The 72,089-nt window shown below is 41.4% G+C and overlaps 2 protein-coding genes across 2 annotated transcripts in view; both read left to right on the top strand.

Annotated features, from left to right (window-relative positions):
- The window catches only part of LOC106556225 (vitamin D3 hydroxylase-associated protein), an 18,849-nt gene extending 12,072 nt beyond the window's left edge, over positions 1-6,777 (top strand). Inside the window, exons 9-15 of the mRNA XM_087719719.1 lie at positions 1-21; positions 1,506-1,605; positions 1,823-1,866; positions 3,538-3,577; positions 5,000-5,108; positions 6,310-6,455; positions 6,547-6,777. The exon at positions 1-21 is cut by the window's left edge and continues 77 nt beyond it. Of these exons, the coding sequence (XP_087575845.1) occupies positions 1-21; positions 1,506-1,605; positions 1,823-1,866; positions 3,538-3,577; positions 5,000-5,108; positions 6,310-6,455; positions 6,547-6,675 (589 nt within the window). The 3' untranslated portion in view covers positions 6,676-6,777. The remainder of the gene's footprint in view (positions 22-1,505; positions 1,606-1,822; positions 1,867-3,537; positions 3,578-4,999; positions 5,109-6,309; positions 6,456-6,546) is intronic.
- A 6,776-nt stretch (positions 6,778-13,553) lies between these two features.
- On the top strand, positions 13,554-61,304 carry LOC106552057 (vitamin D3 hydroxylase-associated protein). Its single transcript, XM_014070247.2, has 16 exons — positions 13,554-13,731; positions 14,151-14,414; positions 20,592-20,705; positions 24,331-24,471; positions 37,297-37,430; positions 38,561-38,767; positions 41,225-41,265; positions 41,969-42,093; positions 43,876-44,001; positions 44,593-44,690; positions 45,565-45,664; positions 49,670-49,713; positions 51,736-51,775; positions 55,969-56,077; positions 58,469-58,614; positions 60,547-61,304. The coding sequence occupies exons 2-16, from the start codon at positions 14,205-14,207 to the stop codon at positions 60,679-60,681; spliced, it is 1,770 nt and encodes a 589-aa protein (XP_013925722.1). The 5' UTR covers positions 13,554-13,731; positions 14,151-14,204; the 3' UTR covers positions 60,682-61,304.
- Positions 61,305-72,089: the final 10,785 nt, after the last annotated feature.

Genomic DNA, 72,089 nt, shown 5'->3' with positions numbered 1-72,089 from the left:
TGCAAATTTACTGGCTAAATTGTAAGTAGATATCTTGGAATATAAGCATGCCTTGAACTCTGGCTAGTCTGGGCACCGCTAAGCTAAAACAATGTAAAATTAAATGTAATAAGAAATTCTAGGTTTCTTTGAGAACCCTTAGTCTGAATGTGAAAAAAAATATGCATGTAAAGTAATAGTTTAATAAAATGTCATGTTTTTAGGATCAAAAATTATTCTGAAATGAACATATTTAACCGAAAATTTATTTACTATATTTTTAATCTGCCACAACCTTGCAAAAAGTTCCAATGTTGTAATAAGATAATAGAATTACAAAAATTGTGCTCAAAAGATATAACAAACCCATGTTTTCCCCCAAATAAGAGGACCTTATTTTCTTTTGACCCCCCCGAAATAAGCGCTTGGCCATATTTTCAGGGAGGTCTTGTTATTTTTGAGGTGCAGGAGGCGGCATGGTCACCTCATGGCTGTTGCGGTGTTGCAATATTTTCAGGGAGGGCTTATTTTCAGGGGAGGACTTATTTTTTGTTCATGTGCTCAAAATCCCGATTGGGTTTATTATCCAGGGAAGTCTTATTTTCAGGGGAACAGGGTATGAAATTTAAGCTTTTAAGATTTTATAGTTTCCTAATCATACATTAGATCAGTGTTTCCCAACCTTATCAACTTTAAGATTGGTGGACTTCAAATCCTAGAATTTCCCAGGCAACATGCTGGCCCAGGAATTCTAGGAGCTGAAGTCCACAAATCTTAAAGTTGCTAAGGTTGGGAAACACTGAAGTAGAGTATCTCTCATTCAGCATTGACTTATGTATGCCTTTTAAGGTGCCTGTACAGATCTTTCCACAATCTTGCTATTACTGTATATCTTGGCACTTTGTCGATAAAATGTGTGCTTTACCACCAAGCTTATTTTACCTATTTTAACATCCAAACTAAGAAATTAGAACCCTATGTATTTTTACTATGTACTCTAAAGCTTTATTGTAGAGACCTACCACATGATAAAAAGATATAAAACAACATAAAAAGATGTTTCACATTGTTCTAAAATCCTAAATTTAAGACAAACTTTCCCATAATAAACGCCAGCAGCTGCAAGAGATTTTATGACATTCTGGGTGATGTTAAGATTCCAGTGTGATAACATAAAGCAAACAAAATCATCCTCAAAACAGATCAACTTCTGTCAGTAAGTGGAGATATGCAGGTAGGGTACATCTAAGGAACAAATAGTCTAAACTTTTATTATATTTTTCATTTGGATGCATGTAATTGAAGAATATAATTCTTGGGAACCTAAATTCATAGACTGAATAATGTAAAATCAGAGAAAATGACTGATTTTGTATACTAGTTGTGAGTTACTGGCTCACAATTACTATATCTTTATTTCTATGAATTTAGTCAAAAGAACTACCATTTAAGTAATATTGGTTATTAGAGAGCACTGCTGTTTACTATGAAAAAGGACTTGGTTTCCTTTTCTTTTCATCTCCCAGCAAAGGGGACATTGTTGATCCAGGTTTGAAATCCCAGATTAACTGCTACAGTATTCCCACCATACTGAAAAGGATTTTGGCACTCATTTTAAAACCAGTGGTGAGTATTTGGCTTATGTCTTACCCTGTAATGACAAAAAGGTGAAACATGCTTAGCTTAACTTGTTACGTTAGAGATTTCCTGATATGGAAGTGTATCCAAATGTGTTAATCCAAGTCAGAGTGTCTTTGTGCCCTAGCTAATTTCATTCATCCTTAAGAAATAACGTACATGATTACATACAATAAAAATAAATAAACTTGTGTTTCTCCCTTAGTATCCCCGGATTGCCAGAGATCTCAATGCATTATGTGGAGTTGGGTAAGGAATAAGAGCTTAAAATTATTTTCAGCATCTAGTGCAGACAGTACCATTCTCCACCCTGGTGTCTTCTAGATCTGTTGGGCCACAAATGGTAGCATTCCAAATAAAAATAAGAGTTGTATGAAGTAAGCAAGATGACTTTGACAGAGCTATGCAGGCTCCATTGCCAGGATAAAGTATTTTTAAAGCCCATAATGTCCAGATAAAGTTTTGAAGTAACTCAAATAGATTTCTCTCTAATTCACTGAACTTTAAGAAAGAGGAAGAAATTTAGCAAAGTCAGGCAGGTGTCTATGTGAGGCTCTTCTGAACCTTATCTGAATGTTCGGGCCTTAAAATGCTTCATCCATATTGCTTTGGTATGCATATCTCCAATAAGATCATGTTCCTTACTCTCTGTAGAATGACCCTTTGTTTTTATCCTGCTGGCTGCATTTCTACACATTGTGGTCCAACACATAAGGCGGCATCAGGTTGAGCAAAGAGAATCTGGAATATACATCCTCCCCATCTTGAAGCAGAAATGCAGAAGATGTAATTCCATGATCCCAAGTGTTCTGCCAGTCACAGTTTAATATGATGTTTTTAAATAAAAAGAATCAATAACCACAGTTTGACTTCAAGGCAGCAATATCAAGCACCATGAATTAGGCATATTTATGCTTGAAAATAAGAGGCTTTTCAGAATGCATAGGAGCATGTCTCAGGCTCACAGGGAAACCTGAAAAATGATATTGGTGCTTTAAAGAGGTAAAGCACTTATTTTCCCATACATTCTGAAACACCTCTTCTGAATTACTGTGGAAGCACTCATAGCCTTGACTTCTGATACTTTCCCTTCTGGTAACATTCTCAAACAGTATCAATCATTTAAAACCAGGTCAAATTTCAATATGACAAGTTTACCAGTTGAGTGCATTTACATTACATAAGGTTATTATACTTTAAAATAAACCTCCTTCCTATATTATGAGAAAAGAATCTCTTAGGGAAGTTAAACAAAATATATCAAGAAGGAATGGTACCTTTAATTTCAATAATTCAAACAAACTTTCGCAAAGTAGTTGACAGTGGTGAAACCATGTATTATAACCAGAAAGGACAGCATAAAATCTGGATAATTATTAACTATCTGTTAATTTACAGTGCAAACAATAAGCCTGGTTATACTTTTAGATTTTGCAATACTGTTTAACAGGAGTGGCATACACTTACCTTCCCTACCTGTTTGCAAATGTGAGTGCAGGGGCCGCCTGAGCACATGCGCACAGCCTTCCGTGCATGCGCTTTTGGCAAAAAAAGGGCTAGATGTGATGCCACAGAGCTGGGCATGGGTAGGTGGGGCCACTAGCGATTTCCGCTGCTGGTTTGGGCGAACCGGGGCGAACCGGTAAAATACCACCTCTGCTGTGTAAACTTCATACAAATTGGCCAAACTACAAAAGTAAGCACAGGGATCGTGGCATTAGTAGTGTCAGTGATTTAGATTATCCAAGGACTGTCTCAATTCACCAAAATGTCCCTAAATACATAGCTAGGTTGCAGTTGGATACAGAATCACCATTTCACTAGCCAATAAATTTCCTCTCATGCAGATATATTTTAATCATCATTTTAACTGGGACTCTTCATGGAGCAGTTGTTAATTAATTATCTCAATGTTTGTAGGTCAGCCAAACACCTTTGGAAGCAACATGCAGCAGTGGCAGTAAGTCTGAAATCTTGGTATCATGCTCATGAGCCATAATACTTCGTTTACATAATGATTAAGCTGTCATCTAAAGTTCTAGTTAGTGATCACTAGTAATGTTTGATGCTAGAAGTATTTTCTCATCACCAAAATGTATTTTAACATAGGCCGAGCAGATCTAAACGTCTCTCAGTATAGTAGCTTTTGTAAACAGAAACTGAAATGCATTGCCTAAATAAGTAACTCCAATATTTATTTATTTATCAATTTTATAAGGCCACCCATCTATCCAATAAAACTGGGTGATGAAACATACAATATGAAACATTAGCAATAAAGCAACAACAAAACACAGGTTAAGTCCCCCCCCCCTCATTAAAACTACAAAACATTTGTGAGATACATACATCCCAAGCTTCTCAAACAAAAAGCCTGGCCCCACTGCCTGGGGAAATTAATATACTTGGGGGCAAGTATTATTATTTTCAGAATAAAGATTCTAGCAAGTTGGCTGTGTCTAAAGAAAGCTTGCAGAATCCAGTCTGGGTTGGTTACAGGGACCAGAGCAGAGGTGGGTTTCTACAGGTTCGAAGTGGTTCGGCTGAATAGGTAGTAACTCGGCCAGACACATGACTGTACCGGTTCTATCCTGGGTGCTGCCATCTTTACTTTCTGTTCTGCACATGTGCAGAACAATCTTCATTGAAAAAATGTAATCCCCCCACTTTTTAACAGTGTGCTTATGCCAGTCCCAGAGAGGTCCCAGGGATGGGCCATTTTTTTGCAAAAATGGAGGCCTTTTTGCCTTCCTCCAGTGCTGCTGAAGCCTGCAGAGTGTTTCTGGGAGCTGGGGAGGACAATAACTTTTTTTTCTTACTGGGTAGTTTGCAGGCACTCCCTTAGCACCGGTGAGGCTGGAGCTCCCCCCCATCAAAACTTTTTGCCACCATTTCAGTGGGCATGACTTGGTGAGGGGGCCATGTGACTAAGTGTGCATGAGTGACATCAAGTTGGTCACGCCCACTCAGTCACATGCCCCCCCATCTAGCCATGCCCACCGAACCAGTAGTAAAAAATTTTGAAACCCACCCCTGGACCAGAGGTTTAGTCTCCTGAGCGTTTGGACTCATGCTGGAGCCCATCCTCTGGGAACTTCTCTATAACAGCTTTGGGCTATTGTGCTTTGGCTATTGTGCTAGAGAGAAGTTCCCTGAGGATGGCCTCCAGCACGAGTCCAAAAGCTCAGAAAACTAAACCTCTGGACCTGGTAATCGATCCAGATTACATCCCACAGCATTATCCTATGACATTTCTATTTACTTTCGTTCATGAAAGAAAGCTTGCTTCAAAATTGTCCACTACATGGGCAATTAAGGGGAGTTTGGGGGAGATTGAAGGAAATGTTTTGCTTAGTCCATTTTGCCAAAATGTTCTCTACAGGCTTACCGTGAAGAATTCATTGCTGAATGGAGGAAGCTGAAATTGGATGTCATCCTCTGTCCAGTCCTAGGACCAGCTTTCAATGAAGGCTATCCTGGAAAACTGTTTGGTATAATATCCATTTATTTTTGTTGACTTTTATTTATGGTTTCAGAAAACAACACTGAAAAGCTTGCCTCTTACATATTAAAAAAGCTATTTGCCCAAGTGTGTGCAAAGGTCCAGAAAAATATTTAGTCATTAGTTTTGAACAAATTAATCTTTAGAAATATTTCAGGTTGCTAATTACTATGTCATTGTTTTTATTGCACTTTATGCTTTGCATTGCTTTCTAAGTTACACTTACATATTTAAACGTTAAAATTTAAATATCAAAACTGAAAAATTTCTCCCAGAATCACCAGACAATTAAAAAAATTACTTTGATTTAAATTTTCTTCTCAGCATTGGGAACCATATAACAAGTCTTGTTTTAAACTTCTCCCAAAGCACCGCTGACCTAAAATGTAGTTATGCTTCACTGTGGACTAGTCTGGCTAGAGGGAAAAAGATCTAGTTTTCAAATGGAAAATACAAATCCACATTAAAGCCTAGCAATATCTGGTTCAGTTTCAATGACTGGAGAATAGGAATGTTAATGGGTGTTGTGGCCTGTCAGCAGCCAACAGAGCTGGCAGCAGATTCGGACACTGAGGAGGTTGGGGAGGAACATGGGCCATTCCTGGAGTCTGGGCAAGGCTGTGATGAGGGCTCTGTGTCAGGCAGAGAGGGGTCCAGAGCCATATGCCAGCTATCAGCTGCTTTCAGAGTCAGGCATCAGTGAAGCAGATGAACAGTTGGAGCCTATTCCCAGTGTGCGCATGTGTAGAGCTGCCAGATGAAGGGAACAACTAAAGAACAGGGGTCGACTTGGGAGTAAGGCCAGACTCTGGCCCCTCCCAGAGGAAATAAAAGAGTAGCAAAAGTGGAGTGGAGGGGAGTTTGCAGGAGACAATTAATTCACTAATTGGTTCGGGACTCTCCGAGACTCCTTGCCAAGTTCTGCAGTTGTTGGGCTGTCAGCTCTCCAAACCAGATAAGGTCTGTGGCTGTAAATCCTCCTTTGAAAGACTTTGCCGGCTGTGAATGAGCAGAATTCACTGTAAAATAATAAAAGAGGATTTTTCCAGGACAAGGAGTTTGTTTCATGCTCTTAGGAAGCCTCGGTTAGAACAAAGGGGACCACACTAGATCTTGTCCATGGTCACAATAACCTTTCCTGGATGATCTGTAGAACTTTGATTGATTAACTTTTGTTCTGTTCTTTATAGCTGCTACTTCATATACTAATTTATACAATGTCCTGAACTTCCCTGCTGGGGTTGTGCCAGTCACTAATGTCACCCAGGCTGATGAAGAGGAGCTGAAACAATATGAAGGTCATTATGCTGACCCCTGGGATAAACGGCTGAAAGAGGTCTGTATGGTAGCGGAAAGAAACAAGCTGTCTTTCTGAAAATTCATCATGTAGTTGCCTCTTCCTGTTCTGACTGTCCCTCTATCTTCAGGCTGTCACGGATGCTGTTGGTCTCCCTGTAGCTGTCCAGTGTGTAGCTTTGTCTTGGGAGGAGGAGCTGTGCCTTCGGTTCATGAAGCAAGTGGAGACCCTCACCTGCAAAAACAGACTGAAAGCATAATCTGTTGCTCATGGTTCCTCTTTGTTTTGGATAGCCTAATGCAGAAAAATGGAAAATAATAAACAATTCAACATGGCACAATCAGAACTGGAACATGTTATAAATTCTTTGTAAAGTATGGTAAAGTATACTTTACTTTAGCACATGGCAGAAAATGGTTGACCTTATTTAGACTTTGAAGCTAAGTGGAGCAAAGCCTGGTTAATATTTGGATGAGACATTATAAGTGAGTTATTTTCTGGCAGAGGGCAATGACAAACCATCTCCATAATATTGTAAGAAAATTACACATATGCATTCACAAAGTCATCAGGAATTGAGCTTGACTTTATTATTATTTTTAAATATAACTCATCTGAAGAATTCAAAAGGAGGATATATCAAAGGAAGCCTATTTATCAGTAGGGCTTAGTTCTTCCAAGCAGTAAGTTAGATGACAAGTCTGAATCCAAATGATACTATTTTAATAATTGTTTGGGTGCCCATTTGTTTGGCTTTTGAAATCACCAGGGGGAAAAACTATCATGTTTGAGAAAAGGCTAGACTAGAATGTTACTATCTTCGACCAAGTTTCTATGCACAGAGATTTGTTTTGATTGTGGTAGGAACAGTTATTGGTACACAAGCACCCTCATCTTTTGTTTGAAATTGTGGATCCAAATGCAAAAGTTCTCTATATTGTGTGTTCTTATATTGTTTTCACATTGTATGTGAAAACTGAGGCAAAAAAATGCCACAGATAACATTGGCTGACTTTGAAAAGACATTGGCAGTTTAAAATTGGAGAAAGGACTAGTCTTGTTTAAGCAAATGTAGACAATTCATAGACTGTGTCAAGGTTCCGAGCAATGAACCCTAGCAAATCAAAACTCTGAGGCTTGGCTCTTTCTCAAAGATCTTCTTTAATGAGTACATCATATGTACTCATTGCTTCAATGGAAAACCATTGAAGCAATGGAAAACCAAATCTAAATCTTTCCCCCGGGTTCAGTATAATTAAAATAGGAAATAACCCGACCTTCAAGTGTCACCGGTCATGTTGGCCATTTGGGTTAATTGGCAGGCTCTTCATTTTCATTTCATTTCATTTTCCCTTTATTTGTATGCCGCCCTTTTCCCTGGGGGGACTCAGGGCGGCTCACAGTTCAAAAAAAGGGGGGGCACTTCTTTTCCAACCTTATCTGTTGCTGGTAAAGACGACCTTGGTTCTCACAAGAAAGCTCTTTGTTGTATCTAGTAATGCATTCCAACCTCCTTCACTCTCTGTGTGGCAACTGAGGAACAGAAAGATGGCTGCGGTCAGATTCAGTTCAAAGTTGATTTGCAGCCCTCACATCCTATGATTGCCTAGCTGAAGTTCTCCAGCAAAAGGGACAGATGTCAGTGAAGTGATTTGAGCCTCTTTTTCACCATGGTGGTTGTTTTAAGAGAGAAATGGTAATAATTTTCTTAAGAGACCTCATTCTCCTATTCCTACCTTCCCCCCAAAAGGAAAAAAGGGGGGAGCACCACTCTTTCTCTGGTAATTGCTGTGAATATTTCTCCAGAAGGTTGATAAGTTGAAGCTGAGTTAAGAATCCCTACCTCCTACCTCCAAATAATTTAACAACCGGTTCTCTGCCGTAATGATTTCTTCCAACAACCAGTTCACCATACCTCTCAGAAGGTTAGCAACCGATTCTCCTGAAGTGGTGCGAACTGGCTGAATCCCACCACTGCCTACCTTGCAAATGATGCCAGCCCTGGTTTTAGTTGCTCCCTCAGGGCTCTCTAGCAGTAACAATGGTCTGGCTGGATTTACCCTTTTCTCCATTATGTTTAATAGCAAGCATTTAGATTTATACACTTTACAGCACTCTTTGGGTGGTTTACAATGTCAGCATTATTTGCATATTGCTGCCAACAATCTGGATCCTCATTTTACCAACTTCAGAAGGATGAAAGGCAACCTTGAGCCCCCTCAGGATCAAACTCTAAGCTGCACTTAATCATTGCTCCACTAGGGATACTGATTGGGAGAGAAGGCACTTAAAACTGAATAGAGTGTCTGATGGATACTTTCCAGCCTTGTTAAAAAAAATCAGTGGGTTGTTTGCAGATGATTTCTCCACCACTTCTTGAAATATGGATAGTCCTATCCTAGCAATGTGTTCACAGGTAGAACTGAATATATGAGAAGCTGTTCCCTTCAAGTCATGCTGTTGAGGTCCCAGGAGAGGCACACTGCACAAATAGTGTAAAAAGACTACAGCTGTGGAGTCCTTCCACATAAGTAAATGCTTTTATGTGAGGTATCTCACATGATGCAGGGTAGAAATCTCCAGTTGATAGGTTCCAGCTTATGTGAGACATGAATTTGAAACCTTCCCACTAAATACAATTATGTTGTATGGGAGGAGAACTGACTGTTCACTGTAATTATCTGAATTTCTCAGGGGACAGACTGCTCACCTTTATGTCAAATTTTTATATACCTGATAAAGTATATCAACTGAATGAGGCTGATATGATCATGTAAAGTTTTATAGTTATGTGGTCCTTCCAGAAAGTTCTGAAGAAGACAAATGTCTCTCTGGCTCTGTAGAAAAACCAATACTGCTGTAAGCGCAGAAGGCTTTTAAAAGATTAACCAAGGTTGGAATGGTCCATCAGTCACTTTGTAGATTTTTCAAAAATAAATGTACTTCTGAACTATCCTTACTTCTAAGGAGTGTTTTAAATAGCTGGATCACAATGTAGTGTATTGAAGAGAAGATCTAGGGATGACATGATAGCAATATTTCAATATTTAAGGGGCTGTTACAGAGAAGAGAGGAACAACCTATTCCCCAAAGCACCTGAGGGCAGGACAAGAAGTTACAGATGAAAATTTATCAAGGACAGATCCAACCTAGAACTATGGAGAAATTTCCTGGCAGTGAGACCAAGTAATCAGTGGAATGGCTTGCCTCCAGAAGTTGTGGATGTTCCAGCATTGGAGGTTTTTAAGAAGAGACTGGACAGCCAGTTGCCTGGAAAGGTATAGGGTCTACTGCTTGAGCAGGAGGTTGAACTAGAAGACCTCCAAGATTTCTTCCAACTCTGTTATACATCCATATACATATATGGAATGAAAAAATGAAAATAAACAAAATTGGCATTGGTGGTTGGTGTGTTGGGCTTCCTATAGATAGTTTTAGAGAAATGAGGCAGGGGTCATCTTTACAGTATCTGATCATGTCACCCCCTTGTCTTTTTAGTATTTGGATCCTCGCTTTGCACTCAGTTAGTAAATCTGAGACATAATTGTAATAAACTAGAATGTATAGCCTTTGTCTATGACAACCGCCACAGCCAACTTCTCGTGACCAATTCACCATGGCCCACTCACCACAGGAGAAGAGTTACACTAATATTAGAGAAAGTGGAATAGTCATTAAAGAAAGGATGCCAAAGAAGGGATGAAATGAAATGTGAATGGCAAAAATTAAAACAATGCTTTTATTCTTTTAAATAATTAAAATTGCAGAGGTGGCATCTATAGAAGGACTGTATCAAGTGCTAATAACAGTGATTAAATTTAGGATTAAAAAAACCCACCAACAGAGAGCCCCACCTCCCCCAGTCATGTCACTTTTTCACAGCATTTTGAAAGAATGTTTTGTATGGAACATGAAGTCAAGTACAAAGTCACATATGTATATGTTCATATTTTTTTAATATCAAGTATTCTTACTGCTACAAAAGATTAGCCTATGATGAAAAATGACCAAAATCGGCAGGTATAATAATAACTCCACAGAGGGGGAAGGCATTTTCCAGCCACAGGACATGTCAATCTTTAAATAGCATTTTATGCAGAATAAACAAAAATCGCAGGTTGCAAGAAGCATCCTTAACTCTTCAAGATATTTGGAGGATTTTACTTGACATTCTGAAAATTCTGCTTTTCATATTATTTTTATAGGGGTTTTTGGGTGAGGGGTTCTATACATATGCTCCCTTAGTTGCTAGTCACAGTACATTTTCAAAGTTCCCAAGACATTGGTGGTCAAGGAACTCTCTAACGTGGAAAGAGTTTTATCTAGGTTGCATCTGTATCCCTCAAACTTGCAGATATGGAAATGAATTACATTTCACTTGAGGTCTGAGAATAAGTGATATGGAATTTAATTAATGGAGAGAGAAGAATTTAGGAGTGGGAGACTGAAATCAACAAGAGTAGGAAGATGGAAAATAGCTTATGAAATGTAACCTCAGTTCTAGGGTGGAGAAAGGAATGTAGGCAACTGGTATTCTTCCTCACTGGAAGATTAATGAATCCACAACACAAAATATGTTTGCCAAGGGAGACGGCAGCAATTTCAACCTTTATTTGTGCTCTACATGGGGCTGCCCTTGAAGTGCATCTGGCGGCTACAGTTAGTTCAGAATGCGGCCGCGCGAGTGATAGTGGACGCACCGCGGTTCGCCCACATAACACCCATCCTCCGCGAGCTGCACTGGCTACCTGTTGATCTCCGGGTGCGCTTCAGGGTCCTGTTGACCATCTTTAAAGCCCTTCATGGTAGTGGATCTGAGTACTTGAGAGACCGCCTTCTGCCGATTACCTCCCTCCGACCGATAAGATCACACAGACTGGGCCTCCTCCGAATCCCATCCGCCAGTCAATGTCGACTGGCGACTACACGGAGGAGAGCCTTTTCTGTTGCAGCTCCGACCCTGTGGAACGATCTCCCCGTCGAGATACGCACCCTCACCACCATCCAGGCCTTCCGCGCAGCCCTTAAGACCTGGCTATCCCAACAGGCCTGGGGATAAGTCTCTAATTTGCCCCACCCGAGTGTTGAATGTTGAATGCAAGTTGTGTTTTTATTACTTTATTTATTCTGTTCACATATTGTTTGTTTTGAATTGCACCCCCTCCCTAATGATTGTAAGCCGCCCTGAGTCCCCTCAGGGAAAAGGGCGGCCTATAAATCCAAATAAACTAAACTAAACTAAACTAAACTAAACTATTTATCCATGTCAAATTTCATAAATAGATCCTTTTGTTTATTTCTGGTATCAAAGATACTGAATATTCCCCCAGCCTTCCTCTTCTGTTGTGAAAAAAAACCCATAAAATTGAAATTTTCAAAAGTGAGATTAGAAGAAAAAAAATCCTGCATGAGGCAGGCTTTGAATACTGAAAAGTTTTGTGGCATTTTTGCCAATATTTTTTCTTGCTAGCATTTATAGGAGGAACAAATGTAGGAATATTCATTAGTCAGTAAAAATGTAGCCTGTTAAACTGGTTTGACTTGAGGAAAGCTGGCTCTGTAGACAAGAATTTTGTTCTGGTTTACTTAACAGGTTTATAATCCAGAAAATGAGTTAAGGTAGTTTTAATGCAAATAACCTATCTACTTAAAAAATGTGCAGCCTTTCACAGCTTCAGAAAAAAAAAATCCAATTAAAAAAATCCACATCCAGTAAACGGAACTGTTCCCAGTATGACAGATCTATGTCCAAAAGGAAATCTAAACTATGGATCTCTTGTGAAAAAAAATATGCATATTCAGAAAGATTAACATTTGATGAATTACTGTTGACATTTCATGAGACTGCACATTTGCTGTTATGTGGGGCATGCAGGACAGATCAATAGCAATAGCAATAGCAATAGCAGTAGACTTATATACCGCTTCATAGGCCTTTCAGGCCTCTCTAAGCGGTTTACAGAGAGTCAGCATATTGCTCCCAACAATCTGGGTCCTCATTTTACCCACCTCGGAAGGATGGAAGGCTGAGTCAACCCTGAGCCGGTGAGATTTGAACCGCTGACCTGCTGATCTAGCAGTAGCCTGCAGTGCTGCATTTAACCACTGCGCCACCTTGGCTCTATCACATCTCGCCACATCAAAAAAGTCATGTGTCCCCTCAGAATGTGCTATGCATGACACACACAAAAGAAGTGGGGCTTTAATGACATGGATGTGACTACCATATTGAAGGTTTTTTTTAATACTCTCCCTTGTGCACACTTTTGCCATAATGGCCTCAAAGTAGAGGCAGTGTGCAACGAACAGAAAGATAGAACTATCTTTCTTCATATCCAGTTATTTCTCCTTAAAAAGAAATAAATTTGGATCTTAATTTTAGCATTCTCAGCCATATTACTTTTCTCCTTCATTTGCCTTCCTTTAAAAAAAGAAAAGAAGGATAAAAAGCTAAGCTAGTATGAAACTGGTGGTACAATCCTTCATATGCATATTAGGATGTCCCATTAACTTTAATTGGAATTGTTTCTAGCAAGTAGCAATGATTTTCTTCTCTTTTTAAAGAACGGCATTGTAACCTGATACATGGAGAAGGTCTAAGAAAACTAAGAAGGTCTAAGATTTAAAAGAAACAAACATTTCCTTTTTTGAGTGATAGAACAAGTAGTGGGTGGAATCATCAAACAAAGCTGGAAACATGACAATTGGTGATTGGAATGAGGGGTGGCAAAAATAAAATATAAAGTGGATTTGGATGAAGTAGATTGAGATTAACAGCCACAGGTACCCTGGCTGTTTCCAAGTTCTTCCAGAGGCAAGTTAAATGTCCAGAAAGGCAAACTGAAGAAAGAACATAAGCATTTGCAACAAACAAGGACTAAAAAAAAATCTAGTTGCCCGATCATCCTGAGGACTGCATATCTGTTTACATTTTGTGTGTGTGTGTGTGTGTGTGTGTGTGTGTGTGTGTGTGTGTCCCTCAAATAGCCAACATGACCTTGGTTTTTTTTAGATTCTGTTTATACATTCAGATTTGAAATATTGGTATGCCATCCCTTAGATCAGTGGTTCCCAAACTTGGCAACTTTAAGACTTGTGGACTTCAACTCCCAGAATTCCTGGCTGGAAAATTCTGGGAGTTGAAGTCCACAAGTCTTAAAGTTGCCAAGTTTGGGAACCACTGCCTTAGATGATAATAGTGGGTATGCAGTGGAATAGTTAGTATAGATTTCAGCACAGAGAAGCAAATCTGTTAAACAGAAATAACATCACAGTTACAGTATATTTTAGAAATGAAAGAGGCCTAAAGTTCATGGTAAGAGTTTTTTTATTGTTGAGTCTGCTGCATAGTCTATCCTTTGTCATCAGCAATATCTAGTCTTTGAAAACATACCTAGACTAGATAACAAAAGAAAACCAAATTTCATAGCATCTGGGTGGAATTTTTTCTTTCTATCCATTCTGGATGGATGGATGCAGTAACATTTGGTGGAATATAGAATGGAACAGGTGGATCATCTTATATTGCTAAAGTGACATGTTGTATAGTATATTGGAATGTTGTGATGGCTAAGTCAACAATTGTCACTTGAAAGGTTCTTTTACAGGGATACTTTTCTGGAAGTTCCTCATTCCTTATTAGACAGGGATCTATCTGTCAGTTTCTTGGATTTGACAGCGTCTGGGTGGGCTTAAGAATCACCACCCACTTCCTTCTTCTGTCTTTTCCATTAGCTCCACAGTCTTAGCAGCTTTTCGGATTCTGAAGGGTGAGAAAAATCTCACACTATGGCTTTGGACAAGGTTAAGGAGCTCTTTCCAGAGGCTGAGGTTGACAGGCGCCTTGTCTCAGGCTTGCTTTGTGGCTCAGCTGCTGCCATTCTGATGTTCAAATGGATGAACCAGATACGGGTCCAGAAGAAACTTGATGAATTCAAGACCAAGCGAGAACATGGGTTTCAGCGAATGGAGAAAGCAGCAAAGCAGTTTAAACAGCAGGTATTATGGCATTTGATTTTTTTTATAAAAAAAAAATCAGATGTCCTTTTTCCTAATTTTAGAAAACGACTGAGACAGATTTATATGCAAAAATATTTCACTGGCCCACAATCTTTGATTATGGTTTCTCTCTTGCTTGAGCAAATACGAACATGCATTTTATACTATATAATGGTGATAATGGTGCCTTGCTTGCCAATATCTATTTCATATTTAAGGTAGTTATTTTCATCTTTGAAAGTAATGGTTTGTATTTTATATAGTGCTATAGTTAATTTCTTTTCCATATCTTTTGGCTAAGGTTCCTATTGCTCTGTGTTTCCTATTTAACATTAGAAGCCTCTTAATGTTCACACATACTTTGTGTCATGAGGGAGGCAGGAGAAGGCATAAGATTTCTTTTGCCTTCTCTTCTGGCATTTAAGCTGCCTTCTTAATGCAGCTGTCTCTACTCACTTTTTAGCAGGGTGGTAATAAATCATCCACAATAAAACCAGTGGATATTTGAGCTTAACATTTGACTAGTGACTGTTAACACATGCCAGGATTATTATTAGGTACAAAGAGCAAACCTCTTGTCTTTCTTCTTGCACAAAATTGTGTGTGTGTGTGTGTGTGTGTGTGTGTGTGAGAGAGAGAGAGAGAGACAGAGACAGAGACAGAGACAGAGACAGAGAGAGAGAGAGAGAGAGAGAGAAAGAGAGAGACAGAAAGAGAATAGCATGCTAAGTTAGGACTTTCAATGCTCTTTGTGCATCCTTCATTCTGCAATACAATATAGACTCTGTTAATCTGTTAATAGAATTATCCCTAGTTTGGAAAGAACTCTTGCTCCCTTCATTGTGTTTCAGTAGAAACAAGAATTTTGCTATATTAAGAAATTTATATGGTTACAGAAAAGAAGGTTTGGTACATCATTGTGCCTGGATTCCAATGCTATGCATTACCAGTAAATCCCATTTGGTATAATGGCATGTGGAAATAGCCTTGGGAGATGGAAGGAAGAGTCACAAACTAGACAATATCTTTTTGAATTGTAAAGGAGAAGGAGTGTGCTTTTATACTTGCAAGTATGCTTGCAAGATTATGTTAATATAACTTTATAATAGATTTGGAGCTGGTACTTCTAGATGTGCTTCATGCTTGGACTACCTCATAAGGCTGACAAAAATCTTGCAAGTTGGAAAATAATAGAATAGCAGAGACCTTAGAGGTCTTATAGTCCAACCCTCTGCTCAAGCTCTATACCATTTCAGACAAATGGTTGTGCAATCTCTTCTTTAAAATCTCCATTGTTGGAGCACATTGTCCTTGCACAGCACATTGCACATTGGAGCAATTTGCCATTAAAATTCAAGAAACTTGGACAAGTCCTTTCTTCTATCTCCTGAGGTCATTCCAACATACCATTACTGTTGGGGAACTATTGAGTATAACAAGTTGAAAGCACACTTTCTTGTGAATAGACTGTTTGCTTACTTGCCATCTTTAGCTGGGAGAACAATAACTTTCAACTTAGATTTGTGAGGTCATCTCTTACCTTGGCTCCTTCCCAGGGACCTGTTCCAAGCTCCTAGCATCCTTCCCCTCTGTCTATACTCACCCTGGATTCAGCCCAAAGCCTCAAGTATCAACCCCGATAACAATAGTGGAACAAAAGTACTATCAATGTTGTATGTGTTATCTAGTGGTGGGATTCAAATTTTTTTTTACTACCGGTTCTGTGGGCATGGCTTGGTGGGCATTGTGTGGCTTGATGGACATGGCAGGGGAAGGATATTGTAAAATATCCATTCCCTCTCCACTCCAGAAGCACATTGCAAAATTCCCCTTTCCTCTCAATCAGCTGGGAGGCAAAGAATAGATGGGGGAATAGCAAAGAATAGATGGGGGGCAGGGCCAGTCAGAGGTGGTATTTACAAGTTATACTCAAAATTTCCGCTACTGGTTCTCCAGAACTGGTCAGAACCTGCTGAATACCACCTCTGATATTATCATAAAGTTAAATAAATGGTTGAGTAATGGTTGAGCCATATACTGCACAAGAAATGGGGAAAAAACCCCTGACTGGGTCTGTTTTTTAAAAAGACTGGGCGCAGCAATTGCATGACATGTAGAAATACATTTTCCAACCTACCTTCCCTTGACCTCATTTTTTGGCAGGAGAGCTGAAGCACTGAAATCAGAGATCTAATGGAGGCAAAACTGGATCTTTGCCTTGCTGTGTCAAGATGAATAATTAGTTATGAAACAAAGCTGTTTAAAAACTCCTCTTTATGACAGTGTATGTACATAATTCATTAATGTATTGAAATACGATCTTAACCGAGGATAGCTAGATTGGAGTATTAAGGAGTGGTTAAGGCATCAGGCTAGAAACCAGGAGTTCTACTCCCACCTTAGGCACAGAGCCAGCTGGGTGACCTTGGCCAGTTCCTTTCTCTCAGTCTGAAAAGCAGGCACTGGCAAAACACTTCTGAAAAACCTTTCCAATAAAACTGCAGGAACGTGTCCAGGTAGTCTCTGAAAATTGAACATAATTGAATGAAAGTTGGGAAAACAGTTAATTGAAGTTTTGCAAAAAAAATAAAAAAGTAATAAATTGGAATATCAAAATGAAGATTTTAATCGTCCCCTGTCATCTTACTCACCATTAAGGATCTACTATCTTTCGAAAAAGGTTAACTGTACTAGACATTTATTTCTGTATCAACAACATCATTTATATAGAAGTTGAACAATAAGGAGCAAGAATATAGCTCTGTTTGACTCCTTTGAAGATAAGGAGGACAGTGGTTAAATCACCATTACAACAGCCTCTATGTGCATTGTAGTATTTTGATGTAATACGGTTATGAACCAAAGAAGATGAGAATCAATAGCTAATTGATGGCTAATTTCCTCTATAGTCTCTCATGAAGAATGGAAACAGAACGTATTCCTTTGGTAGGGCTAGAGGAGTTTTCAACTAAATGTAGAGGAGTTTTCAACATGCAGATGGGCTCCGGACCAGGGGAGCCTCTTCCTTCTTTTTAACCAGGTGATCTTCTAAGACTAAGACATAACAAAGAAACTTAATTACAGGCTGAACAAAGGAGCCCATCCGGGAAGACTAGTAACATGAGGGCGATCCCTCATGTTACTCAGACCAGCTGAGCTCCCTGGATGTCACAGCAGCAGCAGCCCCAATGCGAAAAACGCCGAGATCGGCGTTTTTCACATCGGGGCATGCTGCAAGAAGAGTGAGTGAGTGAAGACCTTTCTAGCCGGCGGAAATGAGGTGGGCTGCAAGAGGGAGTGAGTGAGTCTGGATTGGCACTGAGCAGGGAGCAGATGCCCTGAAAAGGCATTTAGAGGCGGGAGAGGGAGGGGTTAGGTTAAAGAAGGGAAATGGGAAGGAAACCAAGGCTTTACCCCCAAGTCAGCGGCTGGTCAATCCACGAGGGTACATTCCTGGTGGAGGGAGCTTTGAATTAAGTTCGCTGAGGATGGTGGGCTACTTCCGATGTTTAAAACGCCCAGCCTCAAACTTGACCAGGCAACCACAACCCCCACCCCACCCCCCCTCTCTCTCTCGTTCAAGAGTTCTCACCTGCGCCCTCTGATCTGGCAACCTATCTTCCCTACCTGGTGAACAGGACGACACCGTGCTCCAGGGGGCTGTTGCTCACTTTCTGTCAGCTCTCCCGGATCAGCTTCTGATCTGCACTGGAAAGTCTGTCGCGCTGCATTTTTCTCCCAGAGTGAAGTGCCAAAGGGGAGCAGCAGCGCCGTTTTGGGAGAAAGCTCCGCTCGCCGCTCAAAGGCTCGGGCTGCCCCCAGAGGAACAGGTGGCCTGGATCCGGATCCCCGAGCAAATAATAAACAAATCCACATGCAGGGCTCGATGGAGCTTTGAAAGCCGCTTTCTCGCCCGGAGCTTCCCTTCACATCTCCTTGGCTCCTTTTTTTTTGTTTTAGGGCACCCCTCCGTTGAGAGGAGGAGGAGAGGCTCCAACTCTGCCCAGAGAAGGAGCCCGAGCGCTCTGGGGAAACGCCATGTTGCTTGAGGCCACGGGAGCCAGTAGGAAGGCAGCGGAGGGGTGGGAGCAGGAAAAAAGGCCCGATGGCTCCTCAAAAGCATGGCGGAGGAGGAGGGGGCAGGGCAGGGGTAACACGGTGCCCAGCTCAGGTCTCCGAGCAGAGGGGGAGCCACCCCCTCTGCCGGTGCTGGGCAGCAAATGGGGCGGGCTGCAAGAGGGAGGGAGGGAGTCTGGATTGCTGCAAAGCAAGTCTTGGGAAGTCCTTTGCGCCAGCTAGAAAAGGTCTTCACTCACTCCCTCTTCTTGCAGCACGCCCTGATGCGAAAAACGCTGAGATCGGCGCACTTGGGGCTGCTGCTGCTGCGACGTGCAGGGAGGCTCAGCTGGTCTGAGTAGGCAGGGTGGGGGTAACGCAGTGCCCAGCTCAGGTGCTCCAAGCAGAAGGGGAGCCACCCCCTCTGCCAGCGCTGGGCAGCAAAGCTTAACATCTCAGCGCTGAGATGTTAAGCTTTGCTGCCCAGCGCTGGCAGAGGGGGCGGCTCCCCCTCTGCTCGGAGCACCTGAGATGGGCACCGCGTTACCCCTGCCCTGCCCCCTCCTCTGCTGCCATGCTTTTGAGGAGCCATCGGGCCTTTTTTCCTGCTCCCGCCCCTCCGCCGCCTTCCTACTGGCTCCCATGGCCTCAAGGCTCCTCAAAAGCACGGCGGGAGCTTTGCCGGCTTCACCTCAGCCGCAGCGCTGGGCAGCAAATCCGGCGGTGCTGTTAGAGGAGGAGGAGGCAGCAGCAGTTAGTCCGGTGGTGGCGGGGGCTTACCGTCAGTCCGGTCGCCCCGTGCTCATCAAAACAAATCACTGCGGCTGCGCAGGAGTTGAAAAGTGCTGCTCGGTGTTTTCTTGCCTTAGAGGAAACAGTGGTCCCGCGGGGGAGTCTCCGGCTGCTGTGCTCGCCTTGCCCGCCGGCCCCCGAAGTGCGCAAGGGATGCTTTGGGGAAAGGCTCTGCTTCCAGACCCCGCCGAGGGCCACACACACAGGTGGCTCTTTTCGGAGAGGCGGAGGCTTTCCCATGGCTTGTCCGGGTGGAAGTGGGGCTGGAAAGGCAAGCCGCTCCCCCACCCATCCGCCCGCTCACTCGCTACACTACCCCACCCATGCGAGCGGCAGCGGATGGGCGGGGGAATGAATGAGCAGCTCACTCGCTCCCCGCCCATCCGCTCGCTCACTCTCTACACTACCCCACCCATGCGAGCGGCAGCGGATGGGCGGGGGAGCGAGCGATCAAAGAAGGCGCCAAAATTAAAGCGGGATCTTTTGACAATGGCCCGGAACGTGGGAAAAATTATGAAGAAATGTGTCTGTCCCGCCAAATGCGGGATGTCTGGTCACCTTAACTAAATGGTGCAAAATTGCACATTAATCCAGGGTGGAATATCCTGATCTAAAATCTATTTGTTTAAAGTTAACTTTTTAAATTTTAACTTGCCCAATGTTGCTGTAGCTAGCCTCAAAATAGGTAGATTGAAAAACAAAAACAAATGATTGAACAAAATGTTTTTTCAACTCTCTGCTATTGGGGACCACACAATAAACATTTAGGAAATATGTGAACCATCCAATTAAACATTCTCCTCCTACATTTTATTTTTAAGAGGGTGAGAGTTCACATTTTTCAGCAGATAAGATAATCACTATTGTTGCAATTTTATGTGCCTTCCCATTTCCTCCGTTTTAAAAGATTTTTAAAATACATTTTGTAGGGGGAGAAATCAAAATTAACTATTCATTGACTGCTTCCATTTTAATATAATCTATGTCCTAATAACAACTGCTGACTCTTGTACATTTTTAAAATTTTAGCATTTACTAGGCTACTTTTATGCTTCAACAAACCAGTTTTCAACCACTGAACAATTTTTGCAGGCCAGTTAACTTGCAGTGCATCCAGAAGATTGAACAGCTCTGGCCAGTTGATTGGCAGTGATTGTGTGGTTTATGGGTAGGGAATGTGGAGATTATGGTTGGGGAATGTGGGTGACCGGCCAGATGGTGCACCTCCATGCATCATCAATAATCCCAGAATGTAATTTAAGAATCACTCATCTAACAGATATCCATTTTGCAATAATATGTCAACAGTATGTTTGTTCCTTGTGGCAGAACCCAGGAATAAAGGCTGCTCCAATCCTGTCTCTTTCTCTTGTGGAACTAACTGCAAAGTTAAAAGATGGCTCCCTGTCTCCAGAAAGTGTTCTATACATCTATATGGAAAAGGTAAGGTTGACTTTAAATGTTAAAATTCCAATATGGATGTGCATTCTTTATGCAAAACCTGCTTTCCTATTTTGCAAACGTCAATATAAACCATTGACATTTCACACCATAAATATGGTTACTGATTTGGGCAAAAGTTAAAAAACTAAAATCCTTTCTAACTCTGTGCCTTTCCCTGTTTCTATAATCTGAAGTAGAGGGTGATAGCTAGAAGCAATCAGTTTAAAGATCTGACATAGGACAGCTGATTGCTGTGATGATGCTTTAATGGATTCAGAAGGCATAAATGGTGGACAGAAGATTATATCTTCTTTTGTCCCGCTAGGAGAAAATGAGGAGTTCAACCAAGCCAAGTCTTTAAGTCAATCTATACTGGGAGTTAATCTGCAAAGGAAACAGAGGAGTTCAGTTCCTCAAGAGAACTGTTGAGAAACAGGAAACCTGGTGCTCTTGACTTTTGTAAACCCACACCTGACCCTCAACCTTTGTGCGTATTTTGTAAGACCTTCTATCATAAAAAGAGCATCAATCTCCAGAGATGACTTTCCATGGAAACAGAATCAATCCCCTCTGCACTGGTGGCAAAGAGCTGGAGGGCCTCATTCCAGTGGGACTGTATTATTGCCTGGAACTGGCTGACCATCTCAGCCCACTGAGCCTCCAGGCGCCAGTACCTGGCCTTGCACTCCAACAGGTCTTCCCTCTGCTTGAAAAGCCTATGCTTGTAGTCCTCAGTGAGGTGCTTCTGCTGAGCCTCCTTCTCGGTCAGATCCATTTGAACTGAGCCAGCTATTTTGCCAACTCTTTCTCATGGTGGCTGCTTAGCTCCAGCAACTGCTTTCTGTTGGGGCCCTAAGGAGCCTGGGTGGGTGAGGAGTGGCTGGGAGGGAAGGGGCGAGTAGAGGCCAGAGAGGTGCTGCTTGATGTGAGCGACATCAAATTGGTCACACCCACCTAGGCACACACACACACCCAGTCATTAGGCATGAATTTAGTGGTCCAAAAGGTTGGGGACTCCTGATGTAAAAGCCAGTTTATTTGATTTACAAGTACTGAGGGAAAGCTGGCTAAGCTAATAGCTTACAATATTACATTCATTTCCGCAACATTTTGCATATGCATTTGTTTGTCCACACTCATACCCAGACATTATAAATGAAGCTCAGCCCAATTCAGCTTCAAATCCCTCTCCAGTTGTGCAGCCAGTACCCAATTAAGCAAATTTCATCCAGCAATTCAAGAGTTAAGAGGAACTTTCATCCTTTTCCTAGCCCCTTGAATCTAGGGCCTTGGGCCTTTGATTTATGTGATCCATGGAGTTATTTTCAGCTGTGGAAGATTTATTACAACTCCCACCAGCTAAGTTACAAGGGAATTCCATTTTTGAAACAGTGTGACTTTGAGACTTCTAGAAAGATGATCAAGGACTGAATGAATGCAATTGCCTGCTTGGCAGTTGGACAGTATGGATATAAGTGCACCAAAAAGATACTTGAATGTATTGGATGCCGGGAATTTATTTATTATATTTATATTACCTAGCGTATTGATTATTCTGGACAGTGCACAAAGACATTGAGGACATTAGGATATAAAATTATACATCTGTTATAAAAATTGTATATAAAAAGTTGAGATAAAACATAAGGAAAAAATTAAAAATGTGCAGCATCCAAAACTAAACTTTGCAGGACTAAAATCCACATGTGGTTGGAGAAAATAACACACAAACAAATAGACTTTAAACCAGAGGTCTTTTTATTGGGGATCATACCAGAAATTTATAACAAAGACTTAAAATATCTGATTGTAAATGTGTTAACAGCAGCCAGAATCGTATTTGCAAAAAACTGGAAAAATGAAACAATACCAAAACAGGAAGAACTTATTCGAAAAATAATGGACTGTGCTGAAATGAGTAAATTGACACTTGAAATTAGAGACTAAGAGGACAAACAATTTTATAAGATATGGGACTTGTTTTATCAGTGGCTGGGGGGGAAAAACTTGGAAATGAAAAATGTTTTACTCATGCTTTAATTGAAGGAGTTAAATGATAACACAATCATGCTGTGAAATAAATTGACAACGGTACAATGAAAAACTGATATATTTATGCATTGAATACTTTAGAATTTTTTGCTTTAAAAAGGATAAGGATAATAATGATTTTATGTATACTTGATAGAGGATTGGTGATACAATGTATAACGTTAAGAACATATTACAATGATATCTTATTGTTGATAAATAATTTTAATAAGGGAATAATTGAAAATTGGTATATATATGTAGCAACTATTTAGAATATTTTGTTGAAAAATGAAGGAATAAGATTTCTGTTTGAATATATGATGTACAAGGATAATAATGAACATAAGCATACCTGATAGTTGATTGGTGGAATTATGCATAATTGAAAATAGTGATATACAAATATAAATGGTTGGTAAAAAAATTTTTTTCTATCACATGGGGATTATATAAAGGTATACTGTTATCAAATAGATAATCAAGAATGTAAGGGAATTATGATTTATTGGGAAAAATACTAATTGTAATTGAACATATACTGTACAATGAAAGTGAGGTATTTAGTTATACTAGATGAAAAATCTGAGATGGTAAATGTTATTCGAGAATAGGGATGTTAAAACACCTGTAACCAAACGACATGCTGTATGTGATGATGTTTTTTTTTGTTTTTTGTTTTTTTATTGCTGTGTGTATGTGTTGTTTATGTAATAAAAATAAAAAATTATAATAAAAAAAACAAAACTAAACTTTGCAGGAGAGTCAGGTTAGACTATGTTAGACAAAAATGGCTCTCTGGGGAATTCTGGGAGTTGAGGTCCACATATCTTCCAAGCTGCTGAAATTGAAAAACACTACTTTAGCTGTTGTTATATTCTGGTTGATGTATCTTTTCTTTCTTTCAGCAGTGTTGGATTTTTTCCCCCTCTGCCTTATTTTTTTTTCTCCTTTGTCTAAGCCTCTACTTGCCTTCCCAAAACAAACTAAATGATGGATATTGCATCCTTTTCTTGGCTTGCTTTAAAGGGGCAAGTTGTTTGGGGAGGCCCTTGACTCAGTTTTGATTGAGAACAAGGATAAACGGAAGGTGATGCCTTTGGTTTCCAGGAAACTGGATCACAGGTTGTCCTCCTTCTCCCGTAGGCAGACTTCCTGCCCAGCTGACCCCCCAGGAAGGAAAACACCAGCAAAAAGCTGGTTGGAGCAAAGTCATAGTGTGGAAAGCTCCAAAACATATATTAAGGCAGGACTTCTGAGGAACCTTTTTAGCAGGGGCTGTTTCATTAAACCTAAAATAAAATATATACTGCTGTTTTCATGCCACCGTTTTCTACAGTTTACAGCCCAGATCACATAGCTGAGTTTTTGATGTCTGTCAAAAAAAGACAGGATTATGAAGGTGAGTTATTTGTATTGTGTAGCTTGCCAACTGTATGTTGTCCATTCCTTCTTTAATTTGCGTGCCTTGTACCAAAGTACAGCCAGGGCGGGGAGGTATATTTCTCACAGAATTCCTTTTCTGAACAACTAAAAAATTCAGAATGATTCTTGGATCACCTCCTTCTTCTGCTTTTCTTCTTTTTTCACCCAGGCTTTAGCAGTAACCCGGGAGATCAACTGTGTGACAGACTTCCTCCCAGAGTGTGAAGAACAGCTCCAAGAAATTAAAAAGAGAGAGAAAGGGTTACTCTATGGGGTCCCTGTCAGCATCAAGGAAAATGTTGCTTGCAAGGTACTTTTAGAAATTATTCATCAACAATTGGGTAGGGGAGGGCAATGCTTCAGGAGGTTAAGTTCTAGGCCTTCAAATGAGATTGGCAAAGTTGGGCTGGAAAATATTAGTGAATTAAGTCCACCCCTCAACATCTCAGCATACCTCACTACATTCTCCATCTTGATGCATTCAGTACAAAAAGTGGCAGAGGTTCTGTAAGCATCTTAGGCTACATGTACTTGTAGAAGGCCTATGAGCAGGAAATATTGTGTTTCTCAGCTTTGGCAACTTGGAGATGTGTGGACTTCAACTCCCAGGATACCCCAGTCAGCACGACTGACTGTGAAACTCTGGGAGTTGAAGTCCACATAGCTTCAAGTTGTCAAGATTGAGAAACATTGGCTTGGTCAGTATTCCTGATCCAGGAGCCTTGTAAAACATATGTTTGGACCAATACATGTAAAAATCTCTTGTAGATCTTCATGCTGAAAAACAGAATATTTAGTGGACTGCCAGAGATTTAACAGGGCCAGCCTAATATAGTTCTGCTCATGTCAAGTTAAATACTTGAATACAGCTCTGCTTGTAATGGTTCTTGGATAATACCATGGTGAACTTGTCACTTTCATTTGCAGTCCATCCATCAGGTTTTGATTTCCATCTCTCAGATTTCAGATCTTTTTCAGAGTAACTTCCTTTGTTACAATAATATGTCAAGGCTCTTCGCCACTTCTGGTATTGTCTTTTAATGGGGAGACTTCACTATTGAGGGAGCATCTCCTTGGTGGATTCTTCTCCTTTGTTTCCCTTCTCACCAAGTATCACCTTCTAGTAGGACAATAACACACAATTGGCAGAACCCGCTATCCTTCCTAGTTAAATTGATCTTCTGTGTAGCACAGGATTAACACTTTTTAAAAAGGGCACTAAATCCATGTCTAAAATATGGTCTTTACATTTAAATGAAAAGCCTCACGGGAGCGCCATACTCCTGACCAGGTTATCTTCTTAATGGTCAATGAAGAATGTCAGATAATAACCATAGCAAGAAATTATGTTGGAAGGAGGCAGAAAAAACTGAAATGTCTTTAATCTGCTTTGGATCTGAACAGAAGACAGTACAGGTAGTCTTCAACCTACAACAGTTCATTTAATGACCATTTGAAGTTATAATGGCACTGAAAAAAGTGACTTATTATGGTTTTTCATACTTACAACTGTTGCAGCATCCCCATGGTCACATGATCAGATCCTTGGCAACTGACTCATATTTATTGACATCTGCAGTGTCCCTGGTCATGAGCTCATCTTTTATGAACTTCTGAGCAAAGTTAATGGGGAAGCCAGATTCACTCAACAACCATATTGCTAATTTAACATCTGCAGTGATTCACTTAACAACTGTGTCAAGAAACATTGTAAAATCAGGCACAACTCACTTAAAAATGTTTCACTTAGCAACATAAATTTTGGGCTCCATTGTGGTTGTAAGCTGAACACTACCTGTATCAAGACAATATGTCAGGGGAACAAAATCAGTTATTAGGGCATGTTAATGCTATGCTTAGAGGAAAGGAAGAATCCTAGAGCTACCCTATCTGGGCTCCAAATATCCAGAAAATAGCTAGATCACATCAATGAGAAACATAAAACTCTATTGTTTTCATCTAGAGGACATCCAGCCCAGATATCATAGACTTTTATCAAACTGACATTTGATAGCATTTCCTATTGATTTGTTGTATTCTGCCGGTGGCCTGCAGAATTGGCTGTAGAGTAGGATACTGAGGAGATTGGGGATGAACATGGCCTATTCTGGAGTCTGGGGAATGCTAAGTCCTCGGACTTACGAATGACAGCTCGGCAACAGCCAGGCACGCTAGAACCAATCAGGCGCGACCTGCTGTGCGCGGGCTGTCAAACACGCGGCTATTGGTCTCCCTGCTTGACAGCTCCATATAAATAGCTGTCAAGCAGGGAGGGGGTGCCGGTCTACTTATATATAGCTTGTGAATGCCTGTTAATAAAGCAGTTGTGTTTAACTTACCACAGACGCCTCCTGCCTCGTCTTTCTAGGGGATTTAACACTGGCAACGAGCTGCTGGGATCTTGGCTCTGAGTCACAACCTACAGAGGCAAGCAAGCTTAGTCTGTTAGGCGCTCCGCACTGCCAGACAATTCTCGCCGCATCTCGCTATCGTTTAAACGGCATCTAGCTATGGCCACAATGCCTCCGTTCGCTCCGTTCGGGACTGCCGGCGAACCATGGGCCGCCTTCCTGGAGCGTTTTGAATGTTTCCTTATCGCTAATAACCGGCAGGGGTATTCACAGGCTCAGAAGTGCAGCTTCATCCTTAGTGCCTGCGGCCCCGAGATGTTCGGGAAGGCCCGCTCCTTTGCGGCCCTGCAACCCATTTACGAACTTAGCTGGAACGAGCTCATGGAGGGGCTAAAGAATCACTACGCCCCAACTCCCTCTAAGATCACACGCCTTCTGCCGGTGTGTTCAAAAAGAATCTGAATCTATCAGCCAGTTCCTCCAGTCGCTACGGGTTGCCGCCATGCAATGCGAATTCCCCGATCTGGAGGACAACTTGATAGACAATTTGTCTGCGGGGTGAAGGACATCCGCCTCAAGCGGCGCCTCCTCTCCAGGGCAGACATCACCTTGCCACAGGGAGTCGACGAGGCTAGGGCTGCGGAACTCTCGGAGCAGTCAACGATAGAGATGGCCAGCTACCTGCCTCCTTTGCCTGCATCACCTTCCCTGCCTCCTCTGCCTTCTCCGCAATCGACCTGCCTGATAGATGAGCTGGCCCCTTGCCAGATATGATCTACGAGGACCAGGTCGACTGCCTCCGAGCCATTTCCCGGTGGCAACAGCCTCCACAAGCCCGAGCTGCTGCAGCGGCTGCTGCCTGCCTCAGCTGCGGTGGCAATCATGCCCGGGCATCTTGCCCCTTCAAGGCTTCGATGTGCCGCCATTGCGGCAAGAAAGAGCACCTGGCCCAAGTCTGCTGGGCCACCCTGCCACCTCCAACTCAGTCCGACCCATCTCTACCGGCCTACGGTCCGCCTGCACCACCCAGGAACCAGCTGCCCAGTCACCAGCAGACCCGCTGAGCCGACTGCTACGCCTTGGGAGAAGACCTTCCTGCCACCCCTGCAGTGTCAGTCAGCCAAGCCATGGCTGGTACGAAGAAAATCACTGTCACGGTCTCCATTGAGGGGTCCCCCTGCCTCATGGAGGAGGACTCGGGGTCCTCCCGATCTCTCCTATCATGGGCCACTTTCACCTGCCTGTGCCCGGGAGTCCCCAAAATGCAGCTGTCTCCCCCGGATACCGTGCTCAGAGACTATCAGGGGACTCATATTCCTACCCTGGGCTGCTATGGGGGGCGGGTGCAGTACGGGGGGAAATGCTGTTTCCTACAGGTTTTGGTGGTGCAGAAGCGGTTTTGGGCTTATCGAAGTACTTCGGAAGGTCCTCGACCGTTTCAGGGGTGCGGGTCTTAAATTAAAGCTCAGCAAGTGTTCTTTTGCTGTGCCTAGGGTGGAATTCCTGGGCTTCATGATTGACACCCAGGGAATCCACCCACCCCCTCTAAAGTTGCGGCCATCAAGAATGCCCCTGCACCCACCTCCAAGGCGGAGCTGCAAGCGTTCCTTGGCCTTTTAAATTTTTACGTGCCGTTTCTCCCTCACAAGGCGTCACTAGCCGAGCCGCTGCATCGGTTGCTCGACCGATCCGCGGCCTGGCAATGGGGCAGCCGCAAAGTGCATGCGTTCGCGGCTGTCAAGGCCATGCTGACATCAGAGGCAGTCTTAGTGCAGTATAGAGACAAGATGCCCCTGACATTAGCCTGTGACGCCTCTCCTGTGGGTTTGGGGGCGGTCCTGAGCCATGTTCTGCCCAATGGCTCGGAGGCCCCCATTGCTTTTTACTCCCGGACACTTTCCTCGGCCGAGAGGAACTACAGCCAGATCGACAAGGAGGCTCTGGCTGCGGTGTCCGGGGTTAAAAAGTTCCACAATTACTAGTATGGTCGGCACTTTAACCTCTACACTGACCATAAGCCACTCCTTGGGTTTTTGGCCGGTGATAGGCTGACCCCCCCATCCTGTCTCCCAGGATGACCCGTTGCATGGAGTTTCTCGCAGCGTATTCCTACGCGCTGAGATACCATCCAGACAAGCAGCTAGGGCATGCTGATGCCCTCAGCTGCTGCCCCCTTCCCTGCTCTGACCCCCAGCCGGTCCCATGTCTGTTGGTCCTCTCCATCGCCAAGTTGGACCTTCCTCTCACTGCCACTGATGTGGCCACCTACTCACAAGCTGACTCTGTCCTCTCCCAGGTCATGGCATGGGTCCTGAGGGGCTGGCCTACAGGGGGCATCTCTTCGGAGTGCCGCCCCTTTAAAACTCATCAGCTGGAGCTATCACTCCACTGTGGTTGCCTTCTATGGGGTGACCGGGTGGTCATCCCTTCCGCCCTCCGCTAACAGGTCCTCCAGCATCTCCATGCAGACCACCTCGGAGTGGCGCGCATGAAAGTGCTGGCCCAGAGTTATGCCTGGTAGGCCTGCCTGGACGACGACATCGAGGCCTGGGTAGGGAGGTGCGAGCCCTGCCAGGTGTCCCACCCCACTCCCCCCTCTGCCTCCTCTCGGGAGTGGGAGGTGCCGCGTGGGCCCTGGTCCCACCTTCACCTTGATTTTGCGGGTCCCTTCCACGGCCAGGTATTCCTGGTCGCTGTTGATGCCTACTCTTGCTGGGTGGAGTTGGTGCTTATGCGCTCCACCACCGCGGAGAGTACAGTGCGGGCCTTGCGGCGCTTGTTCTCCACCCACGGGTTGACATCGTAGTGTCCGACAACAGCCCGCAATTCTCTTCCGCAGTCTTCCAGGCTTTCCTGGCTGCCCAAGGGATCCGCCACGTGCCGGTCGCCCCTTACCATCTGGCCAGCAATGGCCAGGCAGAAAGGGTGGTCCGCTCGGCCAAGGAGGCTTTGGGCTGTTTGGACCGTGGCGACTAGCAGGCAAGAGTGGATGCTTACCTACTGGCTCAGCACTCCACTCCTTGCCCCCTCACGCGGCAAAGCCCCGTGGAGCTGTTGATGGGTCGGCACCTGCGGACCACCCTGGATAGACTACACCCCCTCTATTCAGGACTTCAGCCTGGCAACCTGGGGCACCCCTCCCGTTCTTTTGCTGTGGGGGATCTGGTATGGGCCCGGAACTAATCAGGGGACCCCTGGTGGGTGCCTGCCACCATCACCGATGTAACCGGCTCCATTTCCTACAGGGTCTGCCTACCCGATGGCTGCGAATAGCGGCGCCACCTGGATCAACTGAGGTGCCCCCACCCTCCAGAGACCTCCAGTCAAACTGACATGCAGAGGCCAGCCACCGACGTCTTGCAGCCTGCCCCGGATCTGCCGCTGTTTCCGCAAGATGCACCATCAATGGCCTTCCCCAAGTCAGGCCATCCCTGCCTGGGCGCCGGGACTCAGCACCCCTTTGCCACAGCTCAATCCGCCCTCGCTCTCCCTCGTTCTGCCCAGTTAGGCCTTCCGTTGTCAGGCCTCCCCAACCCCCTGGCCGCCTACTGGACTGTTCAAACTAACCCGCCAGCCCAAGCCGCGCCCCCTCCACCCGGCCTACCTTTTCCAAGGATTCCGCCTCCTGGGCTAGGCTGCAGTGACGTCACCCAGAGCTCCACTCCCTCCAGGGAGCAGCTACTACGGGGACGTCTTACCCCTCCAGCGCCGCCTCTTCAACTGAGGTGTTCTGGGCATGTCTGCCGTCCGCCCGCCTACCTGCAAGAGTACGCATGTGCCACTTTTTATCAGAACTTTTTTATTTTATTTTTTTCTTTAAAAAAAACACAAATATGTCATCATTTGTCAATCATTAAAACATTGAAGTACAATTTTTTTGTGTGTGTGTGTACCCCTCCCTCCCTCCACCCCCCCACCCCCCCTCCTCCTTCCTCCCCCCCCGACTTCCCAGAACCCGTACACGGTATAGAATTTTAACTAACACAGTCTAAAATCTATTGAGAAAAAAGAAATAAAGAAATTAATGACATTCTAGATTGACCTTAGCTTCTTCTTACTGAACTAACTTTAAACAATTTAAATCATTCCTGATCTTAAGCATAGGCTAACTGGAATTTCTTAGTCCCGTATTTATTTTGTATATAGTCAATCCATTTTTTCCAGTCTCGTTTATATCTCTCATTTGAATGATCTTTGAGATATGCCGATATTTTAGCCATTTCAGCTAAGTTTGTTACTTTCAATGTCCATTCTTGAATTGTAGGCAAGTCTTCCTTCTTCCAATATTGCGCCACCAACAGTCTTGCTGCAGTTATCAGGTGAAGAGTCAAGTTGGTCTCTACCACTGTAAAGTCAGTACATATACCTAGTAAAAATAGCTGAGGACTAAACTTTATCCTTCTTTTAAAAACATTTTGCATGACCCACCATATTTTTATCCAAAATGCTTTAACCTTTTGGCAGGTCCACCATATATGATAATATGTAGCATCGAGAGAACCACATCTCCAACATTTAGGCTGTACATTCGGATACATAGAAGCCAACTTTTTAGGATCTAAATGCCATCTATAGAACATCTTGTAAAAATTTTCTCTCAGATTTTGAGCTTGTGTAAATTTCACATTTCTTACCCAGATTCTTTCCCATGTATCCAACATTATTGGTTCCTCAATATTTTGAGCCCATTTTATCATACAATCTTTAACTAATTCTGTTTCCGAATCCATCTGTATTAATACATTATATATCCTCTTTATATGCATTAAGCTTTGATCTCTTATTTGTTTAAACAAGTTATCCTCAACTTGAATAAAACCAATTTTTTGATCTATTTTCCACCTAGCCTGTAATTGCCCATACTGGAACCATGTTTGAACTACCTTCTCCTCTTTTAATACCTCTAAAGATTTTAATTGTAATACCCCCCTTTCCGAGGTAAGAAGCTGTCTGTAGGTAATTCTGTCCTGTTTTTGTGCTGTATTCATATTTTCAATTGCGTGTCTAGGAATTGCCCACATGGGTATCTTGTCATTTAATTTATATTGATATTTCTTCCAGACCCGCAATAAAGCATTTCTTAAAATATGACTTTTAAAGTTCTTATCCAATTTTTTGTTGAATAACAGGTAAGCATGCCAACCAAATACCAGATCGTGTCCCTCAATGTTCAATATTCTATCATTGGTTAAGTGAATCCAGTCACTAATTACAGATAATACCACTGCATCATAATATATTTTTAAATTAGGTAGTTTCAATCCTCCTCTCTCACGTACATCTTGCATTATTTTCATCTTTACCCTCGGCTTCTTTCCTGCCCACACAAATTTGTTGATACCCTTCTGCCATTCTAAAAGGTTCGCATCTTTTTTAAGTATAGGTAACATTTGGAAGAGAAATAAAAATTTTGGTAAAATGTTCATTTTCACTGCCGCTATCCTACCCAGCAAAGATAAGTGCAGTTTCTCCCATTTTTTCATCTCTGTCTGTATGCTATGCCAAAGTGGTTCATAATTATGCTTATATAATTTCCCATTTGAAGTTAAAATGTTAACTCCAAGATATTTAACTTTTTTAACTACCTCACATCCTAGCATCACTCCTAATTCTTCCTTTTGTTTAATATTCATATTTATAGCTAATATTTTGGTTTTTCCTAAGTTTATTTTAAAGCCCGACACTTGACCATATTGATTAATCATATTCATTAAAACCATACTAGATTCCTGCGGTTGTTCCAATATTATGACCAAATCATCCGCAAAAGCGCGGAGTCTATATTCTTGCTGCCTAATCTTGATCCCTTTTAAACCATCCAAGCCCCGTATTTTATTCAACAATACTTCCAAAGTTATAATAAACAATAATGGGGACAAAGGACAGCCCTGTCTTGTACCTTTTCCAATTTGAAAAGAGTCTGTTAGACTTCCATTGACTATAATTTGTGCTGTTTGCTGTTGGTATATTGCTTTAATTGACTGTAGAAAATTATCTCCTATCTGCATTTTTTGCAGTATCTTCAACAGAAATTGCCAGTTAACTCGATCAAAGGCCTTCTCAGCATCCAAAAATATAAACGCAGCAGGGATCTGGTTGTTCTTTCCCAAATATTCTAATGCATTAATAATTAATCTAACATTACTTTTCATCTGTCTCCCTTGTATAAAACCTGTTTGGTCCGTATGTATCAATTGTTGAGTGACCAACATTAACCTATTTGCTAATATTTTAGTAAAAATTTTATAATCTACATTCAGTAATGAAATAGGTCTATAATTTTTGGGTTGAGTAGTATCTTGTTCTTCTTTGGGTATCAAAGATATAAACGCTGTCTTCCAAGATGGAGGGACTTTACCTTCCGTTTGAATCATATTAAATAATTCTCTAAGAGGTTCTACCATTTCTAACTGTAAGTTTTTATAGTAAACCGCTGTCAAGCCATCTGTACCTGGTGCTTTCCCTAACTTTAATTGCTTAATTACCTGCAGGATTTCCCCCGAGGTTATTGGTTGATTCAATTTTTGCCTGTGTTCTTCTCTAACTGAAGGTATTTTCTCTTTGTCTAAATATTTGTCTATGTCTAAACCATTAATTTTATCCCCTTTATACAGTTCTGTAAAAAATTCCCAGAAAGCCTTTTGAATCTCTTCCTGTTGAAACACCTCCTTCCCTCTGTAAAACAGTTTAGATATATTTCGAGTTTTCCTTTTTTTCCTAATCTGATAAGCTAACCATCTGCCAGGTTTGTTTGCATTACAAAAAGTATTGTGTTTTGCATATAATAGATTAGTAGCCACCTGGTCAGAGATCAACATGTCAAATTGAGATTTTAATATGTTAATAGCTTCCTTAACCTTTGTATCGTCTGGGTTCCTTGTTAACTCCAGCTCTTTTCTCTTAATTTCCTCTTCCAGTTCTGTTCGTTTTAACCCTTGCTTATTTCTATGTGTTTTATTTATATTCATCAAAACTCCTCTCATATACGCTTTGCTTGCGTCCCATACAAATTCCATAGATGTACCCTTATTCATATTCAAAACAAAATATTCAGATAGTAATTTTTTACAATCATTAATATACTTTTCATATCTAAATAAGTTTTCATTCAATCTCCAAGACCTTCTTGCCTGCACTACCCTTCCCAACTCCATCCAAACTGGATTATGGTCAGAAAGGACCCTAACTGCAATCTTTGTTTTCTTGACCCTAGAAAGCAAATCGTTAGTGGTTAGGATAAAATCAATCCTTGAAAGGGATTGATGCCTGTCCGAGAAGAAAGTGAAGTCATATTCCTCTGCATTTCTTTCTCGCCAAATATCTCTCAATTCAAAATCATCCATAATGTCAAAGAAAGATTTAGGTAACTTTGCTCGCATCTTGGTATTTAGGCGGGAAATCTTCTTATCTCTCTTAGTGTCTATCACTCCATTCCAGTCACCCAATAGTATACAGGAACTATAGTCCCACTGTACTAATTTAGCATGAAGATTTCTATAGAATCTATCTTGCTGTTGATTGGGAGCATAAATTCCCAAAAGTAATGTCTTTTTCCCTTCTAAGATTAAGTCTAAAGCAATATATCTTCCGAAGGGATCTGCTTCTATTAATTCAGCTTTCATATCTTTTCTTAAGTATACAACTATACCATTCTTCTTTTCCATAGCAGAAGCTGCAAAATGTTGACCAAGTTTTGAGTTGATCAAATATTTTTGATCAGTTGACTTGATATGAGTTTCTTGCAAACAAATTACATCGTTCTTAAACTGTTTGAGATAATGAAATATTTTCTTCCTCTTCTGTGGAGAATTCAGTCCATTGACATTCCATGTTAAGATCTTAGTTGTCATTTTTGGTTGGTTGAAGCATTTTTAGAGCTTCCTGCACGGCCTGTTTAACCTTAGGTCTAGCTCCTCCCATTGCTTCCAGATTTGTTGTTGTAGATCCTTGATCGATGGCCGATGATTGTTGATGCTGTTGCTTTTTAGCTTGTTTCTCCATACGTCTAGTAGTCATGCGGCTAGGTCTTGGTTCCATAGCACCTTGCACTTCTAGAGAAGAAAGATGCTCCATCTTGTCTGATGGTTGTGTAGTTTGCTGTCTATCCTGTCTTTCTTGTGGTCTTTCTCTGGGTCCAAATGGTGCAGGGTGTCCGGCCTTCAATATATTATAATAAAAATCTCGGGCTTTCCATACAGAGTTGAGGCGGTACCTTTGCTTATCAAATGTAAATATGATGCCAAATGGTGCATCCCATCTATACTGTATCTGACGATTTCTGAGTTCTTCGACCAAAAAAGCGTAGTCTCTCCTGGCTCTTAACATTGGAGGTGGTATCTCTTTCAAAACAACCAGGTCTTGACCGCCAATTTGAAGCTTAGTGTTGTAAGATGCTTGCAGTACCATATTTCTAAACTCTCTTGTAGTAAAATATATAACGATGTCTCGAGGAAGCTGCTTCTGCTTTGCCAGCCAGGAGTTGACGCGGTAAGCTTTGTCAATTTGCCAGCCTTGATTGGTCCCTGGTCTTCCCATCAGGCGGTCAAAAGCTTCCGATAGGATCTGTTTCAGGTTCTCCTGTTTCTCCTCACGCAGCCCCCTTACTCTTAATGCGAACTCCATTTGTCGGTACTGTATCATAATAATTTCTTTTTCAGCATTTTCCACTTTTTGTTCCACCACCTCTGTTTTCAATGTCAAGTTAGCATTGACATCATTAAGAGCCTCTAGAGTATCTTCCACTCCAGAAATATGTTCTGTTAATACAGTTACAAGACTCAGCATGTCGTCTCTAATTTTATCAACCTTAGCCTCAAATTTCTCATACAGCTCCTGTTTGAGTCCTTTTATTTCACTTTTAATTTCACTTTTAATTTCTTCTTTCATTTCTTTTATTTCCTCTTTTCTCTCCTCTCTATTATCTCTAAATTTATCTTCCATTTTAATTGTCTGTGCATTAAGAGCCTCGCTTAGATTACTCAGAAAAAATTCTTTTGTTAACACATCCCCAGCAGGGGGCGTAGGAAGCGGAGGCTGCAGCTTTGTGCCAGGCACTGAGGATGTGCCCCTGGAAGTAGAGGGTGACGACTTCAAGTTAATATTTGGTTTTGAGGCCATTTCAAAATTTATCTGCCTGCAGTTAATAAAACTCTAATGCCTAAATATGCAGCTTTAAAAGAGGAGGCTTTTATTTTGAAGTTTAAGGCTTGGCAAAACTTTCAGTGAGTAAACATTGTAACAAGACCATTCAGCAGATTCATCACCATTTAACTTCCAAATAAGCAAGGTTACTAAGGGAGTAAAATTCTTCTATTGTGAAACCAAAACAAATGATAAGCAATCTCTCTTGTTTTGAATTCTTTTGAGGATTTGCATTGTCTAGCAAAAAGTGTTCGTTATTACCGGAGAAACCAGGCTGCTCGGCGCCATTTTAGAAGCCTCTGAGTAAATAATTTTTCGGAGGAGAAAAAGAAAAGAAGCTAAAATGTTGATAAGCAATTAATGTCCACAGTGAACGGATCCAGCTCGTGATAAGAATAAATCAAACAAAACTTTGATCAGAGTGGGAGAGACCTACTTTGTCCTGCACAAGGCAGTTTGAAGTTCCCAGCACGGACAGCCGTTCTGCCTTGGGCTAGCCCCCCTTTCCTTGCAAGCACAAAAGCTGCAAAAATCGAAGAGCATTTGCCAGCAAAACAGTTTCTTCTTTCCTTCTTGCCTGAAGGATAAGAAAACCTGATAAGACGTCAGATGGAAGATCCTCTAAACAGGTACGTAGCCAGGAATTCGGAGGCAGCTGATTTTTTGCTGCTTCCACCAGTAGGCTCCTCCCAGGAAGCTCCGCATGTGCCACTTTTGACGCATGCGCCCTCGCTGGGGGGGAAGAGATGCTAAGTCCTCGGACTTACAAATGACAGCTCGGCAACAGCCAGGCGCGCCGGAACCAATCAGGCACGACCTGCTGTGCGCGGGCTGTCAAACGCTCAGCTATTGGTCTCCCTGCTTGACAGCTCCGTATAAATAGCTGTCAAGCAGGGAGGGGCTGCCGGTCTACTTGTATATAGCTTGCGAATGCCTGTTAATAAAGCGGTTTTGTTTAACTTACCACAGACGCCTCCTGCCTCGTCTTTCTAGGGGATTTAACAGGGAAGGCTCGGACGAGGGCTCTGCATAGGAGGCAGAGAGGAGGCCAAGGCAATCTGGGAGTTATGTGCTGCCTCTAGAGCCTCCAGAGTCGGGCATCAGCAAGGCAGAGAAACAGGGGGAGCCTGTTCCCAGTGCGCGCATGCGCAGAGCTGCTAGAAGGCAAAAACAGTTAAGACAAAAGGGGTGATTCAGGAGTAAGGCTTGGAGATGATTGGCCCCTCCCATAAGACATAAAGGAGGAGCAAAGGCACGTGAGCCTTTGCAGGAAGCAACTTTGTTCGTTCTGGTCGGTTTAAACTCTGAAGCTCCATTTTGACTCTGTGCTCCATGTAGTCTTGCAAAGGTAATTGCCAGTTAGGTCTTTGGCAGCGTTTCAAGAGAAATAACGGTGGGTGCTTATCAGCCTTATCCTGAAGGACTGTGGCAGACTTTACAAACTATTTGTGACTCATTACAGGCTGTGAATGAACATAATTCACAGCCGTTGAAATAAAAGTTTTTTGGGATTAAGCGTGTGCTTTTTACTGTCTCAGGAAGCTTAGGTCAGAACATGATTTGCAACATGCTTTTTCTTCACATTTTCTTGCTCCACTTTTTCATTCTAAATCTCATCATTTGCTTTATTTATCTCTTTTAAGGGATTTCCCAATTCCCTTGGCTTGGTGAAATTTCTGGACTTTCCTGAGCACGATGACTCTGTAATAGTCAAAGTTCTAAAGAAACAAGGGGCAATTCCATTTGTAAAGACCAACACATCACAAGCCATATTAAAGTAAGCATTTGCTCACTTTTTGGGGTGGCGATGTGCAGTTCTTAAGTTCTTAAAAACAAGAAATGACTCTAATCTGTTAAAATAGGGTCATCATTTTGGTAGTTCTTCTATCTCCTTAATAATATCCTATAATAAATTTAAAAAGTAGCCTTTTCTGAACAGCATAACTTTTTTTTGCCAAAATAAAAGCTAGATTTTAACTCTATTCCCTTAGTCATCATTAAAACAGTTTTTTTTCTTCCTGAAGAAGGAGAAACCATGTTTTAATTCATTTGTCTCCAATATGGTGCCCTCCATCATGAATTAAATTGCAGCTCTCAGAAACTTCATCCAGCATGAAACTATGTGAAGAGGAGTTTGCCTTTCATGAGTGATATAATAGCAAAATCACTGTCCCAAACCCCATATAGACTGGACTGCTTCCTTCAATTAGTATTTCTAGTGTCTAGCCAAATCTGTATGGCTGTTTTCCACTAAACTGGCAAAAAAATTGTTAATTAATAAAATTGGTCACTGAATTTTCAGAAAGCCCCGGGTTTCACTCCAGATATGTATGGCTCAGCTGTTAGAAAAGCCTTCCTCAACTTGATGATGAGTATGATAAATTCTCACCACGCATAGGCAATAGAAATTTGCATTTGAATATTTTTATTTATTTTTGATGCATAGGTCTTTTAAAACTAAAGTCTGATTCCTGAGCACTTTATACTGTAAAAAGCTAGAACAAGAAAAGCAAAGAACAAAGAGAGATGCATTCAAAGAAATAGAAATCATGTCAGACAAAAACCAAATCTTACAGATGTTTAGTTCCTTTCTACCTAAGACCTAGGAAGTGATTATGTCTTCAGTGCCTTCTACAAGAGTGGGAGCCACGTGGATTTCTTGTCTTAACTCCACCATAAGCAAAATCAGAAGTAACAGATTAACAGAGTTGGAAGGGATCTTGCAGGCCATCTAGTTCAACCCCTTGCCCAAGCAGGAGACCCTACATCTGCCTCTACCTAGGATTGAACTCACAACCTCCTGATTGTGAGGAAAGAGCTCCACCTTTAGGCCACCACAGCTGTTATTAAATAGATTTCTTCTGCATGCCTTTGATTTGCTTATGGGTCTTTCCCCCTCCTACGCAGCATTGACTGTGGCAATACAGTCTTTGGACAAACCTTGAACCCTTTCAACCACAAGAAAAGTTCTGGAGGGTCCAGTGGAGGGGAAGCAGCTCTTATTGGAGGGGGAGGATCCATGCTTGGCATTGGGACAGATGTGGCTGCAAGTATTCGGGTGCCATGTGGCTTTTGTGGGATCTGTGGATTCAAACCAACTGGCTATAGAGTGAGGTAAGTTTTATTTTTATTTATTGGATTTTTATTTTCATAAATAACTCAAGGAAAGGCACATACATAATTCCTTCTCCTATTTTCCCCACAACAACAACCCTAGGTTTCTAGCCTAATGTCTTAACCACTAGACCAAACTGGCTCTCTTCACAACTTTCACAAGTAGTTGATAATATATCATAATCCATCTGATAACCCGGCGTTGCCTGGGTATTTATAGACGTTGAAATGTGCATCTGACAGAGAGCCATTGAGAGGGGACTTTCTTCCCCTTACTCCCATGCCCATCATCCCTGCCCTCAACTTTCCCCGTACCAATTGCACTGGGATCCGGGACCCACCACTGTCCTGCTCATTCATATTCCAGCCATGGCCTCCCTGCTTCATTCACAGAACACCAATAGAATGAATCTGTTTTTATGTTCTAAACACTTGAAAAACTTCAAGGGGAAGGGAAATGTTGCACCAATCAGGATAAAGCTAAATATTACAAACTCAACAAATATATATTTCAAACCAGATAATGTTAGTCACATGTTTACTCTGGAGCAGGAAATCCCAGGAGAATTGTTTCAGTCTCATGAGATATTCACCACTGCTAAGTTGAATAGCCAGGCTAGGAAGTTTAGATAAATTGGAATTGAGATTAAGGTATAGATACTAAACAATACTGCAGTTTTATACCCCCTCAACTTTCCCAAAATAGGTATGCCAAATATTTATATTATTTCTCCAATATTTATGTGTGAAAAAGAAACAGTAACCATAGAACATATGTAGAAGAGCTTACGTACAATGGTATATTTTGCCATTCACTCTTGCTTAGTTAGTCTTGATATTTAACTCTCTTCCCTCACTCTTAACGTTTTGTTTCATTCCAACTCTTGTCAAGAATCCCTCCTCCCATTTTTCCCCAGATGGCTATGTACCGGTATATAGCATTCAGATGGTGTGGATAGCAGTGAATGGTCATATTGGCTGGGAATTTTGAAAGTCCATCTATTTGGAATGGCACAGCTTGGAGATAGCTGAAGTGTGAAATTTCCCTATATTTTTTAAATGCAAAACATGATTTTATTTATTTATTTATTATTTATTTATTTATTTATTTATTTTGTCAATCTTTTACAAGATAATAGGTATAAGAATAAACATGAGTTTGAATGAAATGGGTGCAAATAAATGGGGGCAGTAGGACAGTGATGGTAGGCACAATGGTGCGCTTATGCACGCCCCTTACAGACCTCTTAGGAATGGGGTGAGGTCAATAACAGACAGTTTAAGGTTAAAGTTATAGGGGCATATTTTCTTACTGGGAAGAATGTGTGCATTTATTTGGCTGCTTTGCATAGAAAAGAAGACAGAAGTCTCCTACTTAATGATGTCACCACCTCTTTTACTTCTTCGCTCTCCATTTCTCAGTTCTTGAGCAGGCAATCTTTTTTGCCAGGTTTTTATTGATGGTAGGAATAGGAAAAATGGCCCAGGATGCATTAGCTCTATTAGGGATACTGAGGGCTCCCAGGAAGTTCCCTTAAGGAAAGGATTCTAATCAATGATTCTTATATTATCTTGCATAGCATTAATTAATTTAAAAACATTTTTTCTTACTGAATGTAAACTCTTCTGAGCCCTGACTCAATATAAAATGTAAACCTCTCAAATGGTCCTCATCCTTTCTTTGTCTGGAAGAAAAATTGTTGGAAGGTAATTCTATCCCCTTAATGAAGTACTACTTTATCTGAATAAATCTTTGTACATGGAGATATATCAATTTCCTGGGGATTTGAAAAGAAGACTTGGGTGGGGGTGGTTAGGTCAGGATTGAGACAAAGATAATTGTAATAGTATCCCACTCCTGGATTAAAAGAAAAAGGACTGGGCCTCTGAAAATATTACAAGTAGGCAGTGGTGGGATTCAAATAATTGAACAATCTGTTCTCTGCCCTAATAATTTCTTCCAACAACCAGGTCACCAAACTGCTCAAAAAGTTAACAACTGGTTCTCCTGAAGTGGTGCGAACTGACTGAATCCCACCACTGCAAGTACAGAAGATCTAAAGTCAATTTTCTCTTAAAGCTCAAATCTGTTTGGGTAGTGTTGTTAGTTCTAGTCCAACTTCCTAAGAAGGAAAGTCAAGTTGCTTGAATTCAAAGTATATTCAAATAGCATAATTAAACAATCAAGATATACTTTAGTAAAAATACTAGATAGTGTACTCTGGGACAGCTTTACATGTAGCCAAACTACAATGTTGTAGGGACAATGAAAGGTGCTATGATTTTGTTACTTTTTTAAAGGGTAAAGAATAATCTTGAAAACATTCTTAGTGTCTTTCCAATAGTTGTGGGTATCATTAGTTTCCTTCAACAATAACACCTGTATTTCGTGACAGTCTCTTTTTTCATTTGGCTTTGCCTATTGTTAATTTGCTTTTCTCATTTGCTGATGTGCAGTGTCAAAGGTGTTACTACGCCTGTACCTGGAATGAACTCAGGTGAGCAAATCTATGGTTGATAAAGTGTTTGTTATTCAGCTCATGGAGAAAAAGCAAGGTTCCTGATGAATATATACTTAGGTTTTCTGCGACTCAATCAACCATCCAAAATTGCACTCAAGCTTTTTCCTTCCTTCTCCTCAAACATCTTTCATGTCCTTTCCTGAAGAGCCAAGCTATTAAAAACTTCTTGGCCACTTCTAATTTGTTTGATGGTAAACAAATACATTTGAAAAGGATTTAGTAGGGGAAAAGGGGAGATATCAGATGACATTATTGTATCATAATCCTCATCCAGTGGTCTTTGGACTGTCTGGGACTACTACTCCATCACTGCTCAGTCACACTGCAATGTCTTTTTTTGGTTGGTTTGTTTCCCTACTGATTTTGGATTTATTTATTGTTGCATAATAAGATATCAGGTTCATTTGCATTTATAGTTATATTTCAGAAGAATGTTGTAATTTACAATTTTAAAGTATAGTTTAAGATGGGATGACTACACAAGAAAACTAAAGGAGTGTATTTTCCTTGTCAAAAACTGCTAGATAAATCAAGCTACTTGAGTAAACTATTTTAGAAGTTCAAAATCCCCTAATTATTAGAAAGCCAATTCTCAGGGGACCATTTAGCTTTACTTTACTTCAAAGCCATGTTCTGTCTTCCTTCACCAAGACCAGAGGCCTTTCTCTCTCTGTTCTAGTCATCTCTGTGACAGGACCAATGGCAAGAGATGTGGATAGCCTGGTTTTGTGCATGAAAGCCCTATTGTGTGATGAGATGTTTTGTCTGGATCCAGCTGTGCCCCCACTTCCCTTTAATGACAAGGTAATCAAACTGGATGTAGTGATGAATCAGGGTGCATGTGTGGGTGTGGGAGGGGTCTGATTCAGTAGTGGGTTCCAGACCCCATCGCAACTGGTATGCTGAGACGGGGCCCGGCCACCTCATCGGGCATGCGTGCTGCGTGCTCATGTGCACACCCAGTGACACTCAGCTGCTTGGCGGAGGTCCATGTGCAATTGCCTCGTTTGCATCAAAAAGCGGTAAGGAATGTGGGCAGATGGGTGGGCCAAACGAACCATCATTCCGGTACGCTGCTCCCAGCTACCACCGGTATTCCTGTACTGGGCAGTACCTCCCAGAACCCACCACTGGTCTGATTATAGTTCTTAGTAGGTTTTCGCCAGAATTGTTCAAGGATCTTCTTTCCCATATGTAAGAAGGCCAGTGACCTTTTTGTTGCTGACTGTCCAAAGTGCGGGCATATGTGTGTGAATGCACATGGACATGTCCCAATCCCCAAAATGCAGTGCGAGGACCCCCCATTCTGTGCATGCGCCCCACCCCTGGCTCCCATTTTGGCTTCCAGGTTGGTGCAGACGGCTTTTCAGGCCCAAAATGGGCCATGGAGGGGCCTCGTGATCTCCACAGTTTCTCTCCCCCCCCCCCTCAGTGTGTCCTAGCTTTCTCCTGCATTCCTGCCTCCTGTACCTTCCCCAATCTTTGCAGTTTCTCTCCCAGCGAGTCCTAGCTTTCTCTGCATTCCTGTCATGGAGAGGCACCTGCAGAGTGTAGAACCTATGGAGATCAAAGAAGGCACAGGCAGCAGAAATGCAGGAGAAAGCTAGGGTATGTTGGGCGGAGAAAGTTAGGGAGTGCTGGGGGGGGGAACTGCAGAGATCAGGGAAGATCATGCTGCCACCCGTGCATGGCACAGGCCCGAAGACCAGCTGGCTTGTGGGAGGTGCGCGTGCATGCTCGGTGGAGCTGGGCTTAGGCAGTAGCTGGCGTGCCCACATAGAGGGCTATGTGTACCACCTGTGGCATGCATGCCAAAGATTCATCATCAGAGGCAGTTGCTCCCATCCTTTCCATGGAGAGAACAGAAAATTGACTTCTAGGTACAGGTACCTCTGCCTTTGCACAGGTAGTCCATTTGAAGTTATGACCAGTTGTTGAAATTGTGGCTGTCATAGTATCCTTAGAGTCATATGATCAAGATCCAGGCACTTGGCACCCAGCTCATAATTGCAATGGTTATAGCAACCCATGATCACATGATCACAATCTGCAACCTTTCCTGCTGGCTCCCCACAAGTAAAGTCAATGGGAAAGCCAGCAGGAGACTTCAAGTCACTCCTGTTTCTGATGCTTTGTCTCCTGAGGAGCCCCTGGGGAGGATTGGATATTGCACTCCATAGTGTCTACCTGCTCATACGCCATAGCACAAACCTGCCTCACCTGCTTTCCTCTGCATAAGCAAGTGCTTCTGGATTCTCACCTACTCCCATGTCAAATTTGCATGAGGTTCTCACTTAATGATTCACACAATCCTTGCTTAACAATGGCAGGAGGATTGCTGGGATTGCTATCATTAAGCTATGTATGTCATGCTTTATGACCACATTGCTTAGCAATGAAAATTCCTGTCCCAATTGCCATTGTAATCCAAGGACTATCTATAAAGTCTGATTAGCACTTTCTGGATGCTTGTTAGATCTTAGGCAGAGTGCTGATATACCCAGATTTGAAACAGTATTAGAAAAACACGACTAGCTCTCTTCTTGTCCTAGTGACCGGACTAAATGAAGATTTGTGTCTTTTCAGATTTACTCGAATACCTGTCCCCTTAGGATTGGATTCTACGATGGAGATGGTTATTTCCAGCCATCTCCCAGCATGAGACGAGCTGTGCAGGAAACCAAAAAACTGCTACAGGAGGCAGGGCATACTGTAAGCTTTACACTGGGATTAAATATCTTTTTGGGTGGATTCAGTGCCAGCAATAGCCTTGTCATTTGAATGGCATTCTGCCAGTGGCATTCCAAAAGCAGCTAATGGAAGGCAATTGCTCATTTGTTTTGGTTTCCTTTGTTTTTAGATTCATTTAGAAGGAAACTTGACTAGTGTGATGGTTTCCGTATATTCAATCATTTTTTTCTCTTCAGTCATATTAAAAATTACAATTACCCCTTTTGGAGGCTCACTATATTTGGGCTGCAAAAGTCCAAATGACTATTAAATGCCAATGGAGAGATAAAGAGAATGCTTGTTTTTTTGCTCCCCACTTAATCATCCACATTTTTGCAGCTCCATCTGGTAGTTTTGGGACGTGATCTTTAGGCTGTGCATCTATGCTGTATTCCTATATATAATTGGCTTCATTCATTCTATGGATGAACATGTGGCTTCTAGCAGATTTGGGGGAAGAAGTAATTGCAAGCCATAAACAGCTTTTGCTCAACTTTTAAAAGCAGAGTAACTCTTTATATAAGTTTATTGTGTGCCATTAAATATGGATTTTGTTTTTCTTTCCTCTCTCAGCTGATACCATTCACTCCACCTAGCATTGATTTTTTGGTGGATGAACTCTTTACCAAAGGCCTCTATGCTGATGGAAGTTCCACATTATTGGAAAAATTGTGAGTGATTAAACACTAAAATTTCATAGAAAAAGTCACTTGTATTTTTATTCTGGTTTCTTTCTATAAATCAAGTGCCAGCAAGGAGCAGTGTAAATTACGCTTACAAATTCCCAATACCAGGAATATTTGGTAGCCTGATTGCTGGAAAGGAAGTGTCTGAATCTTTTGTTTCTCCCCTTTTCCTATTTGACTTTTCATAGAATCATGTGACAGGTTTTATTTTTATTCATTTAGTTTGTCAAACATGTACGAGATAACAGGTATAAGTATAAACATCAGTTGTATTAATATCCAATATACAGTGTGGATTCCAGGCAAACAAGCTATATTCAAGAATAGGTCTGACAAAAGTTTTGTATGCTGTAGTTTGAAATATAATGTTACTGGAGTAGAAGCTATGCAAATTAGCTTAACAACTCTTAATGCTTTTCTGGCAATGCTGTTATAGTGAGCTCTGGCAGCAAAAGTTACTTAACACAACTTCTCTTAAATTAGAATCTTACCTACCTGTAAGAGGAGCCTATTGGCTAGGACATTGGGGTGGAGGTTAGCAAGCCCTCATTCAAGACCTGAGTGCTGCTGTGGGGTGGGGTGAGTCCTTTGCTTCAGTTCCTGCCAGGGACATGAAAAGAGCCCCAGAGATCTGAGCATCCCCTGGCCAACGGTAATGTCACCAGCTATTCCTTTCAACATGGAAGCATCTTGGTGTTTCTGACATGAATGCAACACTCTACCTGTGAGGGATCCTGAATGAATGAATAGTTCTTTTCCTCCCCATCTTCCAAGTTATGTCCTTGTACCAAAAGGTTGGCCTGTTACCTCCTTACACTCCCTATAATAATCTGCTTTCTTTCTCTTCGTACTATTTCAGTGATGGAGAATTTGTAGATTCCACTTGGAAAAACCAGATTCGTTGTTACAGAATGCCAGACCTGCTGAAGAGACTCTTGGCCCTCCTTTTAATGCCTGTGGTGAGTTCTTGCTTTTTTTTTCTGTGCGCAAATACACAATACTAATCTTAAGAATGAGTCTCATTTTATCCATAAGCAAAAACAATGCAGGTGGAATGTACAATAGGCTTGTAAGAATTTATAGGATTCTTTCTGGTCCTTCCATATGACAAGTTAACTTGTCACTAGGATTTTTATGTGTCTAAAAACTGCTGGGTGACATTTCAGAGGTTTTTTTTCTCATTACTTTGGATCACCATCATCCTATTTAGATTAAAGGTAAACACTAGAGCAATGCCAGTCAGGTTCTACGGAAATAGATTGGTAAAAAATGGATTTAACTCCTCATTACCCAAGTTTATAGGCTAATCTTCAAAATGCAATTCAGAAATTCCTGGTGCTGCTGTTGATAGATCAATTGCTGTGATGTTTCGCCTGTAAGATCAAGGAAAATGTCAAAGACTATCAGATAGATGAGGATAAGAAATAATAGCCTGAAGTGAATGCAAACATTGAAATAGCTTTTTCCAAATTGAAATCCTTCAGATACATTTGACTTCAACTCCCAGAGACTTCTAGCAAAACCAAGGAAAGTAAAGCTTAGGTTCTCTTAACTAGGCTAAATGTGATAAGCCTATAAAGCAGCCAATGGAGTATACATTGATATCTTCTCTGCTAGAGCAAGGCAATTCCTGAACTTCAATTAAAAAAGATTGACAAATGCAGAAGGAGTAAAGTATCTGATAAGCCAAAGGACTAGAAGTGAAATCTACTAAATATATCAGCCTTTCTCATCTTCCTCTTGAGTTAGGATTAGAATTTAAGTTGACTGGGAATCAGTGGTGAGTTTCAATTTTTTTAAAAACCTCTTCTGTAGGTGTGGCCTGCTTTGTGAGAGTGGCTTGCCAGCCATGTGACTGGGTGGGAGTGGCTTGCCAGCCATGTGACTGGGTGGGCATGGCCAACTTGTAAAATGTGGTGAAACTCACTTAACAACGCTCTTCCTTAGCAACCAAAATGTTGGCTCAGAAACTCTGGCATTTGAAGCACGCAAGTCTTAAAGCTGTCGAGTTACAAGACCCTTGCACCCCTAACCCTTTAGAAAAAAGAACCCCAGGGGTGTTCAAACTTGACAGCTTTAAGACTTGTGGACTTCAACTCCCAGAATTCCTCCTCCAGAAATGTTGGCTCAGGAACTCTGGCATTGAAGTGTGCAAGTCTTAAAGCTGTCAAGTTACAAGACCCTTGCACACCTAACCCTTTAGAAAAAAAACCCCAGGGATGTTCAGTCTTGACAGCTTTAAGACTTTAAGGTTTAGATAGGACTCTTAGAGGCAGGCGGGGCAATTGGTGGCAAGCGTGGTGTGGATGGGCGGCGGGAGGGAGCTTGAACCAGTTCTAAACGGCACAGTAGATTTGTATAACCTATTCTATAGAAGAGATTAGAACTGGCTGGAACCCACCCCTGCTGGGAATTCTGGGAATTGTAGTACTACTTCAGAAGCAACCCCTGAAGAATGGTTCTAATTTGAGACTTAGTTCTTTTGGTGCTTATTCATGAGTAAAATAAATTGATTCTCCTGTAGGGAAGTTCAGGAAGATGAGAGTGTTAAATAAGACTTTTTATGATCTGATGCAAAAAAAAGGTACTGTTTTAATATTCTGGTCAGTGTTTCAAAACTACCTAAGGTTTAGATGTTTTTCATTGCCAGGAATAATTCTGCAAGGCTGCTCAAGTCCTTGGAAACAGAGTCCTTGATATACAACTGAAAATGTGATTGCTTCTTTTACTTGTAACACCTTACTAGCATTTTCCTCCTCGTTTCCATTGATTTGCTACTGTTGTATTTAAATCAGGGAAATGATGCTGGGTCTTTAGAGAAAATCATGTTTCTTTTCTTTTTGAAGTCAAACCTGAATCACAAGAGAAACAGGTATATTGGATTCTCTCTTTCATAGAGTAGCGCAAAATGACTTCCATTTTGAGCTGGTCACCTCAGTCAATCTTGTTAACAAAAAGCAAGCTCTAGCTCTTTTCTTTACAAAGTGGAATAACCCAGGTGAAAATCGTAATCTAACAGTAATGACCCTGATACAGCCTCGCTCAGGTTTTCAAATGTCGTTTTTTCATGACTCAATTCCCTATGAAATGATGGGGTGGAAAGCAGAGTGGAGCTCAGAGAAAATAGGATGCCTACAAATCTTAATTGTTTCCTGCAAAAACTTTTCTGTGGTTTTAACTCATCCTGAATTTGCCCTCCTCTCTTCAATCCCTCAGTTATAGAACATCTTAGTTCTAGCCTGACACTCCACTATGAAAAAAATCTTCAACTAACAGTGAAAAATGACAGGCAACCGGCACCTATAATTTACACTTTTTAAAACCCCACTGATTTTATTGGGGCAGTCCTTGACTTAGGACCATTCATTTAGCAACCATTCCAAATGACAACAGCTCTGAAAAAAGTGACTTACAACTGGTCCTCACACCTATGACTGTCACAACATCCCTGTTGTCATGTTATCATAATTCAGAGGTTTGGCGACTGGCATGTATTTTACACCCAGAGTCATGTGATCACCACTTGCAACTTTCCCAACCAGCGTCCGACAAAGTCAATGGGGAAAGTTAGATTCGCTTAATGATTGCATTGGTTCCTTTAACTGCAATGGTTGGCGTAACAACTATTGCAAAAAAGGGTCATAAAATCAGCCATAACTCACCTAACAACCATAAATTCTGGTTCCCAACTGTGATCATAGGTAAGGACTATCTGTACCTCTTCTTCCAGAAAGGATATGTTGCTTTTTGCACAGCTGTTTGAAGTGACTACCTAATGTCACAAGATATGGGCAAATCAGATGAAAGGGATGAATAATTTGTACAATAGGGTGGAGCGTTTTACCAACCAATGGCAGCATTTCCATTGGAGCTGAGGAACAGATGGCTATCCATTAGCAGAAACCTCTCTTGTCTTGCATTCTAATTTCCTGGGATGTTTCCCTAGCTTTTCCCCCTTTCCTCTGGCCTAAGCGATGTGGTGTCTTGCCAGTGTCCCTCCAACATCATTAGCTGCTAAAAACCTGTCCCTATTTTTTTTCATCACATGAAATATGAACACAGCAGTGAATCAGAGCAGGAGCAGACATTCTGCTTGTAACCTTAGTTTGTCTCCATCTTCTAGACAGTTAGAAGGCATGCTAATTGGTTCCATGGCAGATTAGAACACAGTTATGAGTGGAAGATTTAAGGAAGTGTTTCTCAACCTTGGCAATTTGAAGATGGGTTCTCTAGCTTGTTGGCTAGAGAATTCTGGGAGTTGAAGTCCACCCATCTTCAAATTGTCAAGTCTGAAAACACTGATCTAAGACCAATGGCTTCTGGCCTTTTGGGAAAAGATGACTAACTAAGATAGATTGGTATCCTCATTCCAAGCCAGCATCCAGAGAATATACAGAATAAGGAGAAGGAGCCATAGAATTGCTAAACAGTTAATAAACTTCAAAGGCCAGTAGATTTGTTAAATACTGCATAATAACCTCTTGTTATTTGTGGTTTTCTAATCAGGGGTGGGCTTCAAACATTTTGGCAATTCTGTGCCAGTTGCTGGGTGGGCGTGGCCATGGTGGGTGTGGCCTAGTCAGCCTCCTGCACCATGGCAGCAGGGGAGCGTTTTTGCCTTCTCTGGGCTCTGGAGGCTTTTCTTGAGCCTCCGGAAGGGTGAAAACAACCTCCCCAAGCTCCGAAGGCCCTCTGGAGGCCAGAAATGGGCCCGTTTCCAGTCTTTCTGAACTTTCGGTTGGCCTGTTTTTTTGCCCTCCCCAAGCCTCCACACACGCCCTGCACTTAACTGCATCCAAAATGGGCCTCATGGGGACTCCTAGGAGGGGTGGGGTGGGCAGAGCCAGCCAGGAGTGGGATTTGGAGAGTCTCCGAACTACGCAGAATCTTAGCTAGAGTTCTCCTGAACTCCTGCAAACCTTCAGCAGCCCACCCCAGTTTCTAATGCAGTGTTTTTATTTTAGTTTCCACGAATCTCGCGACATCTGTGTGCCCTCCTTGGAGTAGGGTAAGATAACTTTATGGTGTTTTCTTCTTTTTTTAAGTTTAACATTTCCATTGGGTTATAATATAAAATAAGATACAAAATAGGAAAGTAAATAGGAAAATGGTGGGGAGGAAGAGGAGGAAGAGAAGGATAAGAGAAAAAGAAACATTGACTTCCAACTTTCTCTGTTACAGTAAAATAAAGCATTAACGTCAAATCATGACTTTTTGTTTTTTTCATAATAATATGAACAAGCCGTTTCTATAAAGAGCTATCAATCTAATTGGAAAACCCAAGATCAAAGTTTCATTCTTTTCCACTTCAAGCACAAAATTCAGAAGCGGTCTCTATGTGGAAATATAAGTTCTTATATTTTTTTTTCTTTAATCAAAATAGTCAATTTTGCCATTTCAGCCAACTCCATCAACTTCCTATGGTGTTTTCTTGAATGGGTGCTGATATCCCGCAATATCAGCCTTTGGATTTACTGTGTGCCTACTATTTTCCAAACTTCTGCCAAATCATCCATTTAGTTGAGATTTGCTGGTTTATACCTGGGACATGGATAAGAACAGCATAATGGAACAGGGCAGGGGTGGGTTCCTGCTGGCATTACTACTGGTTTGATGCCCACATGTGTGCGCATTTGCTCTTTAAAAGGTCTGCGCATGTGAACACCATTAAAAAAAGGAGGGGAATTACAATATTTTTCGGAGTATAAGACGCACCTTTCCCCCTCAAAAAAGAGGCTGAAAATCTGGATGCATCTTATACACTGAATACAGCATTTTTTTTGCCTCCTGAAACCCGCCCCCTTCACCAAAATGGCTATGCATAGCCTCTAGGAAGCTTTCGGAGTGCTCCTGGGTGCTGGGGGGGGCAGAAATGAGCAAAAAATGGGCCAATTTTTGCTCAATTTTGCCTCCCCCCTCAGCCCCCAGGAGCTCTTTACAAGCCTCCTAAAGGCTATTCATGCCTTGACAAAAAACAGGTCCGTTTTCACGAAAAATGGGTCGTTTTTGGGAGGTCTGCAGAGTGCAAAAACTTTTTTTTATTTGCCTTTTCAAAATATTGGTGCGTCTTATAGTCTGAAAAATTCGGCAATTTTTTTCAATGAAGATTGTTCTGTGCATATGCAGAACAGAAAATAAAGATGGTGGCGCCCAGGATAGAATGGGTAGTGTAATGTGTCCAGCTGAGTTACTGCCTATTCAGCCGAACCGGGCCAAACCGGTAGGAATCCACCTCTGGAACCTGGTGTCTTTGCTCTAAGAAGTTATGTTTGGGCAATTAATATAAACATTTAAACTTTGAAAAGTGGTCATGCTACATTCCCTGCAGCAGAGGACAGCATTACATTGGCCATTGTACTGCATTTCACAGAAGTTGGACATGGGAAATATTTTAATTTGAATAATTTGGAACAATCATGAAATCAGGGTGGGATCCTACTGGTTTAACAACTGGTTCTCTGAGTGTGTGCTTCGCTGGTCCCTGGTGCCCAAAAGGTTGCTGAATTAGGAGATGGGACAAGCTATTAAAATCCCTTTCAGTGAGAATATACATAGCCTCCTTAAGTACAGACCAACAACATGTTTAACAGTTGGTGCACAAGTTCAGAGGAGGATGACAAAGATGCAGGGACTTCAAGACATAAACTACTATGCAAGGACAATGGAGAAACTTAATTTGAAGAAGAGGAGACTGAGGGAGATAGGATCTCACTGCTCAGGTACACAGAAATATATTGTTGAGATTAGGAGACTAGGACCAGAAATGATAGATATAAGTTGCAGCTATCTAGATTTCCTTTCAATATAAGAAAAGAATTCCTGAATAGAAAAAAATGGAAGAAGAATAGCAGTCTGAGTATGCTGGATAGGATAATTTGGTGGTTGTTGTTTTTTCTATTACATAGAGTTGAACGAGATTATCTTTACGGTCCCTTCCAACTACACAATTTTATGATTCTATGTCATAACTATTTTGTTGATCTTTTTTTAGTATGCTAAAGTTGATCTTCATGATTTCTTCAAATTCTAGGTCAGTCCAAAAACTCTGGAAGAACAATGTGGATCGGATGGTGAGTCAGCTTGTTTATGTCACTTGGCCAACGATTCTAATTCTCTCAGATATTTCCCAACCAGAACAAACAAAAGAGCTGTTTCTTTTTAGATGAATGCAGCCCTGGGTTTATTTTTGTACTTTTCAATGCTGAGCAGAAAGAATAAAAAAGAATAGGTAGCAAAGCCCCTTACATTACACAATCTTCCCATAGGATTATCCTGTATATTATGGATTCTAGAGTTATAGTTGAAGCAAACTCCTTAATGGCTTATGTATGGCACATCAGTATGCAATGAGACTATTGTTATTTCCTGTAACACATGTCACCAGATAGTTTTAAAGTGGCCAAACATGATGACCTAATTGGATTGGATGGTGAAATGGAGAAACACTATATGAAGTTTCTCAACTTCTTCTCCACTCATTCCTGAGCTTGCTCGCAAAACAACAGTTTCATAGCTAAATAGAATTAGTGAAGAGGTGGGTTTTATTCTTAATATACAAAAAATGAGAACTTAGAGACACAAAGTCGGGCATTTATTCTTATGCACTATGACTTCTAGGTTCCAATTTAATTGGCAGTAGCCACATACTGTATGTCCTGTGGGGCATCATATAGTAGGACAAGTTGAAGCTCAGGACTTAACCAAGCCTTCTACTTTTTTATCAGTACAATGTACAGATTTTTTTTTATTGGTACGATGTTATCTGTAACAGAAAAATTGCCGAATTTGTGGGGGTGGATGGGACTTCATAAAAATACATTGTTTTTTTATCAGTAAGCTCTCTGATTATTCATCAGATAGGGCAAAACCTATGTTTGAACTCTCAAAGATATCAGGATACATTCCTCTTTCCCTGATCAGGTTTATTTCAACTCTAAGGACAAGATCCTAGATTAACTCTGAGAAAAACTTCATTAAACTGAGTATATTATTTTGCAAGTAAAAAGCTATGTCATACCTCTTCGTTAGGGATAATTCCAATTGAATTTAATGTATAAAGTATGTTCCCATCATATTAATAATCCCAGATCCTAATTTAACTGTCTGTTCCTTCTTGTAATACAGGCATCCTCCTAAGCATATACAAAGTTGCTAATTAAGCAGAAGTAAACATGCCAATTACTATTGCATTATTACATTTCAACATCTGTTTGCCCAGACCATTCAGATAATTACCTATTGTTGCTATTTATTAACTCATAACCTGCCCTCAATATAATAATCTATCAGCACTTGTCCTCCATCTTAACATTCTGTTTTTCCAATATTGATGAATGTTGACTGACTTCTTGAATCTGGCCACTTTAGATGCACTACAACTCCCATAATCCTAGACAATAGATATGCTATACACTTCTGAAAAGGGTAAAGACTGGGGTAGGCTTCTTTATCATTACACAAAATTAATCTGCACAAAGGTTAGGTTTAGTTGATCTTCTGGGATTTATTTGTTCAGATCAAAGCTTAATATGACCTCCAACTCTTTTAAAAATGCATTTGGCAGTACCCTCTGATACTGGGAGTGTCAGATAACATGCAGTTGGATAAATGATATAGGTTAAACATTCACAGTATTTGCTGATAGTTATTATCTCATAGTTATTAGCTCAGATAATAACTGAGATAACATAATATTTTTACTATGATCTTTGTGCCTATTTTGGAATTAGGGCCATTTTTCCTTTGCTGATTAAACTAGAGTCCACATTTGAAAACTTGAATGATCCTGCAAACAGTCTTGGGAGACTACATATTTCTAATTTACTTTTTTGTGGGGAGAGGTTAGAATGTAAGGTCTGATTTGGTGGGAGGAAGAGATATTTTATCCCAAAGTGAACTGGTGAAAGGTATCAGCTGGATAAAACAGAGATAGGTAAATCCTGGAGAAAAGAAATTAAAGAGATAAAGTCTCAAGGACCTTTCATTGTCTCTTGGCTTGAAGTCTTTAAATGCTGCTCGTGGCACATGTTTAAGCCCAAAGCTTTGTTTAGCACTCATCAAATTTTTATCCTTAGTTGTGAGAGCAAGAAACTTCAGTGCTTTTCTTTTTTAACATTCTACGCTAACTTGCAAGAATCCTACAGGGGAGGCAATGCTTCTCTATCTTTATGGGAGAAAATACGGTCTGCAATCTTGAAGGAAGCTCTGGTTTGTTCCCATCCTTAAGATACATTCTTTGGGTTCAGGCAACCTTAACAATTATTGCCCCATCTTCAATCTCCCCTTGTAGAAGACATTGTTGAGAAGATGGTTGCAAATCAGCTACAAAATGTCCTCCCAATGGGCTATCTGATTTCCTTTCCATTAGTTGTTGGCCATAGGAGGAAACTGCCTTGGTTGTGCTAGTGGATGGACAGTGAAATAAATCAGATAAATCAGATTAACAGAGTTGTAAGGGACCTTATAGGTCATCTAGTCCAACCCCTCCCTCAAACAGGAGACCCATTCTGACAAATGGCAGTCCAATCTCTTCTTGAAAGTCTCAAGTGATGAAACCCCCACAACCTCCGAAGGCAAACTGTTCCATTGATTGATTGTTCTCACTGTCAGAAAGCTCCACCTTATTTCTAGGTTGAATCTCTCCTTGGTCAGTTTCCATCCATTATTCCTTGTGTGGTCTTCAGGTGCTTTGAAAATAGCTTGACCCCTTCCTCTCTGTGGCAGCCCCTCAAATATTGGAAGACTGTTATCATGTCTTCCCTGGTCCTTCTCTTCACTAGACTAGTCATGCCCAGTTCCTGTAACCATTCTTTATATTCTTAGTCACCAGTCCCCTAATCATCCTGGTTGCTTTTCTCTGCACTTTTTCTAGAGTCTCAACATCTTTTTTATAGTGTGGTGACCAAAACTGGATGAAGTCCTCTAGGTGTGGTCTTATTAAGGCTTTATAGAGTGGTATTAGTGTTAATTAATGACCGGGGGGGGGGGGGGACAGACGGACTATATTCCTAGGGGCAACCAACATCTGAACAGATTTCAAGATCATCAACTGGTAACCCTTCTGAAGTTTGGAATCAGAACTATTATCTTTCAGTGGTTTCTTTTTCCTGAGTTGACAGTTCCAGTCAATTGTAGGAAAGGAAAAGGGATTGATCCAGCAACTATTTATTTGTGCCCTAGTTATGAGTAGCTGCTCCTATTGTTTAATACCTACATCAGGGGTGTCAAACTCATGGTCCATGGGCCAGATGCGTCACATGCTGGCCATGCCCACCGACAGTTTAGCAAAGGGAGGGAAATTACGATACGTCATGTGACGACAATGTGATGTTGCAGGTTTGACACAGTGGTGGGTTTCAAAATTTTTTAGAACCTCTTCTGTAGGTGTGGCCTGATTTGTGGGAGTGGCTTGCTGGCCATGTGACCGGGTGGGAGTGGCTTGCCAACCATGTGACTGGGTGGGAGTGGCTTGCCATCCATGTGACTGGGTGGGCATGGCCAACTTGTAAAATGTGATGAAACTCGCTTAACAACGCTCTTGCTTAGCAACCAAAATGTTGGCTCAGAAACTCTGGCATTTGAAGCACGCAGGTCTTAAAGCTGTCAAGTTACAATACTCTTGTACCCCTAACCCTTTAGAAAAAAGAACCCCAGGGGTGTTCAAACTTGACAGCTTTAAAACTTGTGGACTTCAACTCCCAGAATTCCTCCTCCAATTATGTTGGCTCAGGAACTCTGGCATTGAAGTGTGCAAGTCTTAAAGCTGTCAAGTTACAAGACCTTGCACCGCTAACCCTTTAGGAAAAAAACCCCAGGGATGTTCAAACTTGACAGCTTTAAGACTTGTGGACTTCAACTCCCAGAATTCCTCCTCTCGCTCTTCATCTTGATGATGTGCGGACGGGCAGGGGGAGGGAGTTGGAACTGGTTCTAAGCGGCACTGTAGATTTGTGGAACCTTTTCTATAGAAAAGGTTAGAACTGGCAGGAATCCACCCCTGGTTTGACACCTCTGACCTACATGAAGCTGCTGGATAAGTCATCCTTCAGAGTAGGGTATTGTATCCACAATATGCTGGCTATATCCACTGGTACATGCCCATTCTGCATTTTTCTGGCATTTCCATGGAAGTCTTGAACTAGCTCCTAGAAGCCATAGGGACTAGATGGGATAAAGGAGGCTGAAATTGAACACATCGATCACTTTGTGTTGATACTAACATTAGGCTCTTATACACCACCCATTGTATTTTCTTTCATTCCAGGCTTACCGTGATGAATTCATTGCAGAATGGAGAAAGTTGAAGCTGGATGTCGTGCTTTGTCCTGCTTTGGGCCCAGCCTTTAATTTAGGATATCCTGGCAAACTATTTGGTATCAAATCATACTTCCATTATACTCTCTCTGTGTACCTTGTTCTTTTGCCTATTCTAAGAAGGGTTGGATTCCAGGGGTGTGAAAAAAACAATAACCCTGCAAGGTGGATTACGTGCACTGCTCCTTCTTTTTGAAGCTCTGACATCATTCTTTTGATCACTCCAGCTCCTGAATTGATTGGGAGGAGGGCACTGTCAGATGAGGCCCCAGATGTCAGTAAGCCAAATTTCAGTCAAATCAAATCTTTATTATGGTCTTATACAAGCATAAGGAGAGTGGAGTACAATCAATTAAAAATCCTGGAAAAATACATCACAGTCTTAAAAAATTAAAGAAAAAAATAGAAGACATTAAAACAATATGTGTATGTGTGTACACACACACACAACATATAAACAAACTGTAAGAAGGGGTAGGAGCATTAGAGCATTTTATTAGAACATAAAATATTAGTATGTAGAAGATTATAGTCATCAAATTATAGAGCATGGTGCTCTATAACTAGGTGCTCATTAAGCCCAGATTCAATTTGTGCCATCAAATCTCCCTTGCTGGAAAGCATGTAGAATGAATTAAGAAACTTTTCACAGGGCAGGTGATCAAACGCTATAATAAAAATGTAGCTTCCTGACAGTGTAAAATAAAAGTGAGCTTTCTAAAAGCTGCTTTCTAGATAATAATGGTAGTAATGCAATAAAATAATAGATAGATTAATAATAAAGCATAACAGCAATCAATTCAGAACTGATTAATTTAGTTCTTCAGAAGATCAGGCAAATCAGAAAATGCATACATACTATATGTTACTTTCTTAGATATGACCTTGGTTGATAGGGGTGTCTCTTGGTGAGTATATCAGCTGAGTAAAGTCACTTCTGGACTATCTACTCACCCGCATATCCTGCTTGCTCCTGTGAGTAGATAATCCATTTCCTGTTTCTCAAGGGTAGGAACCTTTTACCCAGACTGTTGTGAAGACAATCTCCACCCATCTTTTCTTGCTCTGCATAAGAAGGGTTGGTTTTTTTTTTAAATCTTCTACCAGCATAAGGGGTGCCATGAGGTCCATCTGTTGTGCTTTATTACATTTTGGCAGGACACTTGCTCAAATGGCTAGTGTGCACTGTGGTGAGAACATTTTTCCATCAACTACTTTGTTGCCTGCCTGCCTCTGAAAGCCCTTTCTACAGAACACCAAAGTGTGCTTAGAACTACAAGGCACATCCCAGGCCGTGCACTGACTTCCTATCTACACATAAAAACACCAATGATTTGGGAAACAGGTTCGACATTCATGAGTTATCCACAATTGAATAACTCCAGTGATGTGGGTTGAGTATACCCTTTAGAGTTCTGTTAAGAGTTCATCGGTGAACTGAAAGGCCTTTCTTTTTGAAACTGGGTTCACGAGTGGATCCATGAAATGCTAGATAAATGAGTGAAAAACATCAAACATTGGATGAACTGGGATAGGGAAGGTTGAAGGTTTCTCATTGAAGGTAGAACCAACCGAAGATTCTGCAAATAGAAAGTATGTGTCACAGAGACCTACCCTTAGAAAGGAAAGCACTTGGTGTCCTGACATAGATAGAGTACCCATCAGTCAGACATTATGGTAACTGTAGTCCAAACAGATCATTGCCAAGGGGAAGGGATGGACCCTGCTTCAGAGGGGAGGCTAAACTAGCTTTTTCCCATTGGGTTTACCTTGAGGCCCAAGCAGCACAACCCTAAGTATCCATCCAGAACAATTTTGCAACTGTTCTTAGAGTCATTTCAGATGATTTGTCGAATGATAAAATAATGCAAGGCAAGTATCAGGCAGCCCTGACATTTCGGGTTCATTTCCTTATTTCTCAAAAATTAAAAAAAAATCCCTGAAGAGAAGATGATGATGCCATTTCTCCGCAAGCATTAGATCTTTTTCCACACTTGTAAATTGCTCCAATTTCCTCACCAGAAAGCTATTACCCTGAAGCATAGCTCTCTTGTTGCTATATTCGTGTAGTTATATAGCAGTTGTGGACCTCAACTCTAATAAAAAGGAAAATGGTTCTGAAAACATTATGTTTTCCTCCTCCCTTGTTCAGGACAAGCTACAAATGATGCTGGCAATCTTGAGCATATATTCAACATATTTTATTTGATGGTTTTCTCATAAAAGCCACAGCCTTCCACCCCTTGGGCAACTGCATCACTGCCAGCATATTGTGTTTGCGCTGATGGCATCCACCCCATATGGCTTCCTGGCTTGTGGAGGATGGAACTGAGTAACATCTGTGGGCTGCAGAATGGATTGTATTGTTACGCTATTAATATGTTACAGTCACAACATGATGGCCTGATCCCATTGAGAAATAAATAACTTGTATATGGTGTCTTTTCCAGTGGCTACTACTTATACCCATCTATATAATGTCTTGAATTTTCCTGCTGGAGTTGTACCAGTCACAACAGTTACACAAACAGATGAAGAGGAGTTGAAGCATTACAAAGGGCATTATGGAGATTTCTGGGATACAAGAATGAAGGAGGTTAGTGAACAGCAAGAAATGCAATTGCCATATATGGGAGTCAAGATATTGCTGAAATCTTCCCTTTGCAATAGAAAATGTTAGCAGAATGGTTCCTTCCTGGCTGCTCCTCTGAAACCGGTGAAATTTGGTGACTGGTTTCCTTTGGAGAAATTTGAAGAACAGTCTCTTGATAAAAATTCAAAGTTGCTTCGATTCCAGAATGAGCCAACTCATCATGACCAACTCTCTGCAGCCAACTCACCATGGCCAACTTGCTGTGGGACAACTCAACGAGGCCAACTTGCCATGGGACAACTTGCCATGGGACAATTTAACAATTTAATTTAATTATTTAAAATAAATAAAAAATATTTACATTTTTGTCATACATTTCATTCTCTCCCTCCTTTTCCATCCTTTCTTTAATGATTCTATTCTTTTCTTTGATATTAGTGTAACACTTCTGCAGTGAGTTGTCCCACAGCAAGTTGGCTGTGCTGAGTTGGCCATGTTGAGTTGGCTGTGGAGAGTTGGCTGTGGCTTCGTTCATTGGCTGCATTGAGGTTGAGTTGGATCCCTGTTATTACTAAAGAAAATTGTTGTCAGCCTCTGCTTTGCTGCTGCTTCAGCTGCCATTGAAACGGGGAGGGGGGGCATGGTATTTGGGAGAGGAATACTAATTGTGCTGGAGGAAGATTCTGGAGTTTCTGCTGCCTGTCTTACTGTGCATGCGGAGAAGGTTTCCCGCCAAGGCCAACGGCACCGACATTCCATCTTGGTGATGCCTTTCGAAGTTATCTCACACCTGACACTTAGGAGAATTATGATTGGACTGTAACTGGGATGCCAAGGGGTGGGGAATGGGTTATTCTATATATCATTTGCTTTCGCGCCTAAATAATCAGTCTTCACTTTGCTACGCTTCTAATCATTTATAATTAGTAAAAGTACACTTGATTTCTATCAGTGGAGTCTCGTGGTTTTCTTTCCTAATTATTCAATGGAGGAGTGCTGACAATTGTACTTTAATTTAAGAATATTTTTTCCTGATTTGAGCATGAGTCTATTTAATTGAAATAGGTCCTACTGAGTTATAAAGGACTTTTATCTCCTTTAAGGGAATTTGAGCTATAGCTTGGCATGATCCTATAAGATGTGATGCTGCCAAAAATATAGATTTGAATAGGCTGAGAATTCTGGTGACTTCATTGACATGACAATATTGTTGGCAGTAATATTGTCAGACTGCATTTGCATTTGAGCCTTTTTTGCTATGGAAAATGCTCATTGGAAAAGACGTTATGCCTTTATGGTACACCTCTAGCTCAGCCCTGTACAACTTTATTATCAGATTCAAATGATGTAATGATGTAAAGGTTGCTAAACTTTATTTAAAAGAACAATTATTTCCATTCACATTTTTTCTTCTATTTTTCTGATTGATGATTGCAACAAAGATCCATCCATCCATCCATTCATTCTTGGCAGTAAAAATCAGTCAGCGACTTCCTTTGCCTAGTTTGTTGTTGTTGTTGTTGTTGTTGTTGTTGTTACATTCTAAGATTTTCTGGTGGTAGATACTATAAATACTAATTCTGCTTTTTTATGGTCAGCCAAGAGTGACTAGAAGCTGCTACCTAGCTGACTATATAATATTGATTCTGCTGCAATATCTAGGTTAAAGAATTCTTTTAGCATTGGGATCCTATTTTATTGGCAGTCCTATGTTGCACACCTCAAAATCTGTAATATTCTAGCTCTTGTAAGCATCATTCACATGACAATGGTTATGGGTGGGTGCTGGATCAATGCATCCCATTAGATATAAGAAGGTACTTCTGCTTACTTGCTGCTAATTTTCAAGTCTCATTGAATTCAAGGACTGATTTTCAGTCAAGAAGACTGATGAATACGTTGAGTATTGTCTTATTATTCTTGCTTCTCCTATAGGCTGTGGAAGATGCTGTGGGGCTCCCTGTAGCAGTCCAGTGCGTGGCCTTGCCATGGCAAGAAGAATTGTGTCTTCGGTTCATGAAAGAAGTGGAGAGAGTTTCCCATGGGAGATGGGGAAAGAGAAAAATATGATTCTGTCAGAAAGAAGGCTGCAAGGAATGTTGACCTTTCTAAATAAACTTTATATTGACTTATGCAGTTTATTGCTGGGTTAACTCAGTTATATTTTCACAATTTTCAGCAAGATACGATATAGAGAGATTAGAAGATATGGTTTAGAAAGTAGAGAATTATTAGTAATGTTTTGTAATTAGGGCTAAATAAAGCATATGGACAACAGGATTTTCCAGACTGACTCCTTTAAATTATACTATCACTTCAAAGGTATGATGCAATTATTCTGTCATTCCTTGTGTTAGATCGGGTAAAGGAAGGTACACAAGGCTCCAGTAACAACAGCTCTTTATTGCAAGTCAAGTAAACATTCAGCTGGAGACGGGTCAGGCAGCATCCCCTTTTAAAGGTATCTGTCAGACCTCTTGATCAATGGGATTAAACCTCTGTTCCCGCCGGAACAGAGGACCTTGGTGGAAACCTCTATCGGGTGGGGGGGGATATCTAACACCTTCATCAACTATTGGGACTTTTGAGAAAGCTATCAATGGAAAATGCTAGTGTCAGTAAATTCTGTACTGTAAAATTCTGTGAATGACATAAGTTGATTGTGCAATAAAAACCTTTTCTGTAAATCAGAACAGATGAATCCCAAAAATTATTTGCAAAACTGAAATGAACATGTTAGTTCTATATGAAAAAAAAACATTGCAAGATAGATTAATTTTCCAAAAGAATGAATGGAAAGTACACAGAAGGAAAGATCATCTAGAAGTTGCCTGAATCATGGTAAAAAGAATTATAATACAGAATGTCACAAACATTTGTGGACGTATACTAAAGGAAGCAGTGACGTGCGGTGAGGTTTATGGCTGGTGAGGCAAGCGGGCAAAAGCTGCCCTATATTGGACACAGTGGCAGGGCTTTTGAGACGTCCAAAAGAGGTGTCCAAAAGCCCTGCCGCTGTGTCTGACATAGAGGCATCCCTCCTCTATGGCGGACACAGCGCCAGGGCGTCCAAAAGCCCTGTCGCTATGTCCAAAAGCCCTGTTGCTATGTCTGACATAGAGGCATCCCGCCTCTATGGCGGACACAGCGCCAGGGCGTCCAAAAGCCCTGCTGCTATGTCCAAAAGCCCTGCCGCTATGTCCAACATAAAAAAGTGCCAGCGCGCGCGCCAGCACAGGCAAATAAAAAACACACACACACACACACACAAATTACTTACAATAATACAATTACTTACAAATTACATTAATTTTGAATTCCTCCCCCCCCTCCAACCCACATACCTTTTCCAGCTATTTCACAGAGGATTTCAACTCTGCTCTTGTCTGCATGATGAAAATGTAAAAATGTAAAAGGAAAAAGGTAAGAGCTGCTGAGGTCAGGCTGGGTTAGCTGCTGCCAGAGTCCCCAATGGATGACTCTGCTTAACTGTTTAAAAAAGCCTCTAAAAAAAACACCCTCTACAGGAGGAGGCGAGAGAACCACGTGCCTCATCTACATAAGGAATTTTTCAGCTTTTAACCATTGTTTAACTCTGTTCGAGTGATCATAAAAATAGACTAAATGAGGCACGTGGTTCTCCCGCCTCCTCCTTAGAGGGCACTTTTTTAGAGGCTTTTTTAAACAGTTAAGCACTAAGCAGACTCATCCACTGTGACTCTGGCAGCAACTACCTCAGCTTTTTTCCTTTTACATTTTCTTTTCTTTTCATGATGACAGTGGTGAGGCCCTGCCTCCCCTGACTGCACGTCACTGAAAGGAAGCTTGGAAAAGGATATTTGGTGAAATAAAGCAAAAAAGGGTTGTAGAAGGATAAAAAATAAATATAATGATATTAAAATGAATATAAAAGATAGATTCATGTGCATATAGAGAAAATACAGTTCCAAATAATATGGGTCAAAGAGAATGAGGCATGGTTAAAATTACAGTGGTAGACAGAGAAATGTAGATTGATTCTCAGACCAAGACAGAATTAAATTATTACTTTGGAAGTGGGTGAAGTGGGCTACAAAAGAAAACTACAGAAAAATAAGTGGAATTAAAAATGCTGGAAGAAGCATTTGGAAAAAAGTGGTGTGTCAAAGAATGGAATTGAAACAAATACAGTGGTGGACTCAGGGGTGGGTTCCCACCAGTTCTAACCTCTTCTATAGAAGAGTTTACACAAATCTACCGTGCCGTTTAGAACTGGTTCCAGCTCCCTCCCCCTATCCGATCGTACACCATCAGGATGAAGAGTGAGAGAAGGAATTCTGGGAGTTGAAATCCACAAGTCTTAAAGCTGTCAAGTTTGAACACCCCTGGGGTTTTTTTCTCAAGGGTTAGGGGTGCAAGGGTCTTGTAACTTGACAGCTTTAAGACTTGCACACTTCAATGCCAGAGTTCCTGAGCCAACATGACTGGAGGAGGAATTCTGGGAGTTGAAGTCCACAAGTCACTCCCACAAAACAGGTCACACCTACAGAAGAGATTCTAAAAAAAATTGAAACCCACCACTGGGTAGGCTGCAGCTGGTTCGCACCAGTTCAGGCGAACTGGATGTTAAGATTCTGCTTAGTTCAGGGAACTGGCATATCCCACCACTGGCTGACTTCTCCCCCTCCCCCCTCCCCCCACCTGGGGTTGCCATTCATGGTGGGGAAGTTGCAGGGGCCTGACTGCGAGCCACACTGATCAGCTGGGAGGCTGTGCAAATGTGAATAAACCTGCAGCGCTGATCAGTTGAGAGGCTGCCACCCCCTGAAGCCCAAAAGAAGACCATGTGACCACCAGTTTTAAAAAAGTTCAGTCAGACCTTCCAATTTCATGGGATATTTTTTCCACCCCTGAGAAGTTGGAATGTCTGACTGAACTTTTTTTAAACTGAAAGTCTTCTTTTGTTGCCCTGCATGCAGGAGAACAGAGCTGGAAGGCAGGTTATTCAGGGAATGGGATGGGGTGGGAGTGAGGATTTTGTATTATCATTGGTTTGGAATGTGGTGGAAGTCAGGATTTTGCATTATGATTGTTCATAAGTAAGAACCAGTAAATGAGGAATGGAAAAATCCCTAATCTGTAGATCAGTGTTTTTCAGTCTTGGCCAGTTTAAAATGGGCGAACTTTATGCTGCCTTGGGAATTCTGGAATTGAAGTCCATGCACTTTAAAATTGCCAAAGTTGAGAAGAATGGTTCTACACTACAGCTTAGGATTTTCCATTCCTGTTTTATTTAGCGTTTGGTGCAATTAAATAAATCAGTTTCAGTTTCCCTAACAAATAGTGATTAAAGTGATATGAACAATTACTGGATTTTTTGTGAGAAACAAATTAAAAGTTAATCTGGGCTTTGATGATTAGAGATGGGATTATGGAAATAATATAGACAAATGTTAATCTTAGAATAAGAGTTTGATATATTTTTACTTATATCTGTACCAAAGAAAGTTGGAAGTCATTCTTTTTTGGTTTTCCTTCTATTCCTCTTTCTTTCTTATACTTTCACTCTTTTTTTCCTGAGCCTTTTTTTTCAAATCTGTTTTTTATTCATTTATCCCTTAGCCTTGTATTTTTTTATGTATGAAGGATAAAATACTCAGCCATTATAATTCTACATTCCTTATTTATAGAAATCATATCAAGATTTAGAATGAAATCCACTGGGAGCCATCTCATATAAGGCAGGCTCTGAGTCTCTAACCAAAACGTTTATCGATAGAAGAGAATATTTGTAGCTTAGGGTTGAACTATAGGGTCCTTGGTGCTCTCTGAGCTTGATGGTTTTCTTGCAGATGTTTCATTACCAAACTAGGTAACATCATCAGTAGCAGAAGGGAGTGGAGTTTGCTATTATTTTCATATACTAGTGGATTACTCTGGCAGCGTTGATTAGTTGCTTCACAAACAGTGTTTTGATTGGTGCCAGGTCTCTACAGCCTTGGAGAGAGAAGGGCTATTCTCTGCACCCCTCTCTCAAATGTTCTTTAAAATACAGAGTTTCCCAGTATTCCTTTATTCCTCCAACATGCAAACTGTGGTTATTCATCCTAAAATGAATCCTCTTTACTGGAGCTTCAAAATTTGCTGTTTGCTGTTTGTAGCTAAAAGCCAGTCTACATTGAGTGTACATCTGACTTTGGGGATACTTCTTCATAACCAAACAAAAATGTATTTTCTGTGCAGTTCACACCACTTGCTTGCTGAATCTGGATGTCCCAAAGCAAAGCGCACATTTTGTAATTTTGTAATTAACCCCCGTGCCCCATTTTGACTGGCAGAGTGCAGCAGGAGTCTGAGTGCTATCCCCTGGCCACTGCCACCCAGCCACGGCCACCCAGCCAGTCATTAGGGCAGAGAACCAGTTGTTAAAAATTTGCAGCCCACCACTGAACAAATAGTACTAGAATTAGCATTCAAGAGAAATATGGTGAAAAGCAAATCATAAATGCTGTGAAAATGGTTTTTTTTAAAGGTAAGGTTGCAAGCATAACTCTATATATGCTTATAGATGTAGTTTGTTTACTCTAATCCTTTATGGCTGTTCAACTTGTTTAATTTATTTAATAAATGTATATGCCACAACTTGTTTAGTGTGTGTATAAAGACACACACATGCCTGACAATTGGAAGAGTGCCATTATTGTTTTCTACTACTGATAGTAAGACTGAAAGCAAAAATAATATAGGAGGTTCGTTTAAGTATGCCTGGATTGTGATTGATAGAGGATCAGCAGTGACAATAAACACATTTTGGGAAGTGCAATTTGGCTTTATGATAATCATGGAATACGCAGACCATATTATTCTCTTTAACAACTCACTAAGAAATGTATGAATATGAGGAAGTTTATTAAACATTTTATTAAGTTAAAGCATGTAATAATAATAAGTACTAATTCATTACATTTGCATGCTGCTTGACTCCCAAATGTTAAAACATTTAACATTTAAAGAAAATACTTTTCTTTCTTTCACCTGAATGGAGATTCTTCTTGTTGCAGGAGATGAGGCCACCAGTCACTGACCAGTAATTTTTCTCTTTTTCAATAATACATTGCAAATGTGGATCACTGCCAAACTGCTTCTGAGGGTTTTGAAACTAAAAAGCCTAATGGTTAAGGTGACCAGATTTTCAGATTGGTAAAGAGGGACATCATTGACGGGGGGGGGGGGGAGGGGGGCTTGATTAAAAAATTTTTTTTTGTCAAAAGGTCACCCCAGGACACTGAAACCAGCATAAATACGAATCTGTTGCCAAACAAAATTTTTATCACGTGACCATGAGGATGCTGCAACGGTCACTAAGTGTGAAAAATGGTCGCAACGGTCGCTAAGTGTGAAAAATGGTCATCAGTCACTTTTTTCAATGCCATTGTAACTTTGGTCACTAAATGTTTTCCCCCTCCTTGAGACTCCTCACTTCTTCCTTCATTCCTCTTGCTTATCTACCTTCACCTTATCCATCTTCTGCTCTTTCCCTCCCGTCCTTCCTTTCTCCTTCCATCATCTCTTCTTTCCTCACTCACTCCCTTCCTCCTTTTTTCCCTTCCTTCCTCCTTCCATTCTTTCAGCTTCATTTCTTTTGCCTATCTACCTTCTCTGTCTTTCTGCTCTTTCCATTTCTCTCTTCCTCTTCGCTTCTGTTCCTTCCCTCCTTCCCTCCTTTCCTATTTCTTCCTTCTTCCTTCCTTCTGCCTATCTACCTTCACCTTCTCTGTCTTTCTGCTCTTTCCCTGTCTTCCCCTTTCCTCCCTCCCTCCCTTCTTTCCTTTCTAGTTCCATCTTTTCTTCTTTCCTCCTGTCAGGGCGCTGCGGAGCGGACGCGCCGTTTGTTACTGCTTCCAGCAATCGAGATGGACAAGGGAAGCGACTGAAACGGACGCTGGACGCAGGAGAGCGAGGCGGCTGCCGGCCGTTTCACCTCGCGCAGAGAACTTCTACTCGGTCCCGGGGCTTCTGCCGGGCGGCAGCAGCCCCGGAAGCGAGTGGAAGTTCTCTGCGCGACTGAAACGGACGCTGTGGCAGGAGAGCGAGGCGGCGGCGTGCTGTTTCACCTCGCGCAGAGAACTTCCACTCGTTCCCGGGGCTTCTGCCGGGCGGCACAAGCCCCGGAAGTGAGTGGAAGTTCTCTGCGTGACTGAAACGGATGCTGTGGCAGGAGAGCGAGGCGGCTGCTGGCCGTTTCACCTCGCGCAGAGAACTTCCACTCGTTCCCGGGGCTTCTGCCGGGTGGCACAAGCCCCGGAAGCGAGTGGAAGTTCTCTGCACGACTGAAATGGACGCCCCGGCAGGAGAGCGAGGCGGCAGCATGCCGTTTCACCTCGTGCAGAGAACTTCTACTCCGTCCCGGGGCTTCTGCCGGGTGGCAGCAGCCCCGGAAGCGAGTGGAAGTTCTCTGCGCGACTGAAACGGACGCTGTGGCAGGAGAGCGAGGCGGCGGCGTGCCGTTTCACCTCACGCAGAGAACTTCCACTCATTCCCGGGGCTTCTGCCGGGCGGCACAAGCCCCGGAAGCGAGTGGAAGTTCTCTGCGCGACTGAAACGGACGCTGTGGCAGGAGAGCGAGGCGGCTTTTGGAATAGCACCCAGTGTGCCAATTACCACTGGAATCACCACTGCTGGTTTGTGCCATAGTCATTGAATTTCGATTTTTAAGTCCTGGTATTTTGCGATTTTTTCATGTTCCTTCTCGGCGACCCTGCTATCACCTGGCATTGCGATGTCTATGATTGTGACCTTATTTTTCTCAACCAATGTGATGTCTGGTGTATTATGCGCCAGTATTTTGTCTGTTTGTATGCGAAAATCCCACAAGATCTTGACCATCTGATTTTCGGTGACTTTTTCAGGCTGATGTTCCCACCAGTTTGTTGCTGTTTTAATATTATAATTTTTGCACAAATTCCAATGGATCATTTGTGCTACTGAATTGTGCTGCAATTTATAATCAGTCTGCACAATTTTTTTTACAGCAGCTGAGTATGTGATCAACAGTTTCATCAGCTTCTTTGCAAAGTCTGCATTTGGCATCATCAGAGGATTTTTCGATTTTGGCTTTAATGGCATTTGTGCGGATAGCTTGTTCTTGCTCAGCCAGGATTAGTGACTCTGTTTCTTTCTTTAATGTACCTGTTGTTAACCATAACCAAGTTTGTTCACTGTCCACTTTATCTTTTAATTTTTTCCAGAAATTGGCCATGCAGTGCTTTGTTCTGCCAACTATCCATTCTTGATTTTATCCCATCTTTTCTATATTCTTGTTTTGTCTGTTGGGCCTTCAGTAGATTTTTGTTCTTTACTTCGATTAATAGATGTTCTTGACTTTCTTTTAAATAATCAGCCAGTGCATGTTTTTCTTCTTCAACTGTTTGCTTCACTTGTAATAATCCTCTGCCACCTGATTTTCGGGGCAGGTACAGTCTATCAGTATCACCACGTGGATGTAAACTGTAGTGCATTGTCATTAGTTTCCTGGTTTTTCGGTCCAAAATGTCCAAATCAGCTTGTGTCCAGTTAACTATACCAGCTGTGTATCTTATAACTGGTATTGCCCAGGTATTTATGGCCTTGATTGTATTTCCACCATTCAATTTAGATTTCAAAATTTTCCTGATTCTGTTGGTGTACTCTTGCCTGATTTAGGAGTAAAAATGAAGGAAAGTGAAGGGAACATGGCGAGGTGGGAGATGAGGCAGCTTCATATCAATAGAAGGTTGGAAGATGAGATTGCTATGTTGGAATTAGAAAGGTCACCCTTCTTTCTCATATTTCAAAATATTCCAGAGGAAAGAGGGGAGGAACTGAAGGAAATCATGGTTGAGATGATTGCAGGGATCGCCCAGAAAGATAAGTTGTTGATACAGAGTGATATTGATGACGTGTATAGGGTGTATACTTTCTATACTAGGAGCCAGAAACTGCCACGTGAAGTGCACGTGAGGTTTAGTAAAAGATCTCTGAGAGAAGAAATTTACCAGAAGGCACGTGACCAGAATACCATATACGCGGGGGAGATGGTGACAGTACTAAAACAGATACCAAGAAGAGTGAGGGAAAGGAGGCAGAAATATCAGGACCTAACAACACAACTGAGGAAACTTCAGGTGATATATAGGTGGCTTTTCCCAGAAGGGTTGTCCTTCCTCTGGCAAGGCCAGAGGTTTCGGATTGAATCATTGCAAGATGCACAAGACTTTATGGAAAGTCAGTTGAAGAGGGGAACTCAGAGTAACGATGGAGAATTGGATAACAAGAGCCAAGGAGAGGAGCGAAAGAATAGTGTCCCAGGAGACGAGAAAGGGGGAAATGAGAATCAAAACAGAGATGAGAGACCGCAGACGAGGCAGACAACAAAATCCAAAGCCCTACACAAATAATAGCAGTAGACTTATATACCGCTTCATAGGCCTTTCAGGCCTCTCTAAGCGGTTTACAAAGAGTCAGCATATTGCCCCCAACAATCTGGGTCCTCATTTTACCCACCTCGGAAGGATGGAAGGCTGAGTCAACCCTGAGCCGGTGAGATTTGAACCGCTGACCTGCTGATCTAGCAGTAGCCTGCAGTGCTGCATTTAACCACTGCGCCACCTTGGCTCTTAGTATAAATAAACATGGTGGATGAACTCCGCTTAATTTCTTTAAACATAAATGGTTTGAATTCACTAAGAAAGAGAAATAAAATACTGAATGCTTTACAGAAAAAGAATTGTGATCTGACATGCCTGCAAGAAGTACATATAGTGAACCACCAGCAAAATGTGTTGTATTACTCCCGGCTGGGTATAATGCATACAAGTTTAGCAGATGAAAAGAAAAGGGGCATTGTGCTGTATGTTAAAGATCATATCAATTCTAAATTGGTGTATAGTGATAGGGAGGGGAGACTTTTAATGGTTGAATTGAAATTTGGTCGATATAAAATTTTGCTGGTGGTCATATACGCACTGAACGACAATCAAAGTACCTTTTTTAGAAAGTTGCATCAAAAAATTGCAGAGTTAGGCTATGACCACACATGTGTGGTGGGTGATTATAACGCTGTGGCAGATAGGACAATGGACTATAACCCAGGAAACATCCAAAAGGGGGGGGGGGGAAATTAAGAGAAAAGAGGAGAGCTCTCCCCAAAACCTTTGAAGACATGAGGGAGGAATATGAATTAAAGGATGTATGGCGTGAACTCCACCCACAGAAACAACAATTTACCTTCTTTTCACATAGACATCAATCCTGTTCTAGGATCGACATGGCTTGGTTGACACCAGAAATTAGGGATCTGATTAAGGAAGCGGCAATTGAGGTTAATACCTGGACCGATCATAATTCACTCTTATTGGTGTGGAAAGGAGTAAGGCAGGGGAGGAAGAGAAGGTGGATGATGAATACAGAGATAGTGAAAGAACAAGAATTTCAACAAATGTTTAAAAGGGAAATGAGGTTGGTTTTTTTTTTTTTTTAAGAAAATAGGAAGGGAATAACCCCACAAATACTTTGGGATACGGCCAAGGCTTATATGAGAGGCTTAGCTATTAAATATACAATAGGCACACAGAGGAAAAAATTAGAAGAGAGGGCAAAATAGGTAGCCAAATTGGAGGTGGTGGAAAAAGCCTTGCAACAGAACCCACTAGATGATAAGAAAAAAGAAGAAATGGCTAGAATTAAGCACAGGATATCTTTTCTAGACCAGGAGGATGTTGCTCGGAAACTTAGGGGGATTAAGCAAAACTTTTTTGAGCATGCTAACAAACCGGGTCATTGGCTCTCTTATAGACTTCGGAAAGAAAGAGGGAGCAGACGTATAGCTCAACTGCAGAATAGTAAAGGGGAATTAGTAGAAACCAAGGGGGAGAAACAGGAAATTATTCAAGGTTTTTTTCAGCAATTATATAGCAGAGAAGAAATTTCTGAGGACCAAATTAAGGAATTTTTAGATAATGCAGATCTACCTAAGATCTCAAATGAAGCGAAAAGGGTAAACCAAAAGATAACAATAGATGAATTAGAAAAGGCAGTCAAAAAAATGGAAAACAACAAAACTCCTGGCATGGATGGTTTGCCAGTTGAAATCTATAAAACGTTTTTGGAAATCTTAGGACAAGAGATGATAGTAATATTTAATGCTGTCTATTGCACCGAAATCGTGGGCTGAGACCTATATAACCCTTTTGCCTAAAGCTGGAGCTGACCGTACCCAAATTAAAAACTATAGGCCCATTTCACTTTTGAATGTGGATTATAAAATCTTTGCAACTATACTGGCAGATAGACTTAAATTCTTCTTTAGTAAATTTATACACCCTGATTAGAACGGCTTCCTGCCATCAAGGCATTTGAAAGATAATGTTAGAATTATTTTGGATGCCTTAGAATATTATGAAGCCCGGCCGGATAAACAAGTGGCCTTTATGTTTCTCGATGCACAAAAGGCTTTTGATCGGGTAAATTGGAAGTTTATGTTGTCACAATTAGAAAATATGAAGTTTGGAGAAAACTTCTTAAATGCAGTTCGGGCAATTTATGTACGACAAACTGCGACATTATTGGTAATTTGAGAAGAGGTGAGTGATATTGAGATTGGTAAAGGCACAAGACAAGGATGCCCATTATCTCCCCTACTGTTTATCCTTACATTAGAACCCCTTCTTAGAATAGTGAGGAGTGATATACAAATTAAAGGGTTACAAGCTAAAGCTCAGGAATTTAAGGTCCAGGCCTTTGTTGACGACCTTGTTTTTATTCTGGAGGATCCTATGGCTTCTGGGATACAACTTTTACGTAAAATAGAGGAGTATGGTATGATAGCGAGGTTACATATAAATAAAGAGAAGACAAAACTGTTAATTAAGAATATGACTTTGAACCAGAAAAGGGAAGTACAAAGCCTGTTAGGGATTAACATGGCCCATAAAATACAATACTTGGGAATTTGGCTCACGGAGAGATGTTCCTCTATCAAGGTAGATAATTATATGAAATTACTACAACAGGTATCTAAGGATATGACTAATTGGAGTGGTAAACAACTGTCTTTGATGGGCAGGATGGCGACAGTTAAGACACATATACTACCAAAATTTTTGTTTTTGTTTCAAACGGCACCAACTAAATTGGACAAATTATTTTTAAAACCTTGGAGACAATAGTGGCTCGATTTATATGGCAAGACAAGAAAGCACGAATCAAAGCCCAAATGTTGCAAAAACGTAAAGAACTGGGAGGCTTCGGAGTACCCAACTGGGAAGCATATTATAATGCAGCAATTATGACATGGGTGAAGGATTGGGTGACGTTGAGTAGAAGGCACCTATTGGCTATAGAGGGACATGACCTCCCCCAGGGATGGCATGCCTCCCTCTGGCAAGAAAGAGATACCCCTCATAGGTACTTCATAGGACATTATATTCGGAAGATTTTGAGGGGGTGTGGGAAAAGATGAG

The sequence above is a fragment of the Thamnophis sirtalis genome, unplaced genomic scaffold, assembly GCF_051295495.1.
Source record: "Thamnophis sirtalis isolate CommonGarterSnake01/CBP01778 unplaced genomic scaffold, rThaSir2_p1.2 scaffold_7, whole genome shotgun sequence".
Taxonomy (NCBI): Eukaryota; Metazoa; Chordata; class Lepidosauria; order Squamata; family Natricidae; genus Thamnophis; species Thamnophis sirtalis.
Note: the sequence above shows the minus strand (reverse complement) of the source record. Positions and strands in the feature narration are given on the sequence as shown.

Bases quoted from the DNA above. Each gene is read 5' to 3' on its own strand.
- LOC106552057 (XM_014070247.2), top strand. From the start codon at position 14,205: ATGGCTTTGGACAAGGTTAAGGAGCTCTTTCCAGAGGCTGAGGTTGAC. The intron at 37,431-38,560 runs GTAAGCATTTGC...CCTCCTACGCAG, and splicing joins ACATCACAAGCCATATTAAA to CATTGACTGTGGCAATACAG. The intron at 56,078-58,468 runs GTATCAAATCAT...TGTCTTTTCCAG, and splicing joins ATATCCTGGCAAACTATTTG to TGGCTACTACTTATACCCAT.